Here is a 72,089-nt window from a genome sequence, read left to right on the forward strand (position 1 = left end):
CCTCTTATTTTCAGCAAACGAAAAAGCAGAAGTCCTTTTAAAAAAAAATTACCCTGGCATCGCTAACATAATCTTCATATCAATAGTCACCAACACCTTAGGAATGTTCAGAAATGAAACCCTCAATTTTATAAAAACCGTAGGCAAAAAAGGGAGACAGATTATAATCCCAACGAAGGATTCTACATTCGTCAACTGATTTCTTAATCATTCCCTCTTCTCTGGGATGACATGTTCCTCTTTTTTATAAAATTCGTTTTTAATTTAATGTATCATAGTTGGTATAAGAATAATAAACTATCAAATTCAGTGTTTCATAAAAAATTTAAAAAATTAAGTATCAAATTCGGCGAGCCGTATATCGCCGATAGCTTTACATCGAAAACGCCGATGCCGTAATATTTTCATCGGCCCCCATGTCTAATTTATAAAAAAAATATTAATTTATTATAATGTTCCAAAATCCTACAAATCGAATTACAAATATCTATCACGTGATATCTTAAATGCAGCCTCAAATATGGAACATTTCCACTTTATTTATATATTGAAGATAAATTCTTTTTTTTGTTCTAGGTTTACTTTTTTCAAAAAGTATAAAATTAAGTTTTCTGATAAAACAATTTAGGGTTATACGCGTTGATAAGTTATTTAGATATCATTTTATCTATCAGATAAAAAAAAGGGATAAATTCCACCACTTAATTTGTTCCTGGACAAATGGAAAAAAAATGGATATGGAACATTATAATATTGACCCGACGATATTTACTTAAACTTATAAAATTCGTCATTAGAAAATAAAAAATAAATTCTTATGAATGAAAAGAGGATGAAAAAAAAAATAATAAAAAAACTAAAATATTTCAAATTTACTCGTTTCGCTGTTAAAACTTAATCATATTCCAAGGAGTAGGTTTAAACAAAATGGCTTCCTGCTGCCTAAAATTCTCCAGATATATAACTTTCGAAGCTAGCGCTAATATTTAAAAATTAGAGTGGTAAATGTTAGTAGAAAAGAACAAGTCTACTATATTTTTATTACTATCTGAAAAATAAAACTTTGTTTGTCCTTCCGTTTTTCTAAATAAACGCGTGTGTGGGGGAGGGGGGGGGGATTAATTCCATGTATCTTTGAGGAGATAGTATTTTCTCCTGTAAACGCTGGCCTATAATAATTTCAAAAAAATATATAAATACAATATAAAATAAATAAAAATTTATTAAATAAAATATAATAATTATTAAATATAACAGGGTTGGGCATTATCGCGGATATTTGTATCTAAGATACAAGATACTACTTTTTTAAAATTTTGGAAAGTATCTTGTATCCAGTATCTAAGATACATATTATTTAAAAGTATTTGTATCTTAACCAACTTTGTATTCAAAAAGATACAGATACTTTAAAAAAAATTTTATTGATTAATTTAAATAGAATTAAAATTTAAAATGATATTGTTTTAAGATTTAAATGAAAAATTTAATCAAAATTTAGATATTTTAAGATAATTTTTGATATATGACGTTGGTCGTCATATAGCAATTTGCTAACAATTAGAACTACCATATTTGAATCGTTTTATATCTGTCTATTTTAAAATTATGGAAGAAGAAATAGAATAATATGTTTATCTTCGTCTTCAGATGATTCTTCAACCGAAAATTATAACAATAAATTTAAACTAAGCATACTTAATGACAAATTTTTTGAAGTACTTCATCAAGATGATCATAATAAAGAAATTCATCGTGACTTTGGTATTGACGAAAAAGTTATAGCAACTGTTACAGATAACGGCTCTAACTTTAATAAAGCTTTCAAGGAGTTTGGATATTCTATGGAAGCTGTAGAGAATGACTTTGACATCAATGATGATGAATGAATAGAATTCGAAATCATTGAAAGTATTATTTAATACTTCTTTAAAATTTATTATGATATTGTAAATTTAGTAAAAAAATTTATTCAAATAAAATTATTTATTTGTTTATTTAAGGGTCTAAAGAAGCCTCAATAATTGCCTCAACACATTCTTTGTTTGTGCCATACGATAAGTCTAATTGCCACAACAGATGTCGAGAGAGCTATTTAGGATTCTCCTAAAATTCATCATCCTGCAATAGCTAAATGTATTAAGCTATGGAATGCAAATAATAGGCCTAAAACTGCAGAACTTATCAAAGCAGTTTTAGGAAAACAATTAGTTACACCTTGTTGCACTAGATGGAATAGTTTGTATGATAGTCTTCATAGTTTATTAAAATTTAAAGGCGAACTTCCTAAATTATGTCAAAAATTAGAATTTCCTAAATTAAGAGATATTGAAATTCAATATTTAGAAGAATATTGCAATATAATGGCCCCATTGGCTATAGCGATTGACAAAATACAGAGTGAAATCAACTGCTATTATGGAGAATCAGCTCCAATTTTAAATGTCGTTAAAAAAAATTACAAATTTAATTCAAACCATTCTACAATTTTGCAAACCATTAGCTATTGCCATAGAAAATTATTTAAATAAAAGATTTAAAAATATATATGAGATAACAATTTTAAAAGTGCATTTTTGGCAACTATTCTCATCATTCCTATTTTAAAAATCGTTGGATTGATGGTAAAAAAGAAAAAAAATACCTTCAGGATTTGTTATTACATGAAGTTTTAATTGTTTTTAAAAATAATATTGAAATTAATACTTCAACAAAATCTTCAATTGATGAAGATGATGATTACTTTTGCCTTAAAAGTACCACATCCAATTCTAATAATTCAATAAATGATATTGAAATTGAGGTCCTAAATTATATGAAAGATGACAGGTGGAGTATAAATATGTTAAATAGTTATAAATATATAAAAAAAAATTTATTAAATATAACACAATATTACCCTCCTCAGCCCCCGTTGAAAGATTATTTAGCTTTGCTAATATGGTTAATAGACCAAATCGTCAAAGATAGAACGATAAATCATTTGAAAAATTAATAATATTAAAAAATAATGCTGATTATTATTATTTACTAATTATATAATTATTAAATGGAATATCGCATTATCTTTTATAATAAATTTGTTATTTTCTACAATTTATTTTAAATATTTTTTTATAAATTTATATTATAGATAAGAAAATAAAGCTTTATACATTTTGATTTTGACTATTTAAAGTTTTTTAAAAAAGTATCTTGTATCTTAGATACTTTTTTTTTAAAAAATACAAGTATCTTGAATCTTAGATACTTTTTTTTAAAAAAATACAAGTATCTTATATCTTATTGAAATTTTTCTAAAGTATCTAGTATCTTGTATCTTAATACAAAATTTTATAAAGTATCTGTATCCGAATACAATTTTCTGAAAATTTGCCCAATTCTGAATATAACAAATCATTTTTTACCCTTTTTAAAAATATTTATCTTGCGCATTAATAGATGGAGTGTTGGGATCAATGGGGATGTATCAAAAATATTAATATCTTAACCTTGATATGATATATTCATTAAAGATTCATAAAATATTATTTTTATTTTCTAAAATATATAGAGTAAATGAGCATTAAAAAATTAAGCAAAAATCATTATCTTAGTTATTCTTCATATATGATGGTATCTATTAAAAAATAAGTAATAGGGTATTTCTGTTTTTGATTTTAAGGAAAAGTTATGTCACTATAAATGTCAAAAGAAAAAACTTTAGTAATTAGTAATTTTTTAATGACTATAATTCAAATTTTAGAAAATTAATGAAAAAAACTTGTTCATAAAAAGTAAAGGGATATACAATAAATTATTTACGAGGAAATCTAACTAATTGCATATTACTCCCTCCCCCAATCATCAAAATCCTGCCTACGCCTATGAGAGAAACTTAGAAAATAATATAATTATTTTTTCCCCAAACCATTGAGGTTTCCTTATTGAAGAATATATTTATATTTTATTTGTTTCTATGTAAGGATAACTATATCTAATATTTTCATCAAACATAAAACCAAAACGATTCAAGGCTAGGTAATGATGTATTACTCATATATTTTCACCTTTAAAAATAAATTGCACGCCTTCATTCAGGTGAAATTTTTTAAATCAAACATAGTACAGGGTATGTAACAAATAAATTCATGAAATGCCTATTCACTAATCATTGGATAATTTTATTAGGTATAATTAAATTAATATTTATCAAAATTAAATTATCTTATTTTTTTATTTAGAATATGTTTTTACTGAGATTCTGAAATGTGAATCTGAAGATGCATTAAAATTATTTAGAGAGGTTGGTGAGAATGCATCATACAATATGCGTGAAAATGAAAGTGATATTTACTATGTAGGTAATTCAACAAATAATTCTAATGTAATTAGTACAAATCTATATCAAAATTTTCCAATTAGTATAACTGCCACTCCTATCATAAAAATGCAAACCAGTTTTAACATTCCATCAAATCATCCCTTTTATTTTCTCATTAATAAACCGATCAAATCACCTTTATCATCAACACCATTAATTCGCTTGCATGAAAATATTCCTTACGAAAATTTTGAGAATAATTATTCTCTGTCTAGCAACTATTCTGAAAATAATGCAAAAACAATTAATAACAATACTCTTTTCATTCCTGATCAAACTATCCAATATAATAATAGAAATGTATTTTGTGATTGGTTTCAAAGTGAGAATTATACCTTAGTAGAGGATGATATTGAAAATACTCATATATTTAATACTTCTTCAAACATTCCATACAAAAACTCTCAGTATTTCAAAGGATTTTATTTCTCTAAGCCATTATGTAGTAGATATATTTGGAAATTTAATGACAAATTTTCTAGGAAAAAAATATTTGGCTTAATATTTGGCTTGACCTTTGTTTTCATATCATTAGGTTATTTTAATAATATTTAACATCAATTTAGTTTTTTTTTTTTTAAAAAAAAATATTATGAGTGGGAATTTAAATATGATTTAATTTTAAATTAATATAATGTTGATATAAGTTATTTGATTTAACATTAATTTCAGTGTTATAATTTAGCAAGATTTAAATCCTTAAATCTTAAAAACAAATTAAGTTCTTAATCTATGAGTTTAACTCTTATTTCTTTTGTTTATTATGAGCTTTATGCATATCTTTGCCTAGGATATATTTTTTATTAAATAATGGTTGTATACACATTTCTTTTGTTAAAATTTATTTTAATTATAGTCAATATATTTATAATTATTTTGTATATTAAATTATTGTTTATAAACGATGATAACATTATTGTTTATAAATGATGATAACATCATTGTTTTTGTATTCATCTTTTGTGAAAATTAGTCAAGGGGAGCGTAACGGGAGTGAATTTTATAAAAACCTAGATTTGGCAAAAGAAATTTTTCACTCCCTCTAGGCTACACCTATAATTGGGTGAGAATTGTATCACTATTATCATGCTTTATCAGCAAAATATTTCATAACAATACATTTATGAAATTCTATTAGTTTCTCAATAATGACATAAATAACCATTAAATAATGTCTACAATTTGGGGTACAAGTTAAGCTAATTTTATTTTTTATAGAGCAAAATTAAGACATTTATCAGAGACCTGTAGGCCCTACCCTAAATTGTTTATAAAATATACCCCGTCTGGTCCTTATTTAATCCCAAATATTTTAAATAACCATTATAAGCTATAAAAATTAAAAATAAATCCGGGCCAGGCCTAGCACACCCCTACTAATCTTCGACATTTATTGATCGATATGGACGATGATATTTGAAACAATTGAAATTCGTTATTTGAATATCGTAGAGCGGAAACGCTTAAATTTATATATTTTTTTTGAAAAAATAATGAATGACACTCACTACTCCTATTCGAAATCGAATAGTAAATTATTTGTATTTGATTCTTTATTATTCTTTTTCGATAAGTTACGAATACAATTCGTTCATAAAAATTGAATATGAATAAGAAGCTAAATGGCAGTGTTGTTAAAGTAGCGCGCTACTTTTTACAGTATCGGCAACCATGCCTTACTTTCTCGGTAGCGGTAGCTTTAGCGCGCTACATTTTTTTTTAAAAAAGTCATATTGATTTTAAAAAAATTCAAGCTAACATTATTGTGACAGTGAAATTGTTTTTAGAAGAAAACAATTTTAATAATTATTTTTCTTTCTTTCAAATGAATTGAAATTCGTTTTAGATAAGTATTTTAATAAACATTTTCCCATCTTTCAATATATATTCTCGGGATCCACATCCAATCAATAGTAGACTGGGTATTTAAAAAATTTTGTAAATAATTTTGGTATTTTCTTAAGGGATGCAAAAATGATATATAATTCGTGACCTTGAGCTAAATATTTATCTGGTAATAATTTGAGATTAATAAAACTAAGATGGCGCCCTTATCTGGACTTTGAAGGCCCATAACTCTCGATTTAGATTTCGTCTATTTAACCTTCATAACTAAGTGTCATCCATTTTTAAATGGCAGTCCTAATCTATGGAGTGATTAGTAATGGAGTTACTCAGATGATTTACCATCTTTAATTAAATCTAAAATACGCTTTGTAAAGTTTTTTTAGATATTAAATTTGTTTTTATTTTATTTTATGTTTTTCAAATAATTGAGCACTCCTTTATGCGTCATTTTGGAATTATATATGCAAATAGTCTACATTTTCATTGTGATAGATAGACCAGGGGCGCAACTCTAATATTTAAACCGGTATTACCCGTTATTATCGATCAAATAGAACATGAACAGCTAAAAAAATTTGTGACCGAAACCTGAACCAAACCTCTAGAGGTCGGTTAAACGGGTATCCTTACTGTTTTGTTATTATAGTTAAACAATTTTGATTGGTCGGTTAGTTAGTATGAGTCACCGTTTTCAGAATATATTGTAGTAGTTAATAAATAGTGTAATTTTTATCATAATTTATAAATTAAGTATATGATTTTTTTAGCAATAATGATCGTAAAATAATCGTTAGTTCCTTTATTATAGGGCACACAAATTGAGCGTTTACGTTTCGCCGTAATTTTTACTAATATCCCTTCTTTAAATCGATGCCTTTTTATTAATATCCGTCGATTCAAAATTTTAAATGAGTTTCTAAAAAAAAGGTTTGTCTTTAAAAATTATATTATCGTCTGCGTTCTCATTTCTTTAATTTCTAAATATTCCTTTTTAGGATTATAAGTAAGTTGTTTGTTTGTTTATATTACATTTTTATATAATATTACAAAGTGAAGAATAAAAAAGTGGCAAACCTGTTTGCGTTTTTTTAAATGGTCGCTAACGCCCAAACGGTAATTTTACTAATTTGCAAGAGGCCATTTAAAATACATTATTTGCGCTCGCTACGCGGCCTTTGAAATTCTCAATTTGTGCGCACTATTATAAGGGTTTTGGGTATAAAAATTATTTTTTTAAAAATAATGTACTTCCCTATGTATTCCAATAAATTCCTATGCGAAAGGGTTCTAGCCGGTTTTTAAAAGTTAAAAAACACCTTTCGATTTTATCATTTTTTAAGAACCGAATATAAAACCGTTACCGACCCGGGCCGATATTCGGTTTCTAAACGACTAGACCTGCAAAAATCAAGATAAACCGATTATTTAGAGAAAAAAAGAAATCGCGAAATTTTCCATTATTTTTTTTATAAACTTCTCATCTATAAATGATTAACTAAAATGAAATCGAGAAGCACTTCAATAATCTAACCTAAAAGATAATGAAAATTAGGGCCTCATCTGTCCTCCAGAATTTATTTATTTTTTAGCCTATCCGCTATTTACATATGTTCCGTGAACCGATCCGATACTGTCAATCACTTTTAAAAAAAATCTAACCACTTTTCTTTTTTTTAACCTTTTATCTTCTTCAAAAATTATCCTTTAATATCTTATATAATTTCACCAATAAAATGTTTTTTTTAAAATATTTTAATTTTAATTATTTAAAAAAAATAATAAAAATTTAAATATTTTTTAAAAAAATCGATATTGAAAACCGAACGTTAAATATTGGAAAAAAAAATGTCTCAGGTTTTGTTCAGTAGGTTTTGGATTCGGTAGGGTTCTGGTTCACAGCTGAGTTGAAATATATTCCAGTTATATAATGTGCCAAATGACTATCCTATATAAATTTCGGAAAAATTCGAACCGTGAATTATTTATCCCGATACAAATAGATATATATATACGCGTATTTTTTTTTCCAAAACACAGCGCCTGACAATAATATAACTAATTTTGTAGTAACTACTATTATTATTATTATTATTTTACTAAGTTCTAATTTGATAGAAGTGTTGAACAGTATAGATGATCCTGCAAATTTAAATATAAGAGATCGGATAGTCAGGAACACAGCACAATATATTATTAATTTTTAACCCCTAAGTACCTTTGTTTCTCGTAACCTGTTCTATAAGAACCTGTGCTTGCTAGAATTAGTATATCACTTGAAAGTAATTGTTTTATAATTTGATCTCAAACCCTTTTAGTCGCTTCATTAAAAATTATTTTTCGAATGTATCTATATATAGCTTTTGTTACATTACACATTGTGGCGACTTCTTTTTATTGATTTTTCGAAAACGAAGTCAAACTCCTAGCCCTGAATACAGGGAAAAAGGACAGCTGTCTCTGAAGTAGAACATCTAAGTCTATATTAAATTTCATTTGATTTTAGTCCTCTAATAGTTTAAACATAATCCATTCATGAAGGACATAAGGTGCCGTGCCTGCGAGAACCCCGCAAAAATTTTAGCAAGACTCGTCAGAGAATTTTTTTGGTGTCAAAAATTTTAACCTATAGAATCTTAGAAGATCATAAAATTTATATAAAAAACTTGCTATTTCTTTCAGAGAATTTTCAAACCCCGGGATTTTAAATTTAGAATTATTTCAAAAAAATTAAAATTATACACATAATTTTTAGAGGTTTATGGAAAATATTTTGCCGTATATGAAAGTTTTAGTGCTCACTCAAAATGTAACCTTTTTGAGTTTTATTTCGAAAATAATGTATTTTAAATGGGTATCATATCAACTAATAATAAATTAGGATAAATAATATATTCCTACATAATAATCACTGTTGGTTAATTTGGTATGATATATAATATAGAATGAATCCCCTATAAAGAAATTAAGTTTAATATGTTGTAATGAATATTCTTACATAATAATCACTGTTGGTTAATTCGGTATGATATATAATATAAAATGAACCCTTATAAGTTTAAAATGTTTTAGTGAATATAAGAACAAAAAATCACTGGCGGTTATTTTGGTAATATGTATAATAATATGATTGAATAAAATTGGTCATCAAATTTTGCAAGTTTTTTTTTATCTTCTTCTGCTTCTCTTCATTAGGTTTTCCTGAATGAGAGATTGACAACTTTGGTTGAGGGTCCTACCTATAAGTTTTATAAATATAAATATTATATAAAAACCTCAACATTTAATAATAATGGAAAAGTAGGTGGGGTGTCTATATTAAGGTTAATTATTAAAACCAGAAGGTACATTTGCAATTTCTTTGACGTAACCGACCCAGTAGCGTCAGAAGGGTGAGGGGGCGGACAGGGATTTGAAGGTAATTTCTAGAAAAAGAGGCCCAATTTTTTACCACCCTTCATTCCTAGTCTAGGTGAGATTTTGGTGCACTCCCGACAAAAATCCTTATTTTTAAAAATGTGATTGTTTTAAATTTTCTAGGTATTTTCGATTTAAAATTTTCAATAAATTTTATGCACCTAAAATTATTTTTGGTTTCACTTAGGACTAGTGTCGGATTCAAAAATTTTTTACCGATTCGATCCGAAATTCCACCACAAAACCGATCCGATAACCGAAACTGATATTTATTTATCATTATTTGAACCGATGTCTTAAAAAAATTCAATATTTTCTATTCAATAAATAACGGATTAAATGGTAGAGTACCCCATATTTTGAATTTTAGCTGCGAACTTTTGAACTAAATCTTATTTATAATAATTTTTATATAGGTTTTTCATATAATTTAAAATACACGTAAAGTATTAGTTAAAAAGATAATAAACAATTATATAATTGGGAATCAAACATTTAAAAAAAACAAACATTTTATCTAATAAAAAGGGATAAAAAAATGAATTTTTTTAATTATTAAGATTGGCTGCTTGGAAAGGGGGTTTTTAATTGGCTATGGGAAGGGGTTTCTAATTGGCTATAGGAAGGGGTTTTTAATGAAGCTGATGCAGTTCGGTTCGTGTAAGGTAAAATTGAGAGCCTTTGTCTGTGACAAAAACTTTCCCGAAGGTTCATTTATAAATATAGAAATTTTTGTAAAGTACCTGTCACTTGGTCAATGGAGAGGAGATTATAGGTATGAAAATATCGGATCGGTTTTTTTGATAACATCGGGTCAATTCGATATTTAATTTTTTGCTCAAAGGAAGTTTCTTATTTAAAATCCATTTCCGGGATGTGGCAATAAGCTTACTTAAATATTAAATTTTACGCCATATTTAAAGGAGCTATTGTAGAGCTAATAATAAAATTTAAATCATTTTTTTTAGTTAAATTATTTTTTATCGCCTGGGCTAATGGAGGATTAAAAGGAGCAAACATGCCCCCTTTGTCCAACTATGGTTAAAAAAAATTCCTAATTTAATCTTTAATTCTTCCGTCAATCAAATAAATTTATTATTTGGCGCATTACATACGCTATAACCGACCGCTAACATTTTTTTTATAAAATAACCGTTCATTTCAAAGGGTTTCAGTTTTTTTTTTGGAAATAATACCAGAAAATTTAAGACAGAATATATTTATTAAGAAACGGGTGTTACTTACGTTGATCGAAACAACATCTTCATTTATGTTATCTATGGCAATCTCATACTTTTGCGTATTATAAAATTTATCAATGTTCGAAATAACAACCGTTGCTGGAACAGCGGCACCTGATCCAAAATCCAAATTTTTTCCAGTTTCTAAGAGGTTATTTAAACGGATGGAGTCACCTTCTCCACTCTTTATATCTAATAAAAATAATATCCAGTTAATTATCTCTTTGATTGATAAGAAAGAAAGAAGAAGAAAAAATTTAGTTATCGCGATAATTACATATTGGTGCATTTATGCTGGTAAAAATAGTCAAAATCCCTTTGCAGTGGCTGATACTTGCTATATTAGTCGCTCCATTCTGATACACTTAATATTTATAATAAAATAACACGTTTTAATTTTTCTATATTTCATGATAATTTTGTTACTGCTTGCTATGGATAAGGAATTTCTAATTACGTTATTTTCTCTCAATATGCATTGACCTGTAATTAACAAATTTTAATAATACCCTTTTTTATATATATATATGTGTGTTTACTTTGAACTGCTATGATCTTCAATCCAAGGAATGCCAAAATCAAAGTTACATACTTTAGGGACATCTTCATAAATGAGAATTAATTTTTCTGAAACAAATGAATTTTTTAATAAGTGTCTTGGATGAAGTAAATGATTTATTGATTACTTTCTTACGCGTATTTATACATGACGAAAATGCTTGGGCACTGAATAAATATAGTCGAGTTCCAAAATATTTTTAAACAAAAATTTAGGTACCTAAATTCGTAAAAAAACTTATTTTGCCAATATTCATATATTGATGTAGCCAAAAAAAATGTTTAGATAAACTTTGATTTATAAAAGTCATTGTGTATTTAAAAGTCAAAAAAAAATAATAATAAACATATCTATTTGCACTAGATCCTTAAATACGCAATTCATATCCCCCCTTCGCCTGCCCCATATTTTATCTTTTAAATGCATAATATTGCAATCAAAGAACCTGCAGCCCCCCCCCCCCAACCTTATCTGACTGGGAGCCGGCCATAAAATGGTATAATTTTCAAAATCCTCATGATTACCTAGAATAATCAATTCAGCCCTGGGATTTAGATCTATATTTAGGGAATAGGAATATTAATCGACTCGTGAAATAGTAAATATATTATGATGAGTTCTAGGCATGAGTTGGCGGGAATCCGTTGGCGGTTTTTATGGGTTCGGAATGAATTTATTTTTCAAATTTGTGATTTTATTTCATATTGGCTGGTCGAAAAAGAACTTTAAGGGTTTTTTGAAAAAAAACGAGTTTTTTTGGGGAAAAAAACAAACTTTTTTTTTAAATTTTGTTTTTGTTTTTTATTACTATTTGATTTGTAAATTTACCAATATTTTGTTTTTTTTTTGTTAATTTATATTTATTATAACTATTATTCTTCAAGAAATTTTAATTTTTAAAAGTTTATTGATTCGCAAAAGTTTCTAAACTTTCAGAAGTTTTAAATTTTTAGTGAAGATGTCTGAAATTTTCCGGAATAATATCTGAGTTACAAGGTTTGTTGGTTTCCTCGAGTGAAAATAGGCAAAATTATTTGGAAGGTGAGCGCCTCCATATAATTCGCGATCGCTCACTTTGGCAGGTCTGTAACTAACATGCTAGAAATAAGATTTAATTTTTATTTTTTTGGCTAAAGTTTCTAAAGTTTGGAGAATTTACATTTTGATATTTTGGACACAGTATGAAATGAAGCTTAAGTGTGTATTTCAATTTTGTTTTTTTTAAGCCCCCTACCCATCGTTTTTTATGTTTTTTACCCCCCCCCCCCTTCGTTTTTTAATGTTTTTTTTTAACATTCCCAATGAATATCTTCTTCTTTTTTTTTTAAAAAAACTATGATCGATTTCATTTGGTTAAAGTATCCACCGTTATTATTTTGAGAACCAAAACCGAACTTGAGACCAATAACTACTTTGTCACCAGAACATGAACTAAAATCTAGGTGTTTGAACCTCTTGATTAGAGGTCTGTTTTTCCGCGGGGTTTTAGCCCACCCTCTCACCTCCGCCTATTTAAGTTGGCGAACGCGTTAAATTTTTTTAGCGAACGGGTGGGTGAGCGTGTTAAAAAATATTTAAATTGTGACCGGCAGGCGGGTTAAAATATTTACAACTTATATTTGTTATTTAAAATCATTCAAGTAAACATATAAAAAAAATATGCTCCCTGAAATTTCGACATTTTTAATATACCAAAGTATCGATAAATTGAAGGATGTTGTCTTCGGAAAATATTAATTAGGTTAAAAAAAAAATGTATCGAAAAAATAGATTATTGATTTGCACGGAAGAATATAATATGAAAGTGGCTTAAAAATCTGATTTTGTTCCGTTTCCCCTAAAAGCAAAGAGAATTGAATTAAAGAATGCTTTGAAATAGATGGCATCCACGTCAAAATTAAACAACAGCAACTAGATGGGAAGATGTGGCTGTTACAGAAGAGAGCATTGCATCATGACCTAAATATTTAAATCTTGTATAGTTTAGCAAGTCTACTCCCATGGAAACGGAAGATTTATCAGAGCTATCAAGATTAGCTAGAAAAATGATTGATAAAATTAACCTTTTGTCTTACTCTTCTAAGTATATTTTTTCTTAATCATTTTCAATTTCTCCTTTGTTAATCTTCTAAAAAAAATTTCCATTATGCCTTATTTTTTTTTCTTCTTCTTTTGTTTAGGAAATTTTTGAAATAGTGGGAATTATTAACCTAAAAATAAAATTTTATTTACATTATTCTCTTTTGTCATTGTTGCTTGCTCGCGCACTATTTTTCTTCACTTTAAAACGTGGCATTGATAATGGCTATAATTAGATGTCATCAAATTCTGGAATTAAACTGGAATGACAAATATATATTATTCAATTAATGACATCTTCTTCGAAGATAGTTAATCATCATTTGTTCAAGAAAAGAAAGTATTTGGAAATTTTCTTGATGATAATCTTTTAACAATTCTTACTAAATTTTAGTATCGAGATGATCATTATTCACGAATCACAATAGTTGCATCATTGGACGCTATATACGGCTCAATTTCGAACGTCCACATTTTCTAGTATATTACCTTTTTCCCGATAACCCTTTGGTCTAACAGGATTATATCTCTTTAATTTTAACAAATCCAACGGAATCGTTGTTCTTCCACCGAAAAACAATTCCGATGGGGGTTGCGAGAATCAGGATAATGTAACTGAGATATGTAAGTCTCACCTTTATCTTTTCCAACCAGCCAATTTTTAACAATCGCTACCATCCTCTCAGCTTGTCCAATCGAGCTGGGATGATACCGTGGAACAAGAATGTGTTGGGTCTGCGACTCAGCACAAAACTGTTTAAAATCATCACTTATGAAGGCTCGATCTCGATCGGAAACGGTAGTATCAAATTAACCGAATCTGGCCCATAATTCCCGTAATTTTTCTAATAACAATTTATGTGGTATAGTATAATTATATGTACCTCCACATATTATATTCTATCCACTTTGAATACGAATCAGCCAATAAAGAGTATCATTTTTTCGTCCAAATTAAAAAAAAATCAACGTGGATTCAACGGTCTAATTGATTCGATCCAACTACCGCCTACCCCTTTACTGGGCATAGCGGCGCACGATTTACAGGGAATACATTTCCTTGTAAATTTTTCAATATCATTATCCATACCAGGCCACCATACATATTCACTTGCACAAGATCTCATTTTATCCCAACCCTGAGGTCCGGCATTTAATAAATCTAAAATTTTACCGTAATTTATAATGGAATTACGGCCCTATTTCCCCGCATTTTGCAATCATCCACCACGGACAATTCTTTCTCAATTTTTCTACAAATTCTGACAATTATTTTTCCAAGGTTTCTTTTCCGCTAAAAATAATTTTATTTGACTCAATTTCTTATCCTTTTAAAGTATTGAGCTTAAGATCCTCCTAACAAGTAGGACCACCTTTTTAACATACGAGAAAGAGAACAAACCAATTCTTTCTCATCTTTCCGAAATCTTCTTCACTCCACCCCAACCCGGATAAAATATCAGGCAAACAATTTTCTTTACCTCGAGGATATCTTAATTTTCTACATTGAAACTTCCCACCAATAACAACCGTCGTTGCAATCTGGGAGATAACATCAATTCTCGATTATCCTTCTTTGAATCAATGAATAAAATGGCTTATGATCGCTATATATTACAAATTTTTTTACCTATAAAATATTTACGACATTTGGTTATACCAAAAATGACCTCTCTCACCCATCAATTAGATGCAATAAAGCCCATTCCGCACCTTTATTAGATGCATCTACCGCCAACGTAATTTCTAATAAAACACTTTGTTGTTCAATTTTCCACTCAAAATGAACAACTGTTTTTTTTATAAATTATAACAATGGAGATGTCACTTCCGCAAAATTCTCCACAAAACGATGATAATAATTTATTTACCATACCTAAAAAGAACTGCACTTCAGCTTTACTACTTGGCTGATTCATTATGTTTTTAAAAATTTTTTCAAGAGGTTACGCTTCAACCCCATTATAGGTTACATTAAGAACACTTTTTTCCTTGCTGGTTCTCAAGCCTTTGTCACGAATTCCCTTGAAAGCTTCTTCAAGACGCTGATTACGCTGCTCTGGTTTCACTCCAGTTATCAATACATCATCCATATAATAAAATACACCTTATAGGCCCTGAAAAACCTGATGCCATCGTACTCTGAAAAATCGTCGCTGACACAGTTAATCCAAGCGGTAACCTATAAAAGGTATATAACCCATTAGGAGTCGTTATCGTAAACAATTTATGAATTTATTCCTTTAAAGATAGCTGTAAATACGCCAAATTGGAGAAATATTTTTCACCCTTTAAATTTGCCAAAATTTCCTCGCTTCTAGGCAATGGATATTTTACTTCCATCACTCCTGGATTTAAAGTAACCTGAAATCAGCACACGGCCTCAACTTTCCATTAGAATTTTTTCATTGGAACAAATGGTGTAGTGAAGCCCCATTCACCATATTATTCAATTGAAATTATGATTCCATCATTCTCCCATTAGTCTAATTCATCTTCTATTTCCTTTTCCCCATATATTTTTTGACTAAAATAGGTATAGCATTCATTATTAAATTTATTTAACTCATTGATTTTCAAAATTTATCATTTGATTCTTTATCAATTTCCATGTCTATTTTTAGAGCTACTCTGCTATATCATTACTTTTTCTGAATACTCAAAATATGTTCATTCAATAAATTAGACATTTCTCTTTCCTTAGGTCTACTTATTTTCCTTTCAGCATTATCAGCAACTAATTCACTCTCTACGATAAGAAAAAAAAAGATCCCAATAAGTATTACGAGGTCCGCTTTCAGTAAATCCAATCCCACCCCATAATTGTTTCTACATTTTTTTCCCACCGCCCATAAATCCAAACTTATGGTAGTATCGCTGAAAACAGCGTTCTCTTCTCTTCTCTTCTCTTCTCTTCTCTTCTCTTCTCTTCTCTTCTCTTCTCTTCTCTTCTCTTCTCTTCTCTTCTCTTCTCTTCTCTTCTCTTCTCTTCTCTTCTCTTCTCTTCTCTTCTCTTCTCTTCTCTTCTCTTCTCTTCTCTTCTCTTCTCTCTCTTCTCTTCTCTTCTCTTCATTTGGTTTCACCTAAAAAAAAACATTAATTTCGGAGTCATCAAATTGTTTCGCACAAATATTTTGTTTTTCAGTAACGCCATGGCGGCCAATATTTACGAGAATTTTATCTAAGACAATATAGAAATGTGAGGCACCCATATCAAATAACATGTCAAGATACTGCATATGATCGACCCTCGGGACACTGACAATCTTCATTCAATTTTTCCGTCGTTTAAAATTTCATACATTTTTAATCGGCTGATTAATATCTAATATTTCGCAGATAGAATCTAAATTACTGCATACATTCTACTCGGAATTTAGAAGCTTTTTTAGCAATGCCCATAGGATATTTTTCCCATTTTAAAAATTAATATGACCCCCTTTTCATTCGGATTACAATGATATTTAACGTTTTTCACTTTTTGTCATCATGACAATAAATATTTCTATTATGATCACTCACTTTCTTTAGGATATATATAAATTCCGACATTATTTGACATCTCGGCACAATTTAGGGTCACATGTCCAGATTTTTTTTACATTTTAAAACAAAAAACTCGAATCATCATAAGTCTGATTCTTCAAATTGTTTCATGGTAATACCGGAAATTTTTCTCACCTTAGGAGATTTACTAAACGGAAATTCGACACAAAAATCTTTACAATACACGTTTCCGCTTTGTGTTCCCTTATAACCACAACTGTTCTTAACACCAAAAGTTTCTGTCCCTCGAAGAACCAATTTTTTTTACCCATTCGGATCATTTCTGCCACGTATCTGCCTTTAAACTAAATTATTATTCATATTGATCAAGGTTACATTCATCCTGGTATATTAACCTTGATTACATCTGACAGTTCCTTTAATTCCTGGAGTCTAACCACCTATCTCTTCCAAACATTCAGGTTGATCACCGAGATTATCCTTTATCTTTTTAACCACCTTTGGTTTTCATCAGTTTCTATTTCATTTTAAAAACTACATTATTTCATTATTTTATTCCAATAATCAATCGGAAGCCACAGCATCTTACCTCAATTTCATATGATTCCTTTGTCAATACAATCGGTATTACCATTTTTCCGTTCCCTCAGTTTATTGAGCGCCATATCTAAATCGAAGCTAATATTGCCCATTTTACCTAATTTCACATATTTTTTTTTTCTTTATCAAATTTATTACTAATTATGAATGATACGCATCATACATGTCGATGGGGATTCGGAATTTCTCGATTTTAAATCCTTTACCGAGCGCCATTTAATAAGATTTTTAAATCCGACTTAACCGGAAATGAATTCTAGCATGCGTAGAGTATTTACCCTATAAATTTCAGCCAATTTTGCCGCGAACTTTTAGAACTACTTCTAATTTATATTAAATTTTGTATGGATTTTTCATATAAATTAAAAAAAAATACCAAAATGTCTATGGCTGAAATTGGCTGAGATTTCTAGGGTAAATACTCTACACATGCTAACATCCATTTCCGGTTAAATAGGATTGTAAAAAATTTTTTTAAATCGCTATTCCTTAGAACCTTCTTATTAAGAGCTTTAAATTTATATAATTCAAATCTTTTATGGAGTGAAATACTAGGCATTACGTGGCTGGCACTGCGTTGTTAATTTGTCCTTAGAGTTTTGGAGTTTCCTGGATTCGTGTGCCCTACTTAATCCTAACTTCTTAACAATTCTTACTAACTACTTATTAAATATTAAATACCATTTTTAAAAAAATGTTATTTTTTTTTTTATAATTACGCATAAATTTAAATAATTTTTTATGGAAAAATATTAATATTTAATTTTCCGACCAATCAACGATACGCAATACTTTTGATTGACGGATGATCTAAAATATATTTAAAATAACTTTAAAAAAATGACGTAACTGGGACAAAAATGAAATCCATTTTTCTTTCCCCACATAGTATGTGTGTCTTTTAAACCTTTATAATCTAATTTAGCCTTATAATACTAATAATTTACATAATCAGCATCTAATTGTTAATATAACATAACCCTAAGCTTACATGTTTAGCCTTTATAGCTCTTTTTCCCTTCACAATTTTATTTTTTATGCTTATATCACTTTTACAAGCTTGAGATTATGTCCTTGCGCTCCAATGCTAGTGTTGATATATTGTTTAGAAAGAAGGCTAAAATTTATTACTTTCTCTGATTCATCGCTTTAGAATCTATTAAATACTATGCAATTATTATAAGTAAAAAAAAAAAATTTATCTATAAAAATTAGCCAAAGATACTTTTAAAAAATAGTATATAGTATCGCGCCACTTTTCTAAATTAGGATTTAACAACTTTGGTTGTAGGATTTTATTAAGTGAAATATCTTTGAATTTGTATATTCAAAGTTAGCAGTCTAGAAGAAAAGTCCTGCAAAATTGAGCAAAAGTAACAGAAATATCTGCTGTTTTTTATTTTTTTTATAAACTTTAATTTTTACTATATTTAGCCTTTCCCATAAAAAAAAATAAATAAATAATTAGAATGTAAGCTAATTATCATTTCCTTCTAAAACAGGATGTTAACATTTAATTTTTTTTAATCCCTAACTTTGACAGTGCATCACAATCCCAACTTACCTTGTGATTTCCTTTGGTCTTATACACCTATTCTAATAATCCAAGAGACAAAAAAATTAATATTTCATAAAAAATATCTATCCTTATCAATGACATATATAATACCCAAACCGACGATTCATTCATTAAAAGTGTACATCAAATGCAAATCAGCTGAAAACGCCATCTTGGTTACACTAATCATCATTAAATATCTGATGCAAACTTTATGGAAGAATTACCGGAGACTTGTTATAATTAGTACTATATGACTTGAAAGTGATTATTTTATAATTTGATCTCTAATCGTCAGGCGCTTCATCATTAATTTTTTTTCGAATTTCTATTATAGCTTTTGTAAAACACATAGTGGCAACTTTTTATTTATTTTTTTTCTAAAACGAAATACTAGCCCATAATACAGAGTAAAAGGACAGCTGTCTCTGAAGAAGAATATTTGAGGCTGATATTTAAAAAAACTTCATTTAGTTTTAAGTCCTCTAGTTTTTTAAATATATATTGTGAAGGACTCCCACAAAAATTTTAGCAAGAAGTTTTATAATAAAGAATCTTCAGAGAATTATTTGGGGCTAAAAAAAAATTTTTAAGCAATTCGATCTTTTGAAGATCACAAAATTTAAAAAATAAAAATTCTGATTTCCTAGTGAAAGATTATATTTTATATGCGGTAAAAATTTGAAGAAAAAAAAATACTTAAGAGCATTTCCAAACTTCCTGGGGTTTAAATTGAAAATTATACGGTCACCATACCCTATATTGTTTTCTATTCAAATTATTCTCATTCTCTCTTATTCTCCGTACTATCTTCCTATCTTTCGGAAAACTCCGTATTCTTGATTGCCACTTTGTTCCTATAATTTTTCTCTACAAATTCTTCACTTACAACAGTTTTTGTTTCGAGGTAGGTGTGGTACTAAATTCAAAAATAGCCTATCTTTCTTTTTTTTATATTCTATTTGGAGGCTAAGCCTATATAATGGGGTTAAACAAATTTTCGTTTAGAAATATAAGACGCAACAGGGTATACGACGTTGGCGTTTTATTTTATTGTACCCCAAATCAGCCCCTTTTTATAAAGCAGTATATTTATTTTTGTAACCCTTATGATTATTTCAATATGTTATATATATATAATGAATAATACAAAGAACAAGTAATCACTACTGGTTAATTTAGTATAACAAACTATATAACATGATATGAACCCCTTCAAATAATTTTTTTTGTAACCTTATACCAATTCTCCAAATATGCTATAATAAATATAAGAAATGAAAAATCACTGGTAGTTAATTGGTATAATGTATATTATGATCGAACAAATTAATCATCGAATTTCTGTTCATTGGGTTTTCTTGAAGGAGAGATTGACAACCTTAGGTGAGGATCCTACCTATATGTTTTAAATAAATATATTGGAAATGTTTATACAGAAAGAATTTTTTTTTTTTAATTATTAACATTAGCTACTTGGTAAGGGGGGCTTCCAATGAAGCTGATGCAGTTCGGCACGGGCTATGGCTAAAATCCGGGGGGGGGGGTATGAAAATATCGGATCGGTTTTTTTTGAAGAATATCAAATCGGTTTTTTTGAAAATATCGGCGCTGTCCTAATTTTGAGCCCAGAGAGGAAGTTTTCTTTTTTTTAAAAATCCATTTCCGGTATATGGTAATAAGATGATTTTTGAAAATATAAGATTTTACTCCTTATTCAAAAAGAGCTATCATAGAGCTACACTTAATATAACAAAAATTTAAATAATGTTTTTTTTTTCAAGTTAAATTATTTAAAATTAATTTGAGAGTGTATTTTGGAGATTCCTTAAAAAGTGGGCCGAATTGGGAAATTAAAATTTCTGCATTTTTATTAGTCAGTGAATAAACTATTATAATATCTTCAGTTTATTCCACATAGAATTCAACATATGGCTTAAAATGTTAAAGGCTTTATTTAATTTGAATCGGTAGATATTGTAGCATATTTCCTTGTCTCGCGTTATTTATTTATTTTTCCCGTCTGAGCTAATGGAGTATTAAAGTAGGGGGGGGGCAAATTGGCCCCTTCGTTTTAATTTTTCCTTTTCCTCCCAAATAAATTCATTATTTAGCGCATTACATACGCTATAACCTACCGCTAACATTACATTTTTTTATTAAAAAAACCGTTTTATTCGAGAGATTCAGTTTTTTTAGAAGAGATAACGTACAAAATTAGTTTCAAAAAAACAAAATATATTTATTTCCCCCCTCCCCTTCCTTTTTATCCCACAAAAAAAATAAGAAAAATTTAATCGCAATTAATGGAAACAATTGATACTTACGTCGATCGTAATTGGATCCTTATTTCTGTTGTCTATATCCATCTCAATCTTTAGCGTATTGTAGTATCTTCCAATTCCCGTAACATTAAATATGGTTGGAGCATGTCCAGTACCTGATCCAAATTTTCCTTCTAAGAGGTCCTTTATAGAGATAGGGTCACGATTTCCAAACTTTATAGCTAATAATAATAATTTCGAGTCAATTATTTTTTGATTGATAAGAATTTTTTAAAAACAAAGTTATTATGCTAATTACTCATTGGGTGATACGGGGCAATCATAGCGCTCAAAATCCCTTTGCAGTTGCTGATACTTGCAATATTTTTCTCTCCATACGGATATACTTAATATTTTATAATTTTATATATAAATAATAGGTTTTCATGATAATTTTGTTACTGCTTGCTATGGATAGGTCTTGCCCATGATTTATAGCATGATTACTTTGGGTCAATACGCATTTAGCATCTGTACAAAAAGAAAATATTCAAATTTTTTAAATCATACACAGTTACTAATGTAACTAGTTATTAGTTACAGTTACATTTAATATTAACGTTTTTACTTTGAGCTGCTACGATCTTCATTCCCAGGAATGCCAAAATAGTGAAAGTTACGAATTTTAAAGACATCTTTCAAAAAATGAAATTATAATTTTTCGTGAAAAACAAAAATGAAATATAACAAAAAAAAAAGATTTATTTTTTTTAAATTTAAAAAAAGTTTTTTATATAGATGATGGAAAAAAAACGAAAAGCTTTGACGTCGGCGTTGAAAAAAAAATAAATATTAGTCGAGTTGGTTTCCGAGAAATTTAAAAAACAAAAATTTTATAAATGAAAATGAATTTTTTTTAAAAAATAAAATAAATAATATATATTTTCACTTCTCTTTATCCCCCTACACCCCCCCCCCTCTCCATTTTTTTTCGAACTAAAAAAATTTTGCTTTTAAAATTACGAATTCGCAGACAATAGCAATAAGTGAAATTTTAGCGCGTAAAAAAATGCGCAAATAATTGCTAAGACAACTTAATTTTAATTTTTAATAGGCTGCGAAAAGACCTAGTATCTTTTAGGGAATTAGCAATGACATTATGATAAATCTACTAAACTGACGATGTTGCGTTCATTTAAAGTGTAATACGTCAGTGAAAAACAGCTGTGGACGCCATTTTGATTGTCCAGTATCGCCTGATCATCGGGATGATAAGGAAGCAAAGTTATATTTAATAGTAGTTTTTTAACATGAGAATAATTACTATGTAGGTTGCCAAAATGGCGGGACCAGCTGATTTGCATTCAAACGACGCTTTCAAATGCATTATCATGAATGCATCGTCAGTCTGGGTATCATTATATGTCATTGGGAATATTAGATATAATTTTTGCAAAAATTTGACCTTTACATTTACTATAAATTCTTCTAATAAACTTGTATATTTTTTGTCGGTTTCTTCACCTAACCAATGCTATTATTATTTTTTCACGCATTTATTTCTGGGATTCAAATCTAACCGGTATTAACCGTTATTATTGATCAAGCCCGACCCAACTTCTAAACTTTTATCGCTCGGGTCTCAAACGAGCCTCTAAAAATACTGGAGAACCGGATCGAACCTTTCGATATTTTAACTCTTTTACAGATGATTAATAATCAGCTATGACCGATAAATTCTATATTTTTTTTCTATATTGCTATTTGAACGTTGCCCGCTACCGCTACGCAATCTTATCGAAGTGTTCTCGGTTAAAATATTTATTTTTTATACTCCCTTAGTAGATATAATTTGACAGGAGAGAATCCCGATAATATTTTGATTTTATATGCCACTCAAATTTTAAACAATGATTGTTATCCCTATACGTTTATATGAGAGAAAAAAAAATTTGAAGCTGTTTTTAAAGGTTATAACCGAACCGCTATTTTTTACGAACTTAACCCGACTCCTGAACCGTTATAACCTGAACCGTTATACCTGTATTCGTCATTATGCGCTTTTCCTGGTTACCCTAATTTTATTTTGTTATATGATGATTGAATTGGAAAAAAAAATTTTTTAGAAGTAAAAATTATGGTTTTTGGAATATTCTTAAAATTATTTTCGCCAAAAGATAGAAAAATTTTTCCCAATTTTTCTATTTTTTGGAACATATTTTTTTTTCTTAAAAATAAATGTAAGCCTCTTTTTTTTTTTAAAGTTTTGATTTAGAAATTATCCATATAATTACTATGGCTATCCCTTTTAGCCAAAATAAATTTATTTAATATCATGATAATTAATAACAGTTATGAACGTTAATCATAAAAGTGGCCCAGAATTCATATTTTTCCATGGGATGCCATATAAAGATGATTTGCGGGAGCTTTGCTTAGAAGATCTGTGTAGTGTTGTTAAAAAGGCCCTTATTTGGGTCGATTCCTCAAAACTATGGTTGAGCATCGAGGTTTGGCAGATGTCAGATGAGCGCGAAATCTTTAGAAGATCACATAATGTTATGTGATTATGATCTTCACCGGATCGGTTTTTAAACCCGACCCGAATCTGGCTTTTTAAGAACGATGGAACCGCTAACTGCAGGTTCAAAAAAATAATTTACGGGCGGAATGAGCTGGACGCGGCTATATTTTTAAAAAATTAATTGGGCTTAACGGGTGGGTAAAAAAAAACAATTAAAACAAATGGCGGGAGAGTTTAAAAAAAAACCCGCCCATTGCAGACATATTAAGTTGTATATTGGATGGCTTTATTTTCCACTTATTAGATACATACTTACTAGCGCCCTCTTCGCTACTCCTAGTTATGGGTTCTCTAAGTGTGCCGGAAGCTGGACCACATTTCCGGGCGTAGATTTTACGAATTTAGACGCACCGTAAATGATATCTAGAATTAAGCGATTGCACGCATCCCCGTGTAAATGGCCCATAATCAAAAATTACTTTATTTAAAGAATAAGTATAAATAGCTCAAGCTAGAGATATGCAAATCACGGCCTGGTCCATACCCGGGTCGGTTCGGGTCTATTTTTGAAAAATAATGTCGGGCCGGGTTTGGGAAATAAAACCCGAAGCTGATTACTAGCTCAAACTACATCTATATATGTATTTTTTTTAAAATAATTGAAATCAGGCAGATTACGACATGAATCTTTTGTCAAAAATTACTACATTTAAGACCCATATAATCTTATTATACATTGTAACCTATTCTAATTTGGGCACCTTTGTGGCCGAAATTTTTGCCCGACTTAGACAGTTTCTAAATTTATGGGTATAGGCATTTTCTAATACAGTAGTAGTCAATGGGAATTTGATCGAGATTTCAAATTTTTGGTCAAATTTGGGAGTTGCCCGAAATATCGATAGCCTAAATAAGACAAGTTTTAATTATTCATTATCTCCCCAGTAACCATATAATCATTCCTTGAACCTAATGTATTTAACAACCACGAACCTTCTTATTATTTTTTTCCGGGAAAAATTTCCATTCCTAAATGTATCCCATTTTCCAAAAAGATGTATCTAGAATATTCTAAATATCGGTTCCCACTTTAAATAAAATATGCGCCGGGTAAAAATCAAATAAACGATTTCTTTTTTTTAAAAATTAAATTGAGTCAGGGTCTCAAATCAACCCCATCTCTCTACCCTTAAATATTAACAACTTTATAAAGAAGGGAGGGGTCTTCCTTACCACGGAGTTGGATCATTGATTGAGCAATTCTATTCTGGGTTAGGCAAAATAGAAATCTGCAAATTATTTTTTCCCGCTGGCGCCAGATCTTAAGATTTTGGCTCCATATTCCTTACAATAATAATCAATATATCTTTGGAGTTTTATTTAGGTTAAACTGATAAAATCATAAACATATTTAATATAATATTTTATTTTTTTTTAAGGGTCCGCTTTCATCCTATTTTACCATCACCGATCTAAAGCGAAATACGGAAAATTGATTAAAAAGAGTAGCCGCGAAGAATCGAGCATGCGCAATTCCACCTTGAAGCGCTCTAACTTGGATAAAGATGCCGCCAATAAATCAGTATAATCAATAATTTTATTCATGTTTGATAGTTAAAGAGTGACAATGTATAAAATGGGAAAGTAAAGAAAGATTGTAATTGGTTTAGTATCATTAATTCTCCAGAAACATGGATATAATTCTTAACCGTACGAAAAGTCGGTAGTATTAAATTAATAACATTTTCAGGTGGAAAAAAATGTAAATCTCTTATAGAAATAAAACTTTCCAAAGTCTTTTCCTAACCCTAATTCTATCATGTTCCCTGCATTTTTAATTCTATTAGCTCAAAGTTTAAGCTTATGTTAAAAGATAGTAAATAATTTATTTTTTTTCTTTATTTTTGAAAGATTCCTTAAAAAAAATGGCTATTTAAATAATTAAACATAAAATATTATATAATTATTTAAAAACTACCTAGGAATTCATTTTAAAAATTATTTATCTAAAAAACTACCAATGAATCCTATGAAGAAATCAAAAATTAAATTGAAATTCCAGGCACATAAGGAGAGATTAAGATTGAAATTTAGGATTTATTTGAATTTTTTTTAAAAATAAAATTAATTATAACAATTTTATTTTCAGTATATTTTTATAATTATGTTTGTTGCAGTACGACGAAGAGATATCATTGGATAACGACAATTTTTTGAATAGTCTAGAATCATCCAATTTTCCTCACACCTATACCGGAATCCAAATGGAACCACCTTACGCACCTAAGAATTCCAAATTTTGACAATTACTTTTGAGGAATACTTTGGTTCAAATCAGACACTTTTGAATTTAAGGAAGAAAATTATATAATATTTTATATATGTTTATTATATTTATTCGAATAAATTTTTGTAAACTTTTTAAATTTCTTATTAATTTTTTATATTTCAAAAAATTATTATATTTATTTATATATTTTGTAATCATATCAATTTTTTTTAAACATTTACCCCATCAACTCTCTATTATTTTTACAACAGTGTTATTATTTGTAACGCCATTTTCCCGATGTATATTCTCAAAATGTTACGGGTTTTTTTATAGGCTATGTCCTAAACGATTTTTTAAAATTCGGAAAGTTTTAAAACTTTAGCAAATTTAAAAAAAAAATTTTTAATCTAAATTTCTATAGAATTATATTTTGGACATGATATTAAAATAAGCTTTATTCATTTATTTTTTCATTTTATAAAGTTTCCAAAGTTTGCGAATTTAATTTTCGATATTTTGGACACTGCTATGAGATTTTATATTATAGTAAATTTATTTTTATTTTGTATTTAGTATTATTTTAAATTACAAATATTAATCCGTCCCCTTTAGAACCATTGTAAGAGATATATTAAATTATTAGAGCACTTGCAGCTAGTCATATGACCCGTCCACCATTTTTACTTTTCTATATCATTTTTTAAAAGTGTGTAATGAATAGTTATAAAAATGTTATATATATATTTTAAATTCCAAAAAAAAAACGTATTTTACTCGTGCTAATAAAAATTTTGCAAAAAGTTTTAAAGGTAATATATTTTATAAATAATATTTGTACCGTGTATTTTAAATAATTTTATTATATTTTCTTCTTTTTTTTTTCATGCTTTGAATCATTAAAATAAACAAATAAATAAAAGTAAAAATTTAACGTGAATTAGATTAGGGAAGGTTTTAATCGTTGATCAGTCTACGGTTATAACTAGTGTTCTGCATCGGGCTTGATTTTTCGTACCCGGCCCGTGAGTCCTAAAGCCCGGCCCGAAATAGAAATAAATTATTTGTCCGTCCGGCTTGGCCTGAATTTATTTCTATATATAGAGAAATTTATTTTAATATTTTAAGAAAACATATTATCGCCTTGTTTTCTTGCGAGAATTTTTAAAATCTATCTATTTATTTGTAAGATTAAGCCCGCCCCGGTCCTACCGACCCAGTCCTAACACGGAATAAAATTTTTTTTAAAAATAGACCCAGCCTGCTGCAGGTCTCTAGTTGTTACAATGATATTTACACTCATCTGTTGAGAAATATGAATGTTTATAAGAAATTTTAAAATAAAAATAATGATCGAATTGGATACGTATGAGTTACGATGGATTGTCAGAGTCTGGAAGAGGTCATTGGGTTCTCTAAATGGAATAAAGAAAAATGGCTCTCACCATTTTTTGCCATAAGGCCTTCGCGCTACTTTTCCCAGTAGCGATAGCTTTAGCGCGATACTATAGCGGTAACTCGCTACTAATTTAAAAAGTAGTTTCAATTATGTATAATAAAATGCACATAAAAACTGTTAAGATATATTTATAATAAATTTCTAAAATCATGATCATTTTATTTATTTTAATTTTTAAATTTTTATTTAAAAATCTGCATTAAAATCTAGTTTTCAAAATAATTTAAAATGTCGACGATAGAGATTGATATTGAAGATAATTTTGGTACGATCATAGCAACATAGCAATTTCCCTGGAAGATGTTGGCAATATGGCATTTTATTTTCCTGAATTCGCGAAATTAAAGAAATATCAACACAGGGTATAAATTTCATTGTAAGATGTGCCGGAAGGTTTTATCATCAAACATGACTAGTAGCATGAACGAGGAAACATTTAAAAGTATAAATCAAACAAATTTAATTAAATGTGTAGCCCAATCTTTAATCTTTAAAATAAAATTTGAATCAAAGCTGTTGTATCTAGAATACATTTTGAGCTAAAAGTTTATATGAAAGCTTCTGGATATTAAATTTAATACTCACAGCATTGCCCGTTAGTGTTGAACGATTATTTAATCGTATCTTATACTTTCTGATCTTCCCTCTAGACTTGGAAATGACAAACATGAATATGTTATTATTATTGAGATGCGCTAAAAAAAATATACAAATTATTATATATATTTGAAATTTTAGTCGCATATTTTTTATTTGTGGAAATAAGAGATACGTAAAAAATATATTTTTTTTAAAAAAAATTGTAAAGTGCGCTACTTTTTTGAAAGCGGTAGGGATAGCGCGCTACTTTTAAAAGTAGCTTTTAACAAACTGAAGAATATTCATAAATATTTGAAATTATTCCTAATTATTAAACATGTTCTTTGCGGAATTTTTTATTTTAAAAAGTTTTTTTCCACATCTAAAAATCGATTTTTAATCTATTTTTGAAAATATTTTCGAATATTCGATATATTAATTATTCGATTATATTTTCAAAAATAGATTAAAAATCGATTTTTAGATGTGAATTATTCGGTTCGAAAATACGAATTGAATACGAATAATATATTAGATATTTTGGTGGTATAGCATTGCGCATACAGATCTGGGTCCTGGGGTCACACTCGGAAAGACACTTCCTCTGACTTGGTCAGATCCAGACTTTGTTTTTAAATTATTTTATTTTTCTACTATCTTTATTATTTTTATGAATAACCATAAAATTGTTTCTTATAATTCAGTGCTCATGAAAAAAAATTATAGTATAAACATTTTCAAAGAATATTAAAAATCTCCAATTTTATCTCCAAAACTTAAAGCTTTTTTTCTTCTTTACTCAATTCTAAACTAATGACTTTGCAGAAGAAGCCTAATTTATAATTCTTTTGTTATTATATTAATAATAATATTTTAAAAAAATGTAAGGGCTAAGCCAAATTCAATCAATTTTAGAGGAATTGTTTAATAGTGAATATTAAAAACTTTATACATTATCCAAGTAATTAAAGAAAATAGCGTGGACCTAGAGAATAATAGTGTTAAAGGGCCAGATTTTTAAAAACGACTAACCCAATATTTTAGCGAACATTATTACGCAAACCTGCTGCCCATAGCAGATAGAAAGGTTTGAAGATTTACTAACGAGATCATGCTTGTGCAATATTTTTGGCGAAAATATTTGGTTAGCCATTTTTAAGAATCGAATGACTTGAGATCAACCGCAGGAAGCAATCGATAATTATATTCCGGTGTGCGATACGCACAAAGGAATCGATAGATCAATGATTATTTATACTCTGATGTGAGATCGAACATACGAAGGAATTGATAAATTACTCCGATGAGAGATCAATCACTATTGATACTCTGAGAGATCAATTATACATGTTATTCCGATGAGAGATCAATCACAGTAACTCAAGGAAATCTATATTGGTGCTCTGTTGAAAGATAAATCGCTCGAATAAGCAAAAGATATTGATGCTCTGTTTAGGAAAATTACCAGATTATCAAAAAATATCAAATAATTATCAAATTTCGTTTGTTAAGGTATATTTTAATAAAATTGAATTATTTAGGTCATTATTTTTTTTAAAAAAGTCCATAATTGATTTATTACTATCTTTATTGTCACGTATTGGATATTTAGGTTATCTTAAACATTTAATTCGAAATGACATTTTAATTTATGACTTTGATCTTTATATTATGAATGAGGCCTTTCAATTACTTTTTACACTTTATTTGGGTATATTGTTTTAAGCATGTTGTTTTACCTTTGGATTGTATTTTTAATTAACTTTTGTTATTTTGCCTTATTTCACATTATATATATTTTTTGATTTCGCTAAAATAGATTTCAAAAAGATTTGACCGTTTTTACTGTTGCCTTGTCACCATGTTAGTATGATGAGGCAGATATTATATAAAGTTCGCGATATCTTTTGGTTAATGATGCTTATTGCTTATGCATTTTGGTTTCCGACATTTTTTTCCTCCATTTTCACAATAGGAAATATATATATGGATAAATTTATACATAAAATATTAGAAAGTTTATCGTACATAATTAATATACACATCATGCATTATAAAACATATAATAAAATATCCATATATATAATCATTAGTAACTGACAAATATAACACATAATATGTAAATAAAATATTACTATAAATTACTCCTTTACTACAAATGCCACTGAATTTTATTGCCTTTAAGACTGTGTCCTAAACCATTTTTAATTCGTAAAATTTTAAAATTTTAGCAAATTTAAAAATCCTAATGAAATCTTATGTAAAATTTTAAGAATATATATAATTTTCTAGAATTATGTTTTGGACATGTGTTTGTATTTAAAATAGTTTATTAATTCGTTTTCATTAAATTTTAAAAAGTTTACTATTTAATTTTTCTATATTTTGGTCGTAGCTTAATAATATAATGTTAATATAATAAAATCTTTTTTATAATAATACTCTATTAGATTACAATAAAAATGATAATATCATTGGAAATAATAAAAAATTCTACTAAATAAAATATAACTATTTTATAAAACTTTAAGGTCATATGGTTTAGAATAATAACAATAAATGGTTCTGACAAAAACGATACTCATTGAATGATCTACTATGCTTGTGATAAGCTGCAGAGTCGTCACTAGCCTATGCTAACATTATCAATGGTACATTTGGTATAAAAAAATCAAAATCTTGAGAGGGGCTCAAGTCCCTTCCCCCTCTTGACGCTACTGATATGCGTAAACTATTCAACTTTCAATTAATATAATATTTGTAAACATAGCGAGCTAAAACATAGCCCATCTGCTTATTATTTGCTAACATATAATCATTGAAAACTATTTGTGTGATCTTTTTAATTTACCATTGTTGAGGAAATGTAGAAATATTTATATGCTGCAGATTATTCATTATTATTTATATGAAATTATTCTGTATATGGAACATATTTATAATTGACTACTCATCAATTAACTTATATATAATATTATTTAAATAATCATGTCATGATAATTATAAATATAAATTGTAATTAGCAAATATAAATATATAATGGCGTTAATTATACATTTAAATGTTACACGAGGATATTTATAATAACATATGTGATCAACCTTCAATTCAAAAATATTCGAATTTTTAGGTAAAACAATTGTTTAATTAGGTGTATAAATAAATTTATGATAGCAATAAAATCAGGCATATTAAAAAACATTACACTTTCTATATTATATATTTAGGCCGGATAATATAATAATTATAAATCTAAGAATGATGAATGCCTTATTCTTATTTTTATTAATCTGTAGTCACTATCATTTTACCTAAATACATTTTTATATGCTCTAAATCCATATAAATCTTAACCCATCCAAATTTATTCCAAACAAAATCACAATATCTTAATGAGTTCTTTCTAAGCAACTCGATTAACATTAAGTAACTGACAGGGTGTTGTTATTTATTGTGTAGTATTAAAATAAAAAATAATATTTTCAATTTTAAGAACAAAAAGATAAATTTGTTATAAAAAAATTCTTAAAAATGCTACGATATTATAAACAAAGATATGATTGTTAGAGCAAAAAGACCTGCAATTGAATACCTATGTTTTATTTCATTTGTATGATGACTCATTTTCCATTAAAAAAAATTATTTGAATATTAGGAACATGAAATATTCTTATTTTATATTTTCCTCCCTGCAATATTCCTTTTACTTAATCCAAATGGTTATACTTTTCAAATTCTAGAATTTTAACATTTTTTAGGACTTTCATATACTGGCAAACTTAAATATTGAGACTTTTGATGATTAATTGTGAATAAAATACTAGTTATAAAATTAGGTGTAATGCTTATACAAAAGTTGCTCCTATAGGCAGCAAAGATATTTGAATTAAAAAGAAGAACTTATTAAGAATTCATATAAATAACTGACTATTGTTGCTTCCATATCCTCCCTTATTGTCAGATTTCCAAAAAAAAGTAACTGATAATAAAAATATTTAAATCTTACATTACTTCCATTTTTTTATTACTTTATACACTTATTTTCATTTATTTTTGTCATTAAATTGGATTATGCTTTTTATTAATATACACTATATAATATTATATAATATGATTTGGCAAATAATTCTAAGTAATCAATAATTTTTACACATTATCTTTATTCTTCTATCGCTTTAGAATATCTATTTCCCTAGAACATATATCATTTTAAATATACTTTAAAAAAACGACTTGGGCCATTTCCAAACATGTCATGGTGATAGGATAGAAACTTGTTTAGAAAACCACTTTGATAAAAAAAATGACCTGACTGGAAATAGCCTTCCGTTATAACTGAACACGTTGCGTTGAGCACTCTTTTGCCCTCGCTTCTGTGTAACACTATTAATTACTGGTGTATAACATTTACTAGAATTTTACCTAAATATCGCCCAATGTCCTAAAGAGTTGAACCTCGTGGAATTGAGAAACTTTATTTTTTTTTACTTACGATGCCTTGCGGTGAAGTCAACTTCCTTTTCCGGGTTAATTTATTCCTCCCCGCTCCCCTGTCCCCAGCAACTTTTATAAAAAAAAACAGAGCTTTTTAAAGAGTGATTCTAAAATGAAATTTTTATAAATTATTAATTAAGTTTAAAAAAATGGAATAAAATGATAGGAAAATGTTACATCATCTGCCAAGGTCATGAAAAATAAAACCGCACATTAAACTTGTCGATATAAAAATTGATAAAGTGTCAATCATCAGATTTTTATCAAGCCAAACACCCTTCCTACATTTTTGAAAATAAGATTTTTTGGGGGTATTCTCAAATATAACATGTCCAAAAACATGAATAATAAATGGGAAGAAGAAAAATTAAAATAAACTTGTTTTGATAGAAAGAAAGAAAGGAAAGAAAGAAAGAAATATTTTTATTTAATTTATCGGTTATCTTCAATCACTTTAAACAATTTTATCTTTCAAAATTTAGATATTTTTTTCTAAAAATAATATATTTTTTAATTGATTAATTTTTCTATTTTTTATTGATTAAAAAAATAAAATAATTTTTTAAATTAATAATGAACCAATAATAAATTATTTATAAAAATTTATTTTTTTTACCCACAAACTTAATTAACTTAAGGATTCTCATCGACCTTGATCTTGATAATCCTATGGGTTTATTCTTCTTTTTTTTAAGGTTGTCCTAAATAAAAAAATTAAATCTCGAAAATTACGCTAATTCAAACGGAAAAAAAACTAATAAGCCATTTTTAATGCAAAATTAAAATTATTGGCCTAAAAGATTCTTCTTTTTTTTCCTAATTCCCTAATGTTTTTTTGATTTTTTAAATTATGTTTACGAATTGTGGAAATATTTTAAAATTTTGTTAATAATTTGTTGAAATAATTTACGAGAAAAATATAATATGAAATATAGAATTTAACGAATTATTCTACGTCAAACATTTTTGAATATAAATGGATAATTTTGCGATAACTTTTGAAGATTAAATAGAAGATTCTGGAACATGTTTACTATATCTCTATAAGCTCACGAAAGTTATGCAACAGCCTTAAAGAAAGGTTATAATTTAGTCCCGATAAATTAGCCAGGTTGATAATGTTTCCCTGTCACATTTGGGCGTTACCAAAGGTGAATTATAAATGAAGGAATATATCCTAATATAAAGATGGACTCCTTCTAAATTATCGTTAACAATTTTTAAATTTAATTAATTCAAAACCAGACATTTCTAGTGTTGTTAAATGGCTCTACCGATTTGAAGTGCCGATTTTGCTGACCTAATATTTTTAGCCTAATATTGCTTTGATCCTCAAGATGTCGCTAATAGATATCTCCAAACCTTTTGCGCTCTCTATGAGCAAAATCTTCAGGCTTGAATAATATTTTTGGGATTTTTCTTTCTTTCTTTCTTTCTTTCTTTCTTTCTTTCTTTCTTTCTTTCTTTCTTTCTTTCTTTCTTTCTTTCTTTCTTTCTTTCTTTCTTTCTTTCTTTCTTTCTTTCTTTCTTTCTTTCTTTCTTTCTTTCTTTCTTTCTTTCTGCCGTTATCGGCTTAAATCGAGCTGTGTAACAACACTAAACGTTTGCAAACGGATTATCATTTTTTTATATATATTTTATCTCGATTCTTTCTTAATTATAATTTTATATAGAATTGTTTGTTTTTTTTTGGGGGGGGGGGGGTTATATTAAATATCATATCCTATTTTTTTAGGGTGGATATAATTTTTATTTCTTGAATCTGATAAAAAATAAAAAAGCAATTATAAAAAAACCATAATTTATATTTATATATACATTTTTTTTTTAAAAAAATGACAGTAGCATACAAATTGAAGCCTTTCCTATTTTATTTTAAATGATGCTGTTGTGACTTAGAAAATATTATTAAAAAAATTTGTAAACTAAATTTGAAGTAGTGTTGTTAAAACGGCTAACGCGAGATTTCATTCAGAAAAATATTACGCCAGCCTGAAGATTTTTTCTCATAGAAGGAACACGGGTCTAAGGACATATATCATCGAAATCTCCAAACTTGGGCACTATTTTTTTCTGGCTAGAATACTGAGTTATCCGTTTTAACAACACTAATCTTAAGAATCAAAATAATAAATAAAAAAACATATATTTTTTAAAAAAATATATATATAATTGTAATGGGAAATATAGTTTTGATCGGCAAATTTCGTTGGATATTCGATAAATTTATCAGAGACCTGCGGCCCGGTCCTAAGCCTGGCCCGGGTACAGGGCCTAAAATTCAAGAGATGGTAGCTGAATGGTGAATAAGCATTTTAATAATATACCCTTTAAAGCCGTATTGTTCAACGGCTCTAGTTTTTTTTTAAGAGGAGCTGACCCGATCTTTTGGCCGAAAAAAGTATTAACGCCAAGCCCTCCAAATTTTGTTGACAGATGGGATCGAATTATTCTGCCAGCCGAGAGCCGAATTCTCCACGCTCGCGTTGGTATTTTTTGGGGCCAAAATAAATCGCTAACCGTTTAACAACAGCTGGCCCGCATTTTAAATGCTTGATTTGTATAAATCAATTTTAAAAAAATCGAAATACACCCCCCCCCCCTTTCTCCATTTTGAAATATTTTTTTTAATCCGTAACCGAGAATTTTTTTTTACTCTTTTAGGGTACGGCATTTATATTTTTTTTTAAATTCGGCTATTTTAAATAATTTTCCTATATTTTGTTTATTAAAAACAAAACAGGAAATTAAAAATATGAGTATTTAATAAAGGAATATTATATAATTCATTAATTTTTTTAAAATTATACCATTTTAGGGTACGGTTCCTAGTTCCGATATTTAGTGTTAGGTCTGCATCTATGATAAGAGTTTAAAAAAAACGATAAATCTTAAAAATAAATAATTTACTTCGAAATATCATTTTTTTTCACCCATATCCATGTCGGCCGGCCGGGTTTGGTATCCGTTCCTAAATTTTGTTTACCCGGCCGGGTTGAGTATTGGATTATATTGTTTAAGAAAAATGCATTTATTAGCTAGATTTAAAATTCAATATAAAAAAATATATATATTTATATAAAACTGATTATATATATCTCTTCCAATTAACAAATATTTCGACAATATTTTAATATTTTTATTCATCTAACAAATTTTATTTTAGTGTGGTTTATAAACTTTGTTTGATTTGTATAAATCCACCTTCATAAAACTAATTTAAAATCAATAATTAGCTATTTAACAATAGCTTTTATAATACAAAATATACATGAATTTTTATATTCAAAAAATATTTTGAAAAATGATACATTTATTTTATTACTATAAAAATTTATTAAATACAAACAAATTAGCTATTGATTTTATTCGAATTTATTTTGAATAATTCTGAAAATTTAAGGAATGGTAATTTTAAGTAATTAGTTTCGCCACTGTCTTAAACCTAATTTTAAAATCAATAATTAGCTATTATACTGCCAGGTCACTTATTTAACATTTAGCTTTTACCTTGAAAGAAAGAAAGAAAGAAAGAAAGAAAGAAGAAAGAAAAGAAAGAAAGAAAGAAAATATACATGTTAGCGGTAATGTGTTATTTGAGAGCGTTTTTTTTTAAACCCGTCTTATGAATCTTAGATATTTTTTTATTAAATAGTCATTTTATAATTTAGATGGGAAAATTAATATAAATTTTTATTAAGTGTTCAAACGTTTACGATAATTTTAGCCGAAATTCTTAGGGGTAGGCATTCCAAAACATGATTGAATCCATTTCCGGTAAAATTCCGACTTTTAAATTTTAAAAAAAAAACGCGCCAATAGATTTTTTGTTGAAAAAAAATGATTTGAAAATAAATATATTTTTTTATTATTTTAAAAATTCTTTTTTAAATACAACAATTAACTATTGATTATTACAATTCATTTTGAATGATTTTGAAATTTCATTTTTTTGCTATAATCCAATCAAATTTTCGCAAGTTTATATTTATTATTTCCCATTCATTTCCTATAAAAAAAAATTTCTATTCATGAATTATCTTCAAAAAAAAAACTAAATTCAATCCTATTATATTATTAATTTTGCAAAAATACAAAGTTAACAATGAACTTATCTATTAAGCCTTTCTTTCTTTTTTTCTTTCTTTCTTTCTTTCTTTTCTTTCTTTCTTTCTTTTCTTTCTTTTCTTTCTTTCTTTCTTTCTTTCAACGATGAGTTTTGGTCATAACGAGGTATATGATTGGCTTGTGAAGGGGGGGGGGGTAGTAATTAAGCGTAGAATAATTTGGTTTATCTCTTTACAAATATTAAGTTTTTGGTTGGTAATAAACTATAGTTGTACAGTTACTTTTGAAAAACTGGTAACATTTTTTTTTGAAATGTAACGACAAAAGTAACTGGGTAATTTTTTTTATCAAACTTTTAAATCACTTTTGTTTAAGCCCGTTGTTTTTAAAAAAATTTAAAAACCTAATGTCACCGGAATCCAATTTCAGCATGCTTAGAATGCTTACCCTAGAAATTTTAAGCATTTTTCTCTTTTTATCTTTTGACTCATTTCTAGTTTATATTGAAAAATATTTTGGGAAATACTAATATAAATTTCTAGTAAATTCAAAATATCACGGAAGTAGGTTTATGAACAAGCTGGAATATCTGAATAAATTCAGATTTTTTTTATAAAATTTTAAAATGGTGTTTACTTTGATTAAAATTTTAATATTTAAAGTAACTTGCAAAGTAACTGTAAAACGAACTACAAAACTTGTATATTTACAATTAGTTTTACTTTAGTATCGTCTGAGTCTTTATTTTTAGGTTAACGTTTTGCTAGTTTATTTCAAACTAAAACAATTTTTATCTTTTTTTTTGTTGAAAAGAAACCCTGTACCAATTTACCCCGGAACAAAATTCCCCGGATTCTCTCATTTGGCAATTTCTTTTTTTTTCTAGGATTCACTGTCCTATATTAGATTTTTTTTATAATTTATTTTTTCTTTTAATCAGCTGATAACTAACTTACTTTTTAAAAAAAATTTATTTATTGAGGGAATAGCATTCATATATCGATTATTTTTTTTATAAAAATTCATAAACCTATGCAAAATAACTATTTTTATGAAACTGCGGTTATAACCCTTATTTTAAGGTTTCTAAGCAATCTAAATCGCTTAACTCAGGGTTAGCGCCGCGCGCTAACCCTGAATTCCTTATAGTTTTTCTGAAATTATATAAAAACCCTTTTTTGTCACGTGACCATTGATTGAGCCCATTTCACCCAACTACTCTATCGAAAAATGGTACACAATCTAAGGCAGATTTTGGGCAGCGTCAAACTAGGGAAAGATTATTGGTGCTCATAGAAATCTTGAGGAATTAATTTTTTTTAATTTTAACAGCTCATTTAGCCCCGGTAAACTATACCCCTTTTCCATTCCCCCAGATTTCACTAATAATATATTTTATTAATTTAATATAGAAAGTTTATGGTTTTATGATTTAAGAAAAACGCTAAAAAAAAATTTTTTTTTTATTATTATATTACATCTAGATATTTACGGACTAATTCGAAATCAATAATTTCATTTTCAACCCTTCGTATATTATGTATCTACATCTCCTAATCGATTTTAAAAAGAGAAATATATGATCCTAACGAACGCTTTCGCCATCCATTTGGACATTCCTACACTCCGTCGTAAATTGGGGCGGATTATGATTAAGGCATAGAAACTCATCCATCTCACCCTCTCAAAAATCGTTCGAGATATCTATTTTTGAAATAGTTCACCAAATGAACCAAAATTTAGACTCCAGGAATATTACGGACGCAGATTCCGAGATTAATAACCACGTGACCCTAGAAAATCGCGATTCGAAACTCTCCAACGTTATCGAAAAATCGGGTGAAGAGAAAAGATCGAAGGACCCTCGGAACCACGAACTAACGCCTAGCCAGGTTACTCCACGTAACGACCCCAACGAATCTGACAAAGTTTCCTCGCCGAATATCGAATCGAAAGATTCTGGGAAAATTTTGTCGATCCTCAACCGTGGTACGGTCCAATATAAGAATCCCGTCGATGATTCGTTGATCAATAGAATTGCCCAATCCGAGACCACCAATAATACGGACGATTTTATTGATGATAGCGAATATTCCAAATCATCCTTACCCAAAATCCCAGAAATTCGCAAAACGCACGCAAACGGAAGCGACAATAATACGGAGGCCCATCGGAATATTTTGTTATCCAGGATTCAAAGATTGCAGGACAAAATCAAGAAGGAGAAGGATATCAGAGATGGTTCGTTTTTTTTTTTAAGATTCTTAAAAAAAATTGTTTTTATTTATTTTTCAGCCCGAGGTAGTCGCGACACGTGAATAAAAAAATATTAAAATCAATATCCGATCCCGACAATCCGGGTTCGAATTGGATTTGACTCGAGCCGGTTAGTTCCGGAAGACCTTCCTGGGTACTACACGGTTCTGGCCGTATATTTTTAAACCAAATATTTTAACTTTTTCATCGATCCGATATTCACCTAATGACTCCTATGACCGGTGTGCTGGTTATCAGATCAGTTATAGGCGAATATTGGATCTGCGCAGCTTTTTCCTTCCACACTTAAAGACCGATCGGCTATGTCCCATACTATGGCTACCTGGAATGGCGCGTATATCCATACACAGTTTTATCTAAATTTGATAGACAATGGCACTCGGATCGATTAGAATTATCTTTTGAAATGTCATGTCGTTTCGTATCAATCAACGAAACAAAAAAACATCAATCAAAACTAAAATAATAAGTTTAGTGTTGGTGTTTTTCTATTATAAAAGGGTTTCGTTTGTTTTAAAAAAAAACTATTTTGAGTTTTTAAAAAAAAACTATTTTGAGTTTGTTTGTTTTTTTTTAAAAAAAAACACAAAATAAAACATTTTAATTTTTTTTTGTTTGAAATTCAAAAAGTTATTTTTTTATTGTTTTTTGACAAAAACTTATTAAAATTATTAATTTAAATTGTAAAGCGCACTTAACTAATTTACTCATCTTTGATGACACAAAACGCGACCTCGATATTCTCAGTGATGATTGGCATTTATACATTTTACCTTTAAATTATAATTTTTTTTTAAAAAACAGGAAACGGAAAATGCAATTTTCCAGTTTTTTTAAAAGTTTTTTAAACGACAAAATAAACTTAAAAATTTGTTTGTTTTTTTAATCTAAACGACAAAAAAAAATTTTTGTCATCCATGTGTCATAAATAAAATATAAAATATAAAATAAAGATGATGTTAAAAGCAAAAATAATAAATAATTTATAAATTATGACTACAAGAATTTCCAGAGATCTGTCAGAAACAGGGGTTTTTAAAAAATAATATGATTTTAGCAATCCTGATTGATGCTTAATCTTATTTTTAAAATTAAAAATCTGGGACGTTACAAGTAATTCAGTCAATTTTTGCCGTAAACATTTGTATATTTTTCGCGATTTATATGAAAAAAGTATATAATCAAAAACCAGTTGTTCCATGTATTCATCAAACACCTTTTATCAGAATTATTATAAATTCACAGTGTGTGGGGGTGGGGGCAGGGTGTACTGTGCACATGGTGAAATGTATTTCCGGTCAAGATTTTTTTTTTCCAGTAAATGATTTAAAAAAATGGGAGATTCTTAATCCCAATGAATTCCGTATTAATCATTTGGAAAAATCGTGTGATATATCCCTTCAAACAATTACGCAAAAATATTCAAAATAAATGGTATTTTAAAAAAAATACGAGCCGAACCCTGGAAACGATCAAAAATAACCAGGCCAGAAAAGTTTTTTTCGGAAAAAAATCTTGAGCTGGAATTTGAAAATGTATAAGGATTCGCTTAAAATTTTGATCACTGCAGGTCTTTTATAAATATACTTTTCCAGTGGATCGATACATCGTATAAAAATGGATCTGGGTACAGATACAGGTGCAAACTTACGAATGGATCTGCGTACATGTGGTTTTAAAAGTGCATCTAGGTACAAGATACCACATTTTTTTGTATCTAGATTTAGCAACCCTGATTTCTAACAGATCGGGGCTGTTGCATCTGGTCCAGCTAACCTACCCGACTATTTTTTTTAAAAATCACACCGATTAAACATTTCTTTTACAATTCGTGATATGTTGTCTTAGCGGCCGTTAAGAAAATGTTAATTTTAAGCTGATCTTTAAAATAGCAATTTTAAGAAAATATCTTTTAACCTCTCTCTATATTAGTGTTGTTAAACGGCTCGATTTGAGCCGATTTCTAAAAACGGCTAACTGAATATTTAAGCCAGAAAAGCATTATCTAAGCCTCAAGATTTCGCTAATAGATGTCCAAACCTATGTTCCTTCTACAAACAAAATCTTCAGGCTTGCGTAATAGAATTCAAAATGAAATATTGAGTTAGCCGTTTTTAAAATTCGGCTCAAAACGAGCCGTTTAACAACACTACTCTATATACATTCATTTTAACGGTTTTATCCTATTTGGGTTTGGTTAAATAAATATACTATTTTTTTTTTAATGTTAAAAACGTAATTATTTACATGATTTTTTTTTTATTACCTATTTTCAACATAGAAAAATTAAATTGACTGACTACGTCACGTCACGTCTTTCTTCCAATGGGAATATAATGTTTGGTATCGAACAAAATTTATTTATTCTCTAAGGGCTGCGTCCGAAATGTCAAAAAATTAAATTCGCGAACTTTAAGCTTATACAATATCTGTATTTTAATTTTTTTTTTAATTGTTTGTATCACGGTGGTTAATGTTAGTTTCTGCCCAGTTAACATATAACGATTTTCTAAACAACAACCTAATTTGCTAAATAGGGACCCGATTGAATTTTTGTAAATGCAATCAGATCCATTTCTTTGTATCATAAAGAGGGGCGGAATCACGCGGTCGCTTCCGATCTACCATATAGCATACCCCATAGCACGTGACCGCCTGGATGGCGTCACGCCAAAAATTTTGGTCTCTGCAGGATTCGAACCCTGGACTTTCGCATTCTTATAGGCTACACCCGCTTCCCGGAGACCACGATAGTTTAACATTTATATTATAACCATAATGTGGCAGTGTCGATCCGAACTAACAAAAAAGTATAAAATAAACGATTCGTTTAACGCTACCTTTTTTGGTAGTAACGCGTACCAGCTTCGTATCGCGCCACTGCCACATATAATTATGATATATACAAAAAATGTCGGTTTCGAGAAGCGTCCGCGACCAGTAGGTTAACGCGTATATCGCCTACCGCACAGATCTGGGTTCAGAATCCACGAAGGTTTTTTTCCTCGAAGCTAATATGGTTGTGCACTGCGGTACTTAAATATATTACTGAAAAACTTCACGATTCCATCTGTTAATATATTAACATGGGTCTTGCTAAAAATTTGGTCGTGGTTTAGCAAATTTATCATATGTTGACTTGGCACCGTTTAACATTGACTGCCACGATGACAAGTGGTTGGGGAGGATCGGGTGGTTTGATAGTTTTTTCCCAAAAAAATGGCTGCGAACGTTTAAATTTTGAAAATCAAAAAAAAAATGTTAAACTTAATACTAAATTCCGTCTAGCGTTCAAAATCTCGAAACAGGTGACATATAATGTCTTAAAAAAATTAATTTTATCTCATCAAAAGAAAGTTATATTATTTTAGTATTTTAATTTTGGTCATGATTATCTTCTCTGTAGTGTTCCGCCTTTTCTTTATATGCAATTTGTCGCCGAAGAAGTATAATAATAACTCGGAGTTGATTGGATAGGAGTATAATCGCGAATGTATCAAATTTTAAGATTTTTTTTTTGGCATAAGTGCCTTTCTATCTATCGTCCATGTCATTTACTTTTCTATCAATTACCGTGTAACACTCTCCCACTGAAACATTACCGCCAATGCATTTTTTTTACGAATATGTTTGTCTCGGACAGGCAGCCGTCAATATCTATTTTATCTTATTGACGGGTTCAGCCATAATTATCGGAACAACCAGGGGCCTTAGTTCATAACAAGGTTTCCTCGAAATTAGACACATCCTATATTTATTAAACGATTTTTTCCATAGTAACTCAACTGTTTTCTAGAAATTATTTAGCGGGGAATTATTTTAAATAAAATATTAAATCTAATTTAGCTTAATTTCGCTTAAAAATAAGTCATTTTATAACCTATTAAAAATCTATAAAATATATTATGATAAATATAATTAAGAAAATATATGTTATGGGGGGGGGGGGATAAAAGTAAAAGTGGTAGGCATAGATCTAAGATGGAACCTTTTGTTGAATCCGAGAATTTCTGGCGATATTTTCTTATCCAACACGTAGGTTTTCCTTTTGGGGGGGGGGGGCTTCTCTTCGTAATAAATAAATATATTTTTGTTTTTTTAAAGAAATTAATTAAATATAATTGTCGGTTATAATAGAGGTCCGCAAAGACCAGGCCCGGGTCCCTTCCGCCCCGTTAAGAATTTTTGGGTTGGTTGTCCGGTCCGGTTTAATGAAAAATTTTTTTTTTTAAAATCTGGCCCTCGTGTTGGGTTTTGCAAGGATTCTCTACCATTCCACGATAAAAAAAATTTTTTTTATGCCACTTTTAATTATATTTTATTATTAAAGTTTCTTTCTTTCTTTCTTTCTTTCTTTCTTTCTTTCTTTCTTTCTTTCTTTCTTTCTTTCTTTCAATGACATTGACCGAATTGTATTGACTGACAATATAAAATAGATACAAATAAAATGTCCTTAAATCAATCCTATCTATTCTCTTCGATCGCTTCATGATTCATTTTTTTATATATAAAATAAATATAATAAATTCACGACAAATATTTTCTTTTAAAATTTGAATTTTTTTTTCAAAAAAACAAATAAAAATAAATATAACGAAATTCGAATAATTTATAGATTTCTATTTTCTGGGTACGGTCGTAATATTCCATCTTTTTTTTTGGGAGCGACAATATGACACGTGGCGTCCCCCATTTTCTTTTTGTTGTTGTATGAATCATAATATGCATGCAACTTTTTTTAATTTTTTTTTAGGATTAGGACGCCATTTTTTTTAAACATTTATTTAAATATAATTTTACAATTATTCTCCTTATTAATTTGACTAATCCGTCTAATGAGGGCTTTAAAGGCTTTTTTTTTTAAATATGAATGGAAGGCACACCCCAATCCCTCACAGATAAATTTTAAAAAGATACGAGTTAATATTTGCATACTAACCGCGCATTTACATAATTCTCCATTGCACACTCAAGAAAATCTGAATTCGTACCTTAACCTGACTCACCACCCAGTCACCCAACTTCCGGTGACTTCGTCTTCCGTCGATCCTTCCCACGTAGTTCGAAAAAGTTTCCAAAAAAGGAATCATCTGATCGCAGATCGGCTCAACCGTTACGAAAAACGCCTACGCGAAACCTTTTCGGAACTCGAAATGTGCACGTGCGCTCCGCCTCCACGTCCCCTGCGCCCAATGGCCTCGGTTCCGTTATCGTCTAAAATTGTCGAGTCACGAGAATTCGCGATAGGTGACCAATCAGGGAGCTCGAAAAATAGGACCAGAATGTTTCGATCGGAGTGCGGCAAAGGGAATGGACGAATCGACCAATCGGAGAAAAGACAAAATAGTTTCGGAGATTCGCACCGATCAGACATCGGTAAAATAAAAGGATCAGATAATTCGACGGGCCAATCGGAGAGCGCTAAATTGGTCCAATCGGAGAATAGCAATTCATCCGCAGATTTCTCTAAAAAACGATCCGCAGGTGACGTTAAACAGGGTGGCTCACTTGATAGAGCTAGACAAGCCCCACCTATTCCCCTTCCCCCTTTATCAACTCATCATCATTCCGGTTTCCACTGGTTTATGGATAAAGAAATAAGGTTTGTTTTTTTTTTAAAATCTAAACTTTCAAATAATCATGCATGCACCCACCCTCGGTGGAATAACGGACCAAGGTATTAACGCAATTTCGCGGTAGCGAGTACCGTTTGGGTAACGGCTAAATGTCCGCTAAATTCGGTTAAAATCTTCGGGCGGGCTTCCGGGGAAAATCCCGTTAACATTAAGGCGTTTTAATTTATATCAGTTTATTTCCAAATTTCAGCGGTTATCTTTTTAATAAATAAAAAAACCCGGGCCAAAGTGATAGCTTAGCCGGTTAAAAACACTTGGTTTAACCCATTTTTTTAACCGGCCAAAAATATAACCGATTACCCACCAAGTTTTTAACCGGTTTTAAATATAACCAATTACCCACCAAGTTTTTAACCGGTTTTAAATATAACCAATTACCCACCAAGTTTTTAACCGGTTTTAAATATAACCAATTACCCACCAAGTTTTTAACCGGTTTTAAATATAACCGATTACCCAACTATAGTCGCCACCACGCCAGTACGCGCTAATTTTTTTTTGCTCAGTTTTCAATCTATATCCGACAATAACCAAGGTGTCTTTTATAAAAAAAATTAATTTATAATTATACATACCTACCTCTTTATAATAAAATTAATATAATTAAAATGAAATTTATGTATATTTTTTTTTAAAAAAAATAAAACTTAAAAAGAAAAGAAAATAAAATAAAAAACTTCATTCTTAGTAATTCCTTCACGGAATCTTAATTGGATCATTGTCCTCCCAATCCATCTCTCCCTCTCTCTCTCTCTCATTCCATATTTTGTTAAAAAAATTCTTTTTTTTCGATTATTAATAAAAAAAAAAATAAAAATATTTTTATGATTTTTTTCTTTCCTTTTTTTTTTAAAAAAAATATCGGTAATTAAAAAATCGTGACTTATTCGTATTTAAAAATTGAGGTTTCTTTTTTTTTTTGAGAAGTTCATATTAGTGATCTGCATCGGGTCCGATTTTTCAAACCCGGCCCGAACCCGATTATTTTTGAAATAATTTACCGGTTCCGAACCCGAAACCGGCTTGGCTCGACCCGGAATTTTTAAAATTTTAAAAATAGGCCCGAAGCCCGTTCAGACCGGGTACGGGCCGGGCCTACCAGATCTCTAGTTTATATTACGAAATTACATTCTCCTATTTTAAATAAGTGGCTTTCCTCGGGGATTCGAAATCGCTCATTTTTAAATCTTCTTCTTCTTTTTTTTTTTACTGAAGCCGATTTTTTTTTAAAAAAAAATTTTATTTTAATCTGAAAATGTTTTCCATCACGTGTTAATCAATGACATAATAATAATAATATCTAGATTGACGACGCGTTCATTAAAAGCGTACATCAGCTGGGGAGGGCCATTTTGGTTACTGAAGGCGATTTTTAAAAACATTATTTAAGTCGGACCTCGATTTTAAAAAATTGGGTTTATAATGACCCCGGTTTTGACGGGGGACCAGGTGATCTCCTCTTTCGACCGAGCTAAGAAAAAATTTATTACGATTATTGTGGCCACTTATTTTGATTTAAAAAAAATATTCTTTACGAAATTGTAACAAAATGATTCGAGTTTATTTGCGACAATAGCTCTGACAAAATCATCTTATTCAAAAATTAAACTTTTGCTAAAAAAAAAATTATCATAAAAAAGAAAGAAAGAAAGAAAGAAATTTTTGAGGAAAATTATGTGATTTTTTTTTTGCTATAAAATATTAAATATATTTTTCTAAAGATAAAAATGCCAAAAAAAATAATAATGGTCGCCAGAAATATATATATTTTTTTTTAAATATAATAAAATTCCCAAAGGATCGCAAGTATCTGTGATAAAAAAAAATAATAAGATTGAAAAATCTTGCATTATTTGATTTTTGACCAATCTATTCACAAATCTGAGTTCAAGCGAAAAAAAATTTTTTTTTATATATAAGCCAAGAAAGTATAAGGGGTAAAAAAAACAAAATGTTTTTTATAAACGTTTTTTATTTTTTTGTATTTTATTTTTATTTTTTTCTCAAGCCGCATGAAAACGAGGAAGAAAGAGTTAGCTCATATGTTCAAAAAGTTTGGCAGTTTGGATCATCTTCACCCTAGCGCCGTTACCCAGATAAATCCTACCAATTTGAGTATAATAATTGATTGACATCTTTGATTTGGCATTTCATTATAAAAAAACAATAATTAGGTTTAATTTAATGTCACCTTTTATATTTTAACCATCGGATGGGGGAGGGGGTCTAGAAGGCCCTGTAATATTGTGTCAGAAATCCACTTCATAGGCTTGTTAACAGATACAAATATGCTAAGGCACGAAATAATTAAAATAATCCAAGCCCGATGTTCCTTCGCATCTCGAAAACCATGTATTTTCCGTTATTGATAACTTCGCCTTCTGATGGGCATACGTGATCCCCCGGAATTTTGGGAAACACGTGTATCGGGGCTTTTACGTGTATAGAGGATTTTCGCCCCGTCCAATAACAAATTACGATTCCATTAGGTAAAGCGGGGAAAAAAGCGACAGTATTCAACAAACTGCTCATTTGGTGGAAAGAGGCTAAATCCCCAATCAATCTAATTGGTCAAAAGAACCCCCTAAAACAACAAATCTCTAGTGGCCATTTTGATCGAACAAAAAATTTCATGGCACTCATCCGAGGACTTTTTTTTTAAATAAGGATTTAAAATTTTATTTCTATCAATTATATATGTTATTTTATAAGTTTATATATTATTTTTTAATTACGTTATATAAAATATCGATTTAGTTTTTCATGTCTCTAACAGCTCTATCAAAGATCTCTTTTAACCCTACCACACTGAGAATTTCTGCTCAATTAGGTTCCCGTAGTCCGTAGTAAAAAAAAATAACATATGTTATATTATAATTAATTTAACTGAATTTTTTTTTTGCATTAGAAAAATAAAAATTTAATTATTGTATAATTAATTATTTTATTTTTTTTAATATCTTTATATTTTAAAAGAAATAAAAAAGATATTTTAAATAAATATCAAATAACAAATAGTATAATATTTTTGAAGGAAGAAAATGAATCTTATTTAATAAAAAAAAATAGTAAATATATATATATTATATGTTGAAGCATTGCTATTATGAAATCAATAGAAGATCCTACCTGACCCCCTTCAATCATTTTTAAGAATCGATATTTTAATTTATAAATCGGCTTATACTTCCTTTGATATATGGGCTAGGCTATACCTATAAAAACGCAAATTTTTTTTAACTACTGCAATTTTAATTTATAAATATATCAAAATATTATTTAGTTTTTAAACACCGTAATTTAAAATTTTTATTGTGTATTATATATATATATATCTTATAATAGCATTTTTATTATGACGTTGAAATTTAGCTTATAACCATAAAAGAGGAAATTGTCCATAAAAGAGATAACGGAAATTTTTTTTTCTTTCCTTGGGCTAGCACTGGTTCCAGGAGTTTATCATATGGTAAAAAATATCCGACATAACAAATATCAGAGACCCGCATAGGCGCCATTTTTACGGCCCGGCCCGGATTTTTATATTTATTTAAAATTTTTATAGCTAATAATGGCGATTGCTGACCTATTAAGTAAGAAATTACAATTCTTTTGTTTAGAGTTAGAGACTTTTGTTCTTTACAGAAAGCATGAAAGAAAGAAAAATAAAATAAAAGAATAAATTAGGATAATATTTTATAAAATATAAGTCATTATATATATATAAATAATTTTTTTAATATATTGTTATACTATAAAAAATATTCATTTTCTTGATCAATAAAAAAAACTTTTATTTATTATTAGCTTATTTTTTGTTATTAATCACCCTTTTTTCCTATTTTTATAGAGGATTAAAAAAAAAGGTAATATTAGTCGAAAGAAAAAAGTTAATATGAAATTGAATTAAAGTGGGAATAAAAATAAATTAAAAAAATAATCGTTATTGCTGTGGTAAACTCACATGACCCTTCTATTATTAGCCCATTTTTTTAGATATTATAATCATTTGCCTTATCCTCCTTTTTTTTATTGGTTGTACCTATACAATTATACTCTTAAACCTCAACGCAATGCGACGCGACGGTTACTTTAATTTGGATGACACGACAGGGTTCGGGGGCGTTTTAATTGGGCTTTTAAGAATAAAGAAAAACGATTCCTTGAGTCGGATAATCTTCAAAGATCATAATCATTTTTTTTCTCTTCCCTCTTCCAGATACTTCCATCGTTACTGGAAAAGCTAAGTTTAGGATCGATATGGCCAAAAACGGTGCCACCGGAGATGTTACCAATATACTAAGGTATTTAATTTTTTTTTGAAAATTTAAAAAAATTTTTAATGTCAATAAATTCGAATTTGTGCCTCATCCCCCTCTCAAAGTTCCGATTATAACGGTCACCTAGCACCCTTGCCCGAGCCGGACACTTACCAAAATGATCCTACTCATCCAAACTACTCCTCATCTATCCATACGTCTTCCCAGCTTTCCACCGCATCCTCGACGCCTTCCTCCTTGTCCGGCAAGGAGAACAATAATTCGTCCACCTTTTACATCGGTTCCGGTTATTTGGCCCAACCTCCTACCCACAAAACCTCTTCGAGTGTTCGCAGCGTTAAAAGTTCGAATTCTCAAGGTGAAAAAAAAAATCATTTTTTTTTAAATCAGCTGGCATAAATATTTCAGTTATAACTGAATAAAATTTTAGCCCGAATTTGAAAAAAAAACAGCAGAAATATTGCCGGCTGAATCTTTTTTATTTGAAATCGTTAACGAAGAAGGGGAAATTTGAAAAATATGAGCGGTAAATGTTTATGGAACACTCTACCATATGTTTTACGGACCGATTAATCGATAAAATTTAACGCTACTTCTTTAAAAATCGCCGCGGGAAAGGAAAAATCCATTCTTTCTTTCGTTCTTGTAAAAATAACTTTCCTCTATCGGATTCTAAATTTTTTTAAAATTGTCCCATTTCTTCCCAAACATACCAGAATCAAAAACATATCCTATTGAATAAGACAAAAGAAAAGGTAGTGAATTCTATTTATTTTCATGTATCTTAATTAAGAATCAACTCCTAAATCTCTTTTTTTTAATGATTCTTGGAAACTTCTTCTTCTTCTCCGTTTAATGGCGATTTCCAGGTTCACCCAAGTTGGCCAGTTTTCCTTCTAAGTCTTGCAGGGACCAGATTTGGTTGGAGTTTTTATTAGATAATTTTAATGCGCTTCAGGTTTATGGCCCCTTCTTGAATAAGAGAACGGGATATCTATTTGGTGTTACATTTACCCAACAATTGATTCCCTAGGTTCTGAATCGCCTGCATTTTTCTTCTTCCAAGAATTTAATTTATGATTTATAATCGTTTTTTTTAAATCTGACTTACACTTTTTAAGATCGACGGTTTAACCCTCCCGCCACCTCTCCGGATAAAACTGCTTTAGCTCCCGAAAAATATGGTAGCAAACAAACCCTCGGCTCTCATCACGCCTTAATCACTCCTTTCAATCCGAATCCTATTGTGGCACATGATCAGGATCATAATGCCCCAAATATTTTAGCCGGAAATGGGGCATCTAACAACCTTACGAATAACAGGGATATGGTAGAAAATGAGGCAAACTTGGAAGATGGGAAATATTCGGGAGAAATTTTAGATCATTCGCCCTCCAAGCAGCAGAAAGAGTTGGACTATTACGGTAACCAAATCCCGACTCAGCAGGGTCAAAATTATCAAATGCAATACCAGGGACAGCTGGAAAAATTGGCTCAGCAACAAAATCAGGACAGGAGAAATTTGGATAGTTTGAGGGTTTAGATTTTTTTTAAAAAAAATAAATTCTTTCCAAATTAAATAGCTGATTTTTTTCGTGTACTTTCTAAAAAAAAATGAAAAACAAAGGAGCGGCTATGGAGTGGCACTCCATTACTTAGAGCGGAAGCTAGCTCCTTTTAAAAACTCACTGGCGGGAGGGGGGAGCTCGCTCAGGTAGGAGTGGGAACGGGAGCTACCCGCTCTTTTAATCCGAATAGAATAATTAAGGTTTGGGGAGGGAGGGGGGTTATAGCTAGACCTCACCCTTACTTCTCGAGGATTTTTTAAAAAAGAATTATAATTGTTTAATATAAATTTTTTACAGATAAAGAATCAGCAAGACTTCGCTTCCTTCAACGAGTCAATGTCAGAGATCGGATTCCGATGTGAAGTAAAAAAAAAAGAAATGAAATAGATTTTACAATTGAAACTTTATTATGCGAGAGAGTTCTAACTAGTTAGCACCATTAAAGTACAGATTCTATTTTGAACTATAAAGATTATCAGCTAAGTAACCTGTCAGGTCTGGAGAGCTAAGTTTTATTCTCAACGATTCAAAAAACAGCTAGACTTTTTGAAAAACTAGATCGCCAACCGGAAGGCTCTCTAGACCAAAAAAAAAGCCCTGAATTATGACGGGTCTGGAACTATGTTATATATATGTATCATTTTTTTTTATTTTAACTATAAATGTCTCTTATAATTCCAACCCATAAAGAATCTGAACGAACAAATAACCGACATCGTAGAACTCCAACAGTCCGAAACCGAGAATTTGAGGTTAGAAATCAAGGCGCTGGAAGAAAAGATGTCGTATCAAATAGACGACAGGACGCAAGATATACTCGAGATGATGGAAAATATCCAGACCAGGGTAAAAAAAAATTTGTATATTTTTTTTAATTACGGATTTGATGGACTAATAAACCGAACCTTGCGAAGGTCACTCTCCTCTTCCCTCTTTGTGTTTCCCAAATGAACCCGAATTTAAAGCCAGAAATGAGCCTGTCTTTCATAAACCCGATCCGAAGTAAAGTTATAAGCCCGGGTTTGGCGTAATACCGAGATTGAATATAGAAAAATTGTGCAAAAGTAGTCACTCTCGGATACTACGATTTCATGAATATTTTGATATATCCCAAAATGGAGTCTCGCGAGTTGGGCGCGGACCTAGAAATTCAAAAATATTTCGGACTAGGTCGGGCGCCACCCTAAAATATCCGAGCCGGTTTCGGTCCTGATTCTTTACCTTAAAAGTTTTTTAAAAATACCCAAAGTTCTCATGGCTCGTAAATTTTTATCTTTTTTTAAAAAAAAATAGTTTTTTATATAATATATTTCGTAAAGTTGATATTGAATCATTTATAAAAACAAAAACGAAATAACCAATTTATCTATTTTTTTTTAATTCATCAATATTTAACAAAAAAATAATCGATGTAGCCTTGATAACGAAAGATGTGACGATGGCAAAAATTGATAATTTTTTAAAATAATTTTATAATGATTATTAAATATGTAATTTACTTATTTATTTATAACCTTGATATATCAAGATTTCGAAGCTTGAATTGGCCCAACAAAGGCAACAGATAGGCTCTCTCGAGGGGCTGGAGATGTCAGCTGCCCGCAATCTCTTGCTCAAATTCATCAATATATTGTTAGCCTTTCTACAACTAGTCCTACTCTTAACGTCCACGTTCGCCACCATACTCAGCCCCTTCGTTAAAACTAGGTATGTATCAAAATCCAACCAATAAACCATACAACATACTCCTTCTAAACTTTTATTTTTTATACTTGGCTAGGTTTCACTGGATAAATAAATAAGTTACTTGAAATTAAAATGTATAATAAAAATACTATTTTAAATAAACAGGCATAATGAAGGTATATAATGTAATATTACGGTAATTAGCATATTAAAAATACTAAATTTGTTTCTTAGTTATTCTTGATTTGGTTGATGATGCACTGTTTTGCCTACAGACAGGGAATAAGCCTTGTATTTCTAAATCGATATTGTATTTGTACAAAAATATTGATGATCACGTGTAAAGGAAAATGATGTATGTATAAAGTTATAATGTGCCCTTTTCCGATAGAAGACTATGGCATAAGTTACCAAATTATCCCGCCCATAACTGCTCTGATTTTATATGAGATGCAGGATTTCGATATCCTAGCACTAGATGCTAATATTGGGAAAAATGATGCCATTTAGATTATCTGGAGCTTATTGCTATTGGATTAATCATCATATATTTAACTAAGTTACTGGATCCTAGTATATCTAAAATACTAACATTATCCTTTTTTATAATATTAAAAATCCCTCTTCGATTTAAACAAGTGATGGCGTTTTCGTTTTTTTATTTATTATTTATCAAAGCGTACAGCAAAAAAAATGTAAACAATTTGTCTGCCACTATAAAAATATAACTAGTTACGTTTGACAAACATTGGTAGATAACATTTATCTCATTCAAGTCTTTCCTTAAATTTTTTTTAAAAAAACACTTTTAAACTACTTTGATCCTTATCACTTTGGTCATGAGAAATCGGCTATAACTATGTACGTGCGTGACAGTGATATACACCTTCTAGTTTTGACTTATTTCACATTTTATTGAAAACTATTTCAAAAGTCATGCAGGTTTTTTATAATTAAATCATATGCGATTCTAAAGATTGGGATGATTACACAAAAAATATTTCTGCTACAAATTTTTTTTTTTTAATATTTACGGTTTCACAAACTAGAACAAATTACTCCACAACAAAAAAAAAGGAATTAAATTATCGTCATGTAGCAATTTGCTAAATAACGACAGAATTTTGCTAAAATTCAATAAGTCGGGTGGTCGCCACTTTTTATATATTATCCCCCTAGCATAGAGAATCTCTAGTTAGCTTCAGAAAAAAAATAACTGGTCCTTGCTGGATTCGAACCCAGAACTACTAACCGACTAGGCCAGAGACTCGACTCGGAAATGACAAGTTTTGTATATGAGGAAAAAATTAATACGCTATCTAATATTTCAATAAAAAGAGATCTTAGACAAATACGACATTACCATTATTCTTCCTTTATTCAAATTTTTTTCTTCTCTTTTTTTGTGGATCGATGATTCCCATTTACTAAACATTGTCTTCTTCATTATAATTATATTTACTATTATTATAATAATTAACACTTTCCAATTTTTTTCGCAAAAATAAACGCAAATAAGGTCTCGCACATTCGTAACCCTGATCGTGAGTCTCTGCGTAGCGCTCTTACTCAAGACGAATCCCAACTTCCAACGCCAATGCATTAACTTGATTCACCGCCTATTCCTAATGCCATCTCATAAATCCTGACCCGTTGAAAAAATCAGATTATGATCCCATAATTTTACTATTATCATTGATTTTAAACCTTTATATACGTCCTAAGTATAAATTATAATACTCAGGGGAGGGGATTTATTTATATTTTTATAGATTAATTTTTTAAAACCTCTTTTTTTTTAAAAAAAAACAAAAAATTATTGTTTTTTTTTTAATTTACGTGTTTTCTATTTGTTTTTTTTATAAAACAAAAAATATATTTAAAGAAATAATTCATAATTTATGCTTTCGTCGCTTATAGTCCAATATTAATATATATATATATACCATAAAACATTTCAATGACCGACCATCAATTTTAATAGTTTTTGTTTTTTTTTAAAAAAAAATAAAAAACATACTAATTTCTTTCTGTTCAAATTTGAAATAGAAATTGTGCAATCATCTTTTTAAAATGGGTTTTTTAATAAAATATTTTCTTATATTTTTTTATCAACCTCCCAACTTAGTAACTGTGATACTATAATGCTGGTGTATTTTATTATTATTCACTCACCCCCCCCCCCCCAACCCACCCTTCTAACTAAGTTAAATTATGGGTAATTATAACTTTGTTTTTTTTTTAAATCTAATACATTAAAAAGAGAGATAAATAATATTATATAGCCTTTAATAGAAATAATTATTTCTTATGTCGCAATATTGTATATTAAATTATATATTTTTAAAAAAGAAAAGATAAGATAAGATCAGGAAGAAGAATTATTGTCATTCCGAAATTTCGAATCGCTTGTCTTTTTTTTTAATTTATATTTGAATTCGAATTCTACTGTTATTTTTGGGTCCTCTAAGGAATATGTTGAGAAAACATAAAATATTTCTTACTTGTATTGAAAAAGCCCCAACGTGATTTGTTTATGCTGATATTATGAATTATTATGAATTAGGAGATCAATAAATAGGTTGTTTTTTTTTTAAAAAACATATATGATTTTAATATAACTTCGATTAAAATAATTTTTTAATGTATTAAATATATTCAAATATTGCGTCGATTTTAACTATTTTATACATATTCAACAAATAAAGATTTCACACGGAAAACTTTTTTTTTTTTTCTGTTCGGATGATGCCGTAAATTTGTAGTGTTTGAGGAATACTAAAGTTAATTATTATTATATTTTTTTTTAATAAGTGCTTTCAATAATAATTTTTTATATATTTTGGACACAGGCTCAAGTAAAGGGGTTAAAGATTTTGAAGAAATTAGATTTATCTATGATCTTATATCTAACATTCTGGATTCTATTCTTTTTTATAATATTATTATATCCTTATATACCCTTTTTTATCGGATCTATGGAATAAAATATATTGCTAACAATATTATATATTTTTGACATACGGATAGCCTTTTTTTATGGGAAAGGGGGGGGGGGGTGAGGAGGGACTAGTTGTATACGAACTCTTAAGACCCCCCTCCCCCCTTAGATCCGTTTACTTAGAGTAATAATATTAAAAACAGAAGTTATTTTAATTGGCTCTTATGATAACCCATATCTAATCCCACCTATCAGGATCAAATATGAATAATATCATTGCAGTCAAAGATATTGATTGGCTCATTTAATATTAATGTTGTGAACGAACGCGTTTAAAATGAAACGAAATTTTGTTTTTTTTTGAAAAAAATGACGAACGGCGTTCCTTTTATTTTTGACGAACTTTGAAGGTGAACGCGTTCGTTTTTTTTGCGTATATTCAATTTTAGAAAATCTCATTTTTAATCTTTTGAAAATAAAAAATGATTAATCCCAAATTTCTTAAGGGAAAAAAAATGGTTATTTTCTAATCAGCTGTTTTCTTTATTAGTGATGCAAAGACTGAGCCAAAAATATCAACTCGAAATTGGAGCGCGAACCTAAATCGCATCAACCTTAGAGCGCAAGCTGTGAATATCGGTTCATCCTTGAAACTCGAACCGAAAAAATTGGCTCAGTCTTGAACTCGAAATTGGTTCCATGTCAATTCAGCAAAACTTTTATTGCGAATGGATTTTATAGCGAATCCATAATAGCGAATACTATTCCGTGAATGCAATATCGCGAATTTTTTATAGCTAATACAATATCGCGAATTTTTTATAGCGAATACAATATCGCTAATTTTTTATAGCGAAACCTTTATCACGAAACTTTTAATACGAATACATTACCGCGACACTTTAATCGCGAAGATATTATAGAGAATATAATATCGCGATAATTGCTAATAATGACTTATTTATTTTGAATCACTTTTTTATAATTATATTATTTTAATATTTTTTTTATTCACATAGTTTGTAATTTTCTTCTAACCTTAAAAAATTTATATAATGATTAATAAACTTAGATCTGGTTTATGAAATTTGTTATTGAAATACACTTTTTTCGTTATCCTATCCTTTCCTTCGAAGTTCTTATTTTATAATAATCGCGCACAAGGAACTCAGCTTTATCATATATTAATCATTGAGTTTATTAGTTTAATCTTGATATTTACTGGCGAAATTGATATCTTGGTAGCATTCCTATTTATTGTCTAATGACTTAATATTTATAAATTTATCAATCAATTTTGGCCAGGGTCAAGTCAGTCAAATGACTAGATTTTGACGGGTCAATTAAAGAAGGGAATATTTGACCTGTCAAATGGTCAAATATTCTATAAGATCTGAATATAAAAATATGTTTGAAAAAGAAAAAACGATATAAACATGTGATCACAATGCTGCTATTTATTGAGTTCCTAATATTAAGGAGAGCATTTTAATCATAGTGAATTTAATGAAGTATGTAATATAATAAAATGATTAGGCATACAAGGTGGTGATCAAAATATTTCAAGTTCAGAAATAAAAGCCGCTTGTTTAATAGAAAATCATGGGGAAAGCAGTAACTTCCATAAGAATCAATCAGATTTCAATCTCAAGCAGTGAAATTAGCTTTGACCACCATGGCCATTAAGAGAAGTGGCATTACTAACATTTCCTAGATCTACTTCAGAAATAAATTGGTCGATTTGTGTCAATAATCTTACTAAAACAGAAATAGATTGAAGATTTAGACAAAAAGAAAATTGTTTAGAAAATATTAAAGAAAATGATGATATTTAATATAAAAAAATATTTATATGATTTTAACCATATTAGACCGGTCAATTGCACAACCGTGGTTTTGGCAGTCACTATTCTTAAACAGTGTAGATGAATAAAGTCTACAACATTACTGTTTAGAATATCAATTTTGAAAGTTACACTTAAGTGAAATAAGAGATTTCCCTAATTTAAAATATTTTTTAATCTTATTATTTTACGATCTTTATAGATATCTTTTTATCTTTTCTGTTTATTTAAGGGAGGGGGGGGCGCGTGATAAAATTTTTAGTATAATATCTCTGCATTAATCTCAATCAATTTAAATATAATATTTTGATATGAGTTCTTATTGAATCTTAAATAATTTTAAAATTTAATAAAAAAAATAGCTACACTGAAAATTAACAAATAATTAATGACATATTTGATAAATTATAACTATTAAAAACAAAGTATTGCCGAAATTTAAAAAAAAAAATTTTTCTCGTCTGGCTGGTGCCATTCCATTTGGTTATAAATTATAAATATTTTCGCCATTCTTTCATCTTTATTTCGGAGTCTTATAAAATATGTTATCAAGCAAAAATTAGGAGATCTTAACCTTTAAAAATTATTGGTTCCGCCTAGATAAAGTAGTCTCAGATACAAATTATTATCGGTTTGACTAAACTGCAAATACTTAGGTAAAAATAGGTAAAATTTTTTGTTATATTCTCTCTTAATTGGAGCGAGGTTCATTTTCTTATTCTATATATAACATATAAAAAATTGTATTCTTAGATATATTCAATAATAAATGATCCTTTAGTATAATTAAATTAAAAATAATTATAATTACATTTTAAATTTCATTAATATTATACCCGCAAGTTGGCGTATTACTATTGGATTACCTACCTTAGCATTTGTAGTTTATTCAAACACCTTTTTAAATAATAATATAATATGATTTTAAAATATATTAAGACAAAGAAAATTTTTAAATTTTTTTCTTAAAATAATAATACGCTTGCGGTTTCCATATTAATGAAATTTAAAATGTAATTAAAATTATTTTTAATTTATTTATATTAAAGGATTTAAACTAATTATTACGAGATAAAAGGAAATACAACTATTAATATCTATACATTTTTTATTGAAAATATCTAATAATATAATTTTTATAAGTTATACATATCATAAGAAATGAATCTTCCTCCAATTAATAGAATATATATCAAAAAATTTTGCCTAAGCATTTGCATTTTACTTTGGTATTTGCAGTTTAGTCAATCCCAATTATTATAGATGCCTTAATCAAGATGTATTTAATTGTCCCGTACGACTTACAAAAAAATGGTAAGATAAAAGATAATAAAGATATACACAATCATCCAGAGAATCCAAGCGAAATGAAAACCAAGAAAATTAATCAATTCAATTGAGAATGAAGCGTTGAATAATAATATGGAAACTCCAAAATTTATTGTGGCGAAACACGTATCTCAATTGAGTGATTCCATATCAATGGCACTACCATCACCGAATCTTATGAAACGTATAATTCACCGAACGCGGAGTTCAAACAGTTATGCACCTCCGAATCCTAGCAGCCTTATTGAGCTGGTAATTCCGCATGAATATTCAATTACAGATAAGTATGAGGATTTCATACTTCATGTTGATGGTCCGGTAAGATTTTCTATAAATTATTTGAACAAATATAACTAAATCCTTTTGCGATAAGCTGCCCAATAAGAAACACTTAATTATAATTGCTTATTTATTTATCATGTGTGCTAGGTTCCCGACCGTGTTATCATATTTGGAACAGGAAAAAATTTGGACTTCTTAGCTTCATGCGAACATTGGTTTTCTGATGGTACATTTAAATCGTCACCACCTTTATTTAAGCAAATTTATACAATTCATGGGATTAGGAATAATAATGTTTTACCTGTCATATATATATTGGCCAATAGAAAGGATTATGAAACATATAAAAGAATATTTACTATTATAGGTGACAACTTAATATCAACTCCAATTTACGGATTTTGAAATGGCCAGTGTAAAAGCTTTCAAGGAAGTGTTTCCCAGTTCGCAACACAAATGTTGCTATTTCCATTTTGGCCAATCCTTTTGGCAAAACATTCAAAAATATGGCAGAAATATAAAACAGATGTGGAATTTAATATACAACTTAGAAAGATGGTTTGTTTGGCATTTGTGCCACCCTTAAATGTAGTTAAAATATTTGAATTACTAATAAACTCCGAATTTTATTCTAATAATCAATTGTTACTTCAGCCTCTAATTGAAACTTTTGAAAAAGCTTACATTGGTAAAACGTTTGGAAGAGGCAGACTACCTGCTTTGTTTAATATTGAACTCTGGAATTGTTACCAATCAACTCTGAACGGGGAAGCGAAAACCAACAACGCGGTTGAAGGGTGGCATAGATGCTTCAGTTCCCTCCTAACAAGTCACCATCCAAACATGTGGAAATTTTTATCGAGTTATCTATATATCTATTATTTTAAAATGATTTAAAAAGTATAAAGATTTAATAAACTATATTTTTTTTTCTTTTTTTTTTTGTATAAATCTATTTGTTTTTTTTTTTTTAATTAATAAAAATATTTAATAAATTGAACGTTAAAAGTAAAACATATATACGTAATTTAAAAAAATATATATATTAAAAATGTCATGTAAACTATAAAATCTGTATAAAAAACTGTATAATAAAAAAAAAAAAAATTAGAATAGTACATTGTATGTTGGGTGGGAGGAGGTCAAGAAAGAGAGCCATGGATGGCAATGCAGTTAGATCTGCATATATCAATAGATATGCGCTGTCTGAGATAGAAGCCTTCCTGAGGATCACCAGTAATGGCGCGGATTTTTTTACCGAGGGTTTTGAAGAAGGTTAGGGCATGATTGCCAAAAGACCCAGTTGTGTCGGATACGATTGGTATGAGATTGCAATTTGTTAGGGAAGTGTATTTATTAATTTTCGAGTTTTCAGCTCGCATGAATAAGTTTTTATTAAAGGAGGGAGCAAATCGGTCGATGCAGGTATAGTCCCATGCTAATGGAATTCCATTACTCCATGGTATTAATGTCAGCCCATCTGGATGTATATTATTCTCGGTTGAGAGGCCACAGGGTTCGAGGGTTGCTGGAATTTGAGCTGAGCGTAGAGCACGGAGAATGGTGCCATTAACTGCACTGTGTCGAGAATGTCTACCTTTAGAGAATCGACAATGAAGAGGATGGTGTCCAAAACAATCAACGGGTTGGGAACATAATGTACATGTGGAGTTGGCCAGTATATTACAACCAAGACGGAGACCTATTGCTATGCGTAATTCTTCGTTTGTTAAGAGGAGTCCTAAATAATTTATATTCTAGGCTTAAAAAACAACAAGGGTTGACAGAGTTAAAAATTGCTCAATATAATTCTGGTAAAACACCCTCTACCCCTTGAAAAAAATATCGAAATCTACATGCGAGAATAGTAAAAATTGTTTCTGACTTCGAAAATAGATCAAGATTAGATTATCTTAAAGTAATCGCTATTAATATAACATTGAATGTTTTATTTTTTAAAATACTTATCTACAATAATAAAAATTTTGTTTGTTTCTATATAATAGTTTCAAATTTTTTATATTTGCATTATTTTTTGTGACAAAAATATAGGAAGGTCAACTTTGGTATAAAATTTAGCCAGCTACACACAGATTCCTTCATCAAGATACAGATTTTATGAGAGTATTTTACAAATTCTTTTATATGTGATGCAGTCTTTCTTTACCACATCAGCACGATTAATATTTCAAAAATAATTACCTTTCGTCATGCATTATAAAATTATTTTAAAATTCATATTCCTAGTTTCCCTTACAAATATGATCATTTTTGAAAAAATATTATTATAAAATAATACTCAAATATTACACTAAAGGGCAAAGTTTAAAATGAGGATTACATTTTCCTTTTATTCATTATAGCATGTAAATTTTTTTATGTTGGGGTGTTTTTGTCCGATGATTTTTTTCCATGGTTATTTTTAAACCAGTCTTTGTCCAAATCAGTGATTCTTTTAAAATTTTACACTTCAGTTATATATATATTTAACAAACAAACTATCGGTTTAGACGATATGATCATATGGCAATGCTCTACTTTTACCTTCACATATTCAATAAATAAAAAAATCATTTTTTAAAAAACTTTTTATAATGAAATTGATTTTGTAAGGATATTTATTCCATATGTAAATTAGATATAAAAAAATATGACCTAAAGGGATCTATCAAAATAAGATAATACTTGCTATACCATTTCCTATTTTAACTTAAGAAAAGGACTGCGGAGAATAAAATCAGGGGCTTGTATGCATATCTATAAATGATATCGATCCTCTCAAAACATTTAACCTCCTACCTAATATAAATAATTTAAAAAAAGAAAATACCATTCATCCCATTCCAATTTTATTCAAATAATGATAATTATTTCATAACTAACTACCCCCCTCCCCTCTAATTCCAATGATGCTCCTCCAATGAGTTCGCAGTTCAAGATACGATATTGACCTTGCTATAAAAATTAGAGAAAAAATTGGTTGAATTAATTTTGTTATATTATAGCTCTAAAATTCCTTAAGGTTATTAAATTATTTAAATATTGGCATTTGGTTAACTTTGATTTGATAACAATGTAAATGAGCTTGAGTGGCTTCATGTCATGTCATGAATAAGAAAAATAAAACTTAAAATTAAAATACATCATTTTTTTTTGGTTATATTTTTTAAAAATTTTTTTATATCCATTCATTTATTCATTTTATTTAAAGTTTATGTTTATGTATAAGAAAGCACATAATTTATTACTAAAAATAACACGAAATGAAAATAATGGAAAACAAAAAAAAAAAAATTTTTTAACTTTGAAATAAGTATTTTTTTACAAAAGTATTATTTAAATAAAAATGTAAATATAAGCCTAAAAAATATGTAAAGATTTATTTTTAATTCTACATTCCAATGCTGGCTTAGAGATAAGTTTAATTAATATGATTAGGCGAAAAAATCTTTTTTCGTTCCGTCTCATTTGATTTATTAGAGGCCGAATTGATGGTAAAGCAGAATTTTGACATGAATTGCGAAGAGTTAAAATTTATTTTCATATATAATAAACTTTTAAATAAAATAAATTCCTTCCGATAAATATGTAGATTTGGATCTAAATTTTTATATATTTTGATTTTATAAATATGGAAAATATTCAAATTCAATTTTAAATTTGTAAATTAATAATTTGAAAAAAAATTATTCACCAATATTAATATATAAAAGGATTTCAGTTGTCGCGCTTTCCCACTTTTTATCCTTTAGTCATTAAAAATACCACCTCACTCTTAGAATATGAGAGGTATGGCCGGGCCTAAAAATTTTTGCAATTTACAAAATGAGAAAATTAAATAAGACACTTATTTATTCTAGAATTAAAATATAGCCACTTTTTATATTTATTTTTTATTATCCTTCATTTATAAACTCTTCTCAAAATTTACAAAATGTTTTTAACAAACAGCCCTCCCCCCACCCACCATTGTCGTGGTAAAATATGTAAAAGTAAATAAATAAACACTTAACCCATTTTGCCCTGGTTTCCCGATATTGGAATATCTTAATTTTCTTGATTTGGAACAATTTCTATTTATTTTCAAAAAATCCTGATTTTATTTAATTCCATTTTATTAGAAAAAATGAGTAAAAGTGCTTACAAATTGAGTAGAAGCGTTTAGCGGTGTTTTCATAAAAACGCTGTGATTTAAACTGGTATTATTTTAAAAAAATGATGAAAACTATTTTACGTTTTTTAATTTTTTTCTATATTGTTTGACTTGTGAATGAGCAAAAATAAAAAACTAAAATAACTGAAGATCTAATGATTTATTTCCATAATTTATTCTTCATAAATATTACAAATCCAATATAATATTTTGATTTATTTTTTTGATTAATCATAACTTTGCAGTTATTTCTATATTAAAATGCGAATAGAAGAAAAAGGAAAGGTCTTAATATCAAATGAATTAGTTACTATTATATCAGAAAGTTATATCGATGTGCATTATCTCAAAATTGTAATTAGGAGGCATTAATTATCAGTAAAATCTTCTATAATTAAAATAATCTGAGAAAATCAATAAAAAATTCTTAGCTTTCAGTATATTTTTTTTATCTGGATTAGTAAAAAAGTATTACATTAAATGACATAAAGCACACTTTTAAATTTTATGTTGGGGGGGGAGGGTTAACTTATTCTGGTAAAAACTTCAAAATGTCCCCTCCATACTTACAACCATGAGTGAGACCAGAAAGACTAATATAATTTCTATCACATCAGATAGAGGTGACATGCTTATTAAATAAACAATACGTAATAAAATATTCTTAAAACATTCGCGTTTATGATTTAAGAAACTTCGGTTGGTAAATTGATATTGAATATATCAATTTCACTTAAAATGAATTCACAATTTTCGCGGTCATGCGCTCGCTATCACAATTTCGCGCAAATATATTCGCGGTAGAAAATTCGCTATAAATAGTTCGCGATTAAAGTTTCGCTATAACGAGTTCGCGATCAAAGTTTCGCTAAAATGTATTCGCGGAAATAAATTCGCGATAATGAGTTCGCGATCAAAGTTTCGCCAAAATGTATTCGCTAAAAAATATTCGCGTTAAAGTTTCGCGGAAATAAATTCGCTATAACGAGTTCGCGATCGAAGTTTTGCTAAAATGTATTTGCTATAAAGTATTCGCGGTTAAGGTCTCGCGGAAATAAATTCGCTATAACGAGTTCGCGATCAAAGTTTCGCTAAAATGTATTCGCTATAGTATTCACGGTTAAGGTTTCGCGAAAATAATTTCGCGATAATAAATTCGAGCTATTGTCTCGCTATAAAAGTTTAGCGGAAAAAAATTCGCGGAATTGGTTCCGCTTTATTACCTTCGCTTATTTTTTACGTAATTTTTTTTAAGAATTAATTGTATATTAATTTCAAAATCCAAATTTTCGATTAATCAATATTTGATTTCTTGTTTTTAATTTGTTATGTTTTGATAATAAAAAATCGGGATATTAACTTCCATATCATTATTAGCTAATTTGGAATTTGCATAAATTTTAAAATTATAAAAACAAACATTAAACTTGTTAAATCTTAGTTTTTCCGCTTTATTGGATAAATGAATAAAAATAGTAATTTCATTATTTATTATAATACCATTGTTACTTTGAAATATTTTGTTAATCTAAAATTCTTTTAAAATATTATCCCAAAATGCATGCGATATGTAAGGAACTTAACTTAATGCAATAATACTAAAAAATAATTCGCTACTGTATAAGTCCGACAATTTTGACAACACTCAACTAAAAATGCCCTGCTGATCTTGCAGATTTGAAAAGAATCATGTATTGTGCTATTAAACAAAAATGTATTTTTATTATTAACTTTATTATCTCTCTCTTTTTCATTTAACACTTCGTTTATATATATATTTTACAAATCCAAATTAGAATACAATATTAAAAAAACGAAAAACAAAAAGTAAAATATTACAAAATATAAAAAGTAAGGTTACGCAATATAAAAAATAAAGTTATAAAATTAGATTATAAAAAGTAATAATAAGATTAAAAAAATTAGAATATAACAACGCAACAAGATTAAATTTTAAGTAAATAGAAGTAGAAATACAAATCAAATCACATTATTTAAAAGATAGATCATCCATCTTTATTAAAAATTTATTCCATTTTACCAAAGAAATTATTTTAAAACTAATTATTAAGTTTGCATTACTTTTTATATTTAGAAATTATCCCATAACCAATGACAATGATATATAATAATACTAGACTGACTATTCATTCATAAAATGCAGTTTTAAGCTTAGCCAATGATATATCTTTCGGACATTATATGTTTTCTATAATCAGCCTATCGTAAAAGCATTTTTTTAAAATAGCATGTCTAATCATCAATTTTACCCTAAAGATATAGATATTCAATATCTGCCAAATAGCATTGATACATTTTATTTACATATACTTTTGATAATCTTCTTTAGTTTCTTATTTATGTATATATGGCGATATTTAGATGATAAATCTATAATTAAGCGTTTGTATGTTTTCTGGTTTTCTTTATGTGGCTGTATACATTGTTTTTTGGAAGGATATTTTTCTTTAAATCACAAAACTATATCAGCAGATAATACCTTACTTGCTCAAATTTGTAATTTATATTTACTAATATATTTATAAGCCTATATTTAGGGAAAGAATATGCATTGTCAGATAGTAGATACATGATGTAAAAATATATAAAATTATATTATAATTTCTTATAGATCAGATCCTTTTACACTATCAATGGAAACAGTGACTGCATTTTTTGTTGGTCCATTGTGTTTTTTGGCATCATACTGGCACATAAAGGATGATAATCGTGTTTATATTTTACAATTAATCATATCTGTATCTCAAATTTATGGTGATGTACTCTATATTTCAACCAACTGGTTGGAGAATTTCAAATTTACCAATCCCACAGATCCTTTCTTTTTTTGGTTTTATTTTATTTTTATGAATATCATATGGATTATAGTGCCATCATTTATCATATACGATTCATATGTCAACCTGATAAAATCTCTTAAACAACATGATGAGATTATAGAGGATAAGAAAAACTCTTGATTTTTAAGTTAGAAAAAAATATTTACTTCATTTATAAAAATTTTAAATAATAAACATGTTTTTTATACAAGATTCAAAATAAAAATTATCGGATTTTTATTTAAATGTTTGTACATACTGATTCTGTATATATTACTTTAACAAAAAAATTATCAACTATGTTACTGCTAGAAAAAAGGTAAGGTAACTTGCCTAACATTTTATAATATTTTTTATTCTTCTTTAGCTGTATTTGTTATTGGTCTAATTGGAGATACTCAATTATATTATAGAGTAGCTCTGGTTTAGATAATATTATAAACCTTTATTATCACCTGGCCAAATGAAGTGAAACAGTATTTGATATATTTCTTAAGGAAAGATATATTTAAAAATAAAATTTATGAAGGAGATAATTGCCAGGACTCATTCATAGGATAAGAAAAAACTATTATTATGCATTACTCAAATGATGAACCATCACAGGATTAATTTTAAGAGAAAAAAAACAATTGTTCAACTCTAAAATCACTCATTAATCCTAATTATCCCTTCTTGCATAGGTGAAAAAATAATGGGAGAGACTATGTGGGATGGGGTACCTTCAGACCCTAATTTAGAAACACTATTAAAATCTAATTAATTTGTAACTTTCATATTTTAAAAATATATTAAATAAACTGTATATTAATGATATTAACTATTGTTTTAATAATTTAATGTAATTTTAACATAATATAGCTGTTGTCAAGGGAGTCAAAAATGTGACAAATTATTTTAAAATGTCACAATGAATAATATTTATATAATATAACTTAATTAAAAAAATGATATATTAAAAGTGTTTATTTATTCCTAATATATCGATGCCATAAGAGGTAAAAATTAGTTACACGGTTTACCAGGTGGAGTCAACGTCAAGCTAAAACCATCATTATAATTCTTGATATACTTAAAAAAATCAAAATTTATTTTTCCCGTAAACTTTATCTAAAAATGTTGAGCTACTAATAGATTGAGGCAAGAAATTTAATTTTATAACGTTTTTAAAATTACTGGGATCTGCATATCCCACCTTTGTAACGAAAAGTAAAAATCGCATATTAATTTATAATTCCACATGGAAAAACGACAAAACTAATTAATATATAACTTATTCATCATTTGCATTCAAATTTATTTTTGTTCCTATATTCATTTCATGCTTTCATTAAATTATATTCATTTAATTACGCTATTCACATTAGAGGTCTGCAATAGGGGGGTTATAGCCAGCAAGCCCGCTCACTCGTTTAAAACATTTTAACCTAACCCCACGTTCATACATATTTTTGTAAATCAAAGTATTTTCTGTACATTTCATATTTAAAATCCGCCTACCACCCGTCCATTAGTTTTAAATATTTCCAACCCTCCCAATTCTAAGAAACTCCCTCACCTCCGATCGAAATATATTAGCGAATCCCACCCATTGCAGACTTCTAATATCGCCATTTCCTTTTCTGTTTATCTCGAAGAAAGAATTGATATTTTACTTGATAATTTGTATTAAGGTTTTTTTTATGTTTTTAATAGTAAAATGATAGGTGTTAAAATAGTCCCATAACAGATTTTTTTTTATATGTTCGATTTATATTTCAGCAAATCCATTTGTTTTTATTATAATTTAAGAATTTTACAACGAATAATCAGGAACCTGAAGTGACGCAAAATCATAACAAGCCTTTATAAATTTCTAACGAGCCGATTTAATTATTTTTTGATGGAGTAAATATGACCTTTATAAAAAAATTAAACCAATTTCGATCTATAATTTTACATTTTATTGCACCCTTTTCCTTGGCGTATTACATATTTTATCACATATGCGTCGTTATTTATAATTATTAAATAATAATATTTGTTAATATCCATAGTATCATTAATTTTTTCACTAAGAACAATATAATTTTGCACGATTCTACTAAAATCCCACAAATCGTTTGAAGAAACCCAAACGAATTACCAGTCTCTATGTGACTTAATCAGAGTTCAGTATTATATACCAGTTGATGCCATTCCTATTAAATAATCAGCATCAGGTGAACTAAGAGGTAAATCAAAGGTCCCCTATCCCATCAAATCGCTGTTCTAGTAAATATCTTTTTAAGAAATTACCCCCCCCCCCCTCCCAATGTATACATCACAATAAACAACAACTTAAAATAATAAGTAAAAGTAAATTAATAACGACATACGAATTCTTTAGAAAGTGTATTTTTTTAAAAAAAAGGAAACCTAAATAATTTTGAAAGTATGGCATAGACATAAGTGGACCTAAACTAAAATCCTGAATACGCCTATGATGATCATCTATACATTTTTATAAATATTTAAAAAATTAGAATTAGATTATGATATCCAAAAAACTATATAATTGTGCATACATCCATGATTGTAGTTTAACCATATGCTAGTCGATTAATGTTTAGCACTAATTTAAGATACATATGCTTCATATAATCATTCAACTTTTTTCTATTCACGATGTGGTTCACGAACTAATTTTCAAACTATTTTAGTTTTCAAAATATCTAAATAATGGCCGATATCGAGCTCGATATCGATAAATTAATATCATCCTTACTTGAGGGTATGTAAAATCTATATAATATATTTACTTTTGAATATGTCTTAGTTCGAGGATGCCGTCCTGGGAAATCTGCCCAGATGACTGAAGGCGAAATTCAAGCTTTATGCTTAAAATCTAGGGAAATATTTCTTAATCAACCAATTTTATTAGAACTTGAAGCACCTCTTAAAATTTGTGGTTTTATAAATATCAATTAACCATTTAATCCTAATATTTTTAAGGAGATGTACATGGACAATATACAGATTTATTAAGATTATTTGAATATGGAGGGTTTCCACCTGAAGCTAATTATCTATTTTTGGGTGATTATGTTGATAGAGGAAAACAATCTTTGGAAACTATTTGTCTACTTTTGGCATATAAAATTAAATATCCAGAGAACTTTTTCCTTCTAAGAGGAAATCATGAATGTGCTAGTATAAACAGAATATATGGTTTTTATGATGAATGTAAGTTTATATTTTATTAGCACTAGACTGTGTATATTATGTATAATAGGTAAAAGACGATATAATATTAAGTTATGGAAAACATTTACTGATTGTTTTAATTGTCTTCCTGTAGCTGCGATAATTGATGAAAAGATATTTTGCTGCCATGGAGGTATTTTACAATCATAACTGCCTCTAATTTTATTGTTTATCCTTTTTTTTGTAAATCACAATCTATATTACAATGATCTTTTATCGTCAGTTAACTACTACATTTATTTAATATTTAACTAAGTATATGGAGTTTGTACCATGTCCATTTATTTTTGTTAAACTAATATTTTCATTTGCATTAAACTATAAGATTTTAATTTATAAAGATTATTCAGTTATAAGTTAGTTGGCAGTTCAGTTGTTTTTTTTTGTCAAAAATTAGAACTCATCATTTTTTTAAATATCAGCCAAAAAAAATTAAAATGTGATGGTATCTTTTTTGACAATTATCATTTAGCAATCATAAATAAAACATAAAATATATCCAAATAATAATTTATATTGTTAATACCTTTTTTTTAAAAAAATTTATATTTAGGACTATCCCCTGATTTACACACAATGGAACAAATCAGAAGGATTTTAAGGCCTACAGATGTTCCAGATACTGGTAAAATCACCCAATTATTTGACACACTTATCCTTAACTTAAAGATAAGTAATGCACTACTAGTGTTGTTAAATGGCCAGATTTTGGCCAAAATGATATTATATAACTCTCGAGACTTGGCATGATTCACCATCTATGATAAAAATCTCCAGGTTTATATAATACTTTTATAGTTAAAATCTTAATCAGACTGCTTTTAAAAATCTACTTAAAATCTGTTTAACAACACTATGCATTACCTACCTTTTGATTTCCATGAAAAGGGTAGGATCACCTTATTTGGTCCTATTTTTTGGTACTAAGTTAAAATACATTTAATAAGTTGATTGTTGGTGGAGTAATATTTCATTTTTTATGCAAAATACATTTATTTTGATGTAAAACTCTTACCCTATTAATTTGGTAAACCAGAACCCAACATTGACAAGATATCAAAGAATTTTTTTAAAAAATTCATGAAAAAATGAATAAAAAGATGTATATTTTTTTTCATTGGAATTATTTTCCATTTTTTTTTGCATTTCAAAATGTTCAGTTTTTGCCATCCATTTTGTAGGTAAAATTTTATTATAATGGCAATTTAATATGCTAATAATCAGAGTTGTTAAAAGATACTTTTTAAATGGATCTAGATACAAATACATTGTCTAAAATAATATCTAGATACAGATATTTTAATCAAAAATCTATCTAGATACAGATACCACATTTTTATATCTAGATGTATCTAGATCCTTTAACAACTCTGCTAATAATATAATAGGACATTGCTTATCTTGCATTTTTTATATCAGTTTTTAGAAAAGTAAAATAAAACCCAATATTACTTGATATTCAATTTTTAACAAGCTTTATGTGAATACAAATGTAATGTTTGTCGATGATTTTAGCACTTTTAATTTTGTTTGGGTGAGTACTTTTTTGGAGGATTTAAATAATATAAAAATGATTTTTGATTATTTTTTTTGCTAGTAAATTATGTTTTATGTGGAGTAGAATATAAGAAAAAATTATCCTATTCTATTAGCCCTTCATTGCATTTGCACAGGTGAAAAAAAAGTTCCTCGAGTGAATAGATAAGGTACCCCAGGGATGCGAATCCGGCAATTTTTGTCCAGGTTCAGTTTAAAGTGAGAAAAGTTAGGTCGGTTCCGGTTTGGTTCGGGTTCCAATTTTTTCAAACCCGGGTTCTCTTCTCCCGGTTCAGCTCGAATCTCAGGGGTACCCTCAGACCCCAATTTGGAAACACTATAAATTAAAATCAAATTAATTTGTAGCTTTCATAATTTAAAAATTGATTAAATAGACTATAAGTTAGAGTTTTTACTGTTTATTTTAATAATTATGTTATTTTATCATTATATGACAGTTTTGGTCAAGGGATTCAAAAAAAAGTGACAAATTATTTTAAAAATTCCACAATTGCGATATAAAAAAATATATATATAGGGATAAAATTATAGGAATGTGTCTCCAAAGTTCACATATTAATATAATATAACTTCTTTTAATTAATAAAAATGATAAAAATATTTATTTATGCTCAAAACAGATGAAAAGAAAAGATTACACTGATGAACATGTGGAGTCTATGTGAACTCGAGCAAAATCAAAATTAATTTTTCACACATATACTCTACTAAAAATGTTCAGCTGCTAAAAGATTCGCGCCAAAAATAATTGAAAGAATTTTAATTAATAACGTTTGTCACAATCGGGAGTTTTTGGATTGTGAACTTAAGAACCTAAATATAAAATAAAAATATATACTACATAAATAACTATAATCAATTACAAAAGTGAAAAACATAATCAAAATTAATATATAAAAATAAAAGTAAAAATCAAAAAAAAATTATATGTATAAAAGTAAAAAAAATTAAAAAGTCTTCCAAAGCGAAAAATAAAAAGTTTGTCATCCCACTTGTTAAAACTCTTAAAGTATGAAAAAATCTACAATTATCACGCGTTTTCAACTCATTTACATAGACGGTGATCTAAATAACTAATTGTGATGGCAGGGTTAGATCGAAATGGTATATTTTTACTAGGATACTGAGTAATTTCTAGATGAAAAGTAAACTTAATAATTTTAATAAAACATTATTTACTCCGACAATCGAAGATCCGCTAATATTTATGAACAATAAATTTTGACAAATTATTTACTTCCGAGTGTCCCCGCAGTTAAGACACTTATTCAATTTTTTTTAGTTATTAGGAATATCTTTTATCGATATATTATCCAATCCGGCATTCCTATTTATTTAATTTGAATCTTAGGCAGGATTCCTTGTTATTTGCTTATCGCCAAATTCGCGCAATCTAGGCTTTTAGACCAATCTTATACTTTAATAATTTTAAATTAAAATTTATTCGAGGTCATTTCTACCCCTGTTTTTTTGAAAACAATCCGTTTAGAACGGGGCTGCATGATACTACTTTCTAGAAAGAAAAAAAATCATAAATATTGATCTTTGCGTAAATATAAAATTTGTCTGGATTGTTTTTTTGTAATAAAATAAACTCGGACATTATATTATGAAATGAATTTAATTTCAAATATTATTTTTAATA

The 72,089-nt window shown here is 28.5% G+C and overlaps 5 protein-coding genes across 5 annotated transcripts in view; 4 read left to right on the top strand and 1 right to left on the bottom strand.

The window, feature by feature from the left end:
- Positions 1-4,227: 4,227 nt before the first annotated feature.
- Positions 4,228-27,104, top strand: LOC135929828 (uncharacterized). The gene is made up of 3 exons (XM_065466554.1): positions 4,228-4,898; positions 25,397-25,539; positions 26,135-27,104. Exons 1-3 carry the CDS (start codon positions 4,310-4,312, stop codon positions 26,258-26,260), a joined length of 858 nt encoding a protein of 285 aa, XP_065322626.1. The 5' UTR covers positions 4,228-4,309; the 3' UTR covers positions 26,261-27,104.
- Positions 20,397-22,202, bottom strand: LOC135930365 (uncharacterized). Its single transcript, XM_065467149.1, has 5 exons — positions 22,062-22,202; positions 21,896-21,964; positions 21,753-21,839; positions 21,497-21,675; positions 20,397-20,568 (listed from the first exon to the last, which is right to left on the bottom strand). The coding sequence occupies exons 1-5, from the start codon at positions 22,126-22,128 to the stop codon at positions 20,518-20,520; spliced, it is 453 nt and encodes a 150-aa protein (XP_065323221.1). The 5' UTR covers positions 22,129-22,202; the 3' UTR covers positions 20,397-20,517.
- A 4,230-nt stretch (positions 27,105-31,334) lies between the features above and the next one.
- Positions 31,335-54,821, top strand: LOC135929648 (uncharacterized). Its single transcript, XM_065466334.1, has 11 exons — positions 31,335-31,394; positions 38,311-39,067; positions 44,078-44,705; positions 46,748-46,854; positions 48,959-49,043; positions 49,124-49,377; positions 50,141-50,556; positions 50,885-50,950; positions 51,278-51,433; positions 52,116-52,294; positions 53,793-54,821. Exons 2-11 carry the CDS (start codon positions 38,554-38,556, stop codon positions 53,920-53,922), a joined length of 2,535 nt encoding a protein of 844 aa, XP_065322406.1. The 5' UTR covers positions 31,335-31,394; positions 38,311-38,553; the 3' UTR covers positions 53,923-54,821.
- Positions 54,822-65,182: 10,361 nt separating this feature from the next.
- On the top strand, positions 65,183-65,803 carry LOC135930356 (3-beta-hydroxysteroid-Delta(8),Delta(7)-isomerase-like). Its single transcript, XM_065467141.1, has 3 exons — positions 65,183-65,339; positions 65,381-65,417; positions 65,455-65,803. Exons 1-3 carry the CDS (start codon positions 65,183-65,185, stop codon positions 65,801-65,803), a joined length of 543 nt encoding a protein of 180 aa, XP_065323213.1.
- A 2,449-nt stretch (positions 65,804-68,252) lies between these two features.
- LOC135930424 (serine/threonine-protein phosphatase PP1-beta catalytic subunit) overlaps positions 68,253-72,089 on the top strand; it is an 8,023-nt gene continuing 4,186 nt past the window's right edge. Inside the window, exons 1-5 of the mRNA XM_065467221.1 lie at positions 68,253-68,414; positions 68,460-68,591; positions 68,636-68,866; positions 68,916-69,020; positions 69,441-69,512. Of these exons, the coding sequence (XP_065323293.1) occupies positions 68,363-68,414; positions 68,460-68,591; positions 68,636-68,866; positions 68,916-69,020; positions 69,441-69,512 (592 nt within the window). The 5' untranslated portion in view covers positions 68,253-68,362. The remainder of the gene's footprint in view (positions 68,415-68,459; positions 68,592-68,635; positions 68,867-68,915; positions 69,021-69,440; positions 69,513-72,089) is intronic.

This window comes from Gordionus sp. m RMFG-2023, chromosome 5 (genome assembly GCF_954871325.1).
Source record: "Gordionus sp. m RMFG-2023 chromosome 5, tfGorSpeb1-WG-v2, whole genome shotgun sequence".
NCBI lineage: Eukaryota > Metazoa > Nematomorpha > Gordioida > Chordodea > Parachordodidae > Gordionus > Gordionus sp. m RMFG-2023.

Excerpts from the sequence above, each read along its gene's own strand:
- LOC135929828 (XM_065466554.1), top strand. The coding sequence starts at position 4,310 with ATGCGTGAAAATGAAAGTGATATTTACTATGTAGGTAATTCAACAAAT. Across the intron at positions 4,899-25,396 it reads CTTTGTTTTCATATCATTAG|GGTCCGCTTTCATCCTATTT; the intron begins GTTATTTTAATA and ends TTTTTTTTTAAG. Across the intron at positions 25,540-26,134 it reads AAGATGCCGCCAATAAATCA|TACGACGAAGAGATATCATT; the intron begins GTATAATCAATA and ends TGTTTGTTGCAG.
- LOC135930365 (XM_065467149.1), bottom strand. The coding sequence starts at position 22,128 with ATGTCTTTAAAATTCGTAACTTTCACTATTTTGGCATTCCTGGGAATG. Across the intron at positions 21,840-21,895 it reads AGACCTATCCATAGCAAGCA|TATATCCGTATGGAGAGAAA; the intron begins GTAACAAAATTA and ends TAAAATATTAAG. Across the intron at positions 20,569-21,496 it reads AGGATCCAATTACGATCGAC|GTAGGATCCTCACCTAAGGT; the intron begins GTAAGTATCAAT and ends TAAAACATATAG.
- LOC135929648 (XM_065466334.1), top strand. The coding sequence starts at position 38,554 with ATGAACCAAAATTTAGACTCCAGGAATATTACGGACGCAGATTCCGAG. Across the intron at positions 44,706-46,747 it reads TTTATGGATAAAGAAATAAG|CCGCATGAAAACGAGGAAGA; the intron begins GTTTGTTTTTTT and ends TTTTTTCTCAAG. Across the intron at positions 49,044-49,123 it reads GATGTTACCAATATACTAAG|TTCCGATTATAACGGTCACC; the intron begins GTATTTAATTTT and ends CCCCTCTCAAAG.
- LOC135930356 (XM_065467141.1), top strand. The coding sequence starts at position 65,183 with ATGTATATATGGCGATATTTAGATGATAAATCTATAATTAAGCGTTTG. Across the intron at positions 65,340-65,380 it reads TACCTTACTTGCTCAAATTT|GGAAAGAATATGCATTGTCA; the intron begins GTAATTTATATT and ends GCCTATATTTAG. Across the intron at positions 65,418-65,454 it reads TCAGATAGTAGATACATGAT|ATCAGATCCTTTTACACTAT; the intron begins GTAAAAATATAT and ends AATTTCTTATAG.